Source organism: Urtica dioica, chromosome 6, assembly GCF_054948205.1.
Source record: "Urtica dioica subsp. dioica isolate 48M chromosome 6, U.dioica_male_clone48M_v1_H2, whole genome shotgun sequence".
NCBI lineage: Eukaryota > Viridiplantae > Streptophyta > Magnoliopsida > Rosales > Urticaceae > Urtica > Urtica dioica.
In genome coordinates, this window is record NC_142761.1 from 39019256 (window position 1) to 39078158 (window position 58903).

At 34.2% G+C, this 58903-nt stretch overlaps 4 protein-coding genes across 5 annotated transcripts in view; 3 read left to right on the forward strand and 1 right to left on the reverse strand.

Moving 5' to 3' along the window:
- NOV (Histidine kinase-, DNA gyrase B-, and HSP90-like ATPase family protein) overlaps positions 1–14841 on the forward strand; it is a 16368-nt gene extending 1527 nt beyond the window's left edge. The window contains exons 2-13 of the mRNA XM_089616585.1: positions 539–876; positions 1587–2295; positions 2581–2679; positions 2911–3088; positions 3728–5412; positions 5651–5863; positions 6800–9055; positions 9622–9731; positions 10300–10681; positions 11542–11856; positions 13098–13346; positions 13503–14841. Of these exons, the coding sequence (XP_089472711.1) occupies positions 539–876; positions 1587–2295; positions 2581–2679; positions 2911–3088; positions 3728–5412; positions 5651–5863; positions 6800–9055; positions 9622–9731; positions 10300–10681; positions 11542–11856; positions 13098–13346; positions 13503–14582 (7614 nt within the window). The 3' untranslated portion in view covers positions 14583–14841. The remainder of the gene's footprint in view (positions 1–538; positions 877–1586; positions 2296–2580; positions 2680–2910; positions 3089–3727; positions 5413–5650; positions 5864–6799; positions 9056–9621; positions 9732–10299; positions 10682–11541; positions 11857–13097; positions 13347–13502) is intronic.
- Positions 14842–20950: 6109 nt separating this feature from the next.
- On the forward strand, positions 20951–23484 carry LOC149394022 (uncharacterized). The gene is made up of 2 exons (XM_089617845.1): positions 20951–21436; positions 23030–23484. The coding sequence occupies exons 1-2, from the start codon at positions 21023–21025 to the stop codon at positions 23195–23197; spliced, it is 582 nt and encodes a 193-aa protein (XP_089473971.1). The 5' UTR covers positions 20951–21022; the 3' UTR covers positions 23198–23484.
- Positions 23485–24451: 967 nt separating this feature from the next.
- On the reverse strand, positions 24452–27201 carry ATCES1 (Alkaline phytoceramidase (aPHC)). Of its 2 annotated transcripts, none has more exons than XM_089618357.1 (3): positions 27046–27201; positions 26056–26375; positions 24452–25238 (listed from the first exon to the last, which is right to left on the reverse strand). In XM_089618357.1, the coding sequence occupies exons 2-3, from the start codon at positions 26304–26306 to the stop codon at positions 24725–24727; spliced, it is 765 nt and encodes a 254-aa protein (XP_089474483.1). In that variant the 5' UTR covers positions 26307–26375; positions 27046–27201; the 3' UTR covers positions 24452–24724. The 2 variants fall into 2 exon arrangements, with proteins under 2 accessions (XP_089474483.1, XP_089474484.1); XM_089618358.1 differs by having other exon boundaries at positions 27040–27197.
- A 25585-nt stretch (positions 27202–52786) lies between these two features.
- Positions 52787–54845, forward strand: GAE6 (UDP-D-glucuronate 4-epimerase 6). Its single transcript, XM_089616594.1, has one exon. It carries the CDS (start codon positions 53023–53025, stop codon positions 54370–54372), a length of 1350 nt encoding a protein of 449 aa, XP_089472720.1. The 5' UTR covers positions 52787–53022; the 3' UTR covers positions 54373–54845.
- The last annotated feature ends 4058 nt before the right edge of the window (positions 54846–58903 follow it).

The window sequence follows — 58903 nt, forward strand, 5'->3', positions numbered from 1 at the left end:
AATTGAGTTTTATCATGTTTTGGTGCACATCTTTGTTTGGATATGAGGTTTGATTACCAGGTCTCTGTGGGCTTGAACTTCGATGATAAAAAGACGAGAAAAAAGAGCAAGCAAATGCCTATCCACGTCCACAGATTTAAAAAAGCCAATCCTTAAATGCTTTTTTTACTGACTGTTATGGCTGCTATGGTTATTTGTGATTCCATTCTTCTTTGTGTAGATTTTAAAATAGAGCTTTATCGTGTTTTATTGTGTTGATCTTTGTTTGGATAGGCCAAAAACATGTCAGTGTGAATCTTTCTTATAGTTTCATTGTGATAATATATTTTTGGGGTTATATTACACCCTTTGGGTATTGTTTTATGTTCAGTTTCTTTAGTGTGTATAGTGAGTTGTTTGTTTGTTTGTTTTTTTTTTTTTTTTTTTTTTTAATTTTGTCTGCTGCTAAAATCCATTCCAGTTTTTTCTTCTTGCCCATACATGTTCTACATGTCTAATTTGTAATAACTTTTTTTTTTTTTTTTTTTTTTTTTTCTAGATAAATGAGTTTATCCATTGTTTTGTTGGTGTTCAAAGATTTACTACCTTGCATGATATGGAAAAAGAAATCTGCAAGGAGGAAGGCATTGAGAAGTTTGATGAGTTAAATTTGGGCCCATTGGTCCGACACCCTCTTGTTCACCATTATTTCTTATTGAGTTCAGATGCCACTGAAGTTTGTGAGATATCAACCTCAGATACCTTGCTACTACTTCGTACATTAATACGAAAGAATATAAGTAAAAAGTTGGAGGTTGAAGAATTTCTGGATTTTGTTGCTACGAGGCGAAAAGTTTCTTGCAAGTCAATGCTTGGCATTATCTTCAAAAATTTTGGGTATGTTCTTTTCTTTTTGCCAGTACTGGTTTATTTTAGGCGAAACTGTAGCTATGGAGTGAGTTCATCATTGTCTTTGTTAATTGTGAGTTGTTAAGCTAAGTTTATGTAAGTTTTGTTGGTATATTGCCTCCTACAGCTAGTCCATGCTAACCGTTGGGGTAAAAATTCCAATGTTCTCATCAGTCTCCAGGCAGTTAGTAGTAGTAGCTACTGTTTATCGTGTAAGAGTTTTATTTAGTTCAGATATTGTTACCTGGAACCCACTCTACCAATGAAAGGACTGTTTTCTTTATTTGGGTAAACATGATTTCTTTTCAATTTGACTCCAAGAGTTTAGAGTACTTGTTTTTTTCATTCAAAATTTCATTTTGTCTTTATCGTACGTACTCTGTTTGGTTTTTTTTTTTTTTTTTTTTTTTTTTTTTTTTTTTTAAGAAGAAACAGGGACTTTCTATAGATTGAGTTTGAAGGCTTGCTGATTCAATTGGTCACAGGTGGTTCAGATTATTAATTATTTTTTTGTCAACAGCTAAAGTTGATGCTTGCCTATGGCCACGACATAACTGATTAAGAAAGTGTTAAATTATTTTAGGGCTTGTATGGATTTAGGGTGCTATTTTTTTCAAATCCTTTAAACTATCTCATGCTAAATGTAAGTAATTTGTAGAAAATACATGCTCATACCTGAAAAACCTCTTGTGTTATAGGAGCCTTGTTAAGAGTTTGAGGAAGAGCATTAAGGTATTAGAGGATTCAAAGATGGGCGAGCAAACAGAGGCGGTTCAACCAAAGAAAAAAGCCCGCAAGACCCGTCCTCTCTTTACTGCGATTAAAAAACAACTAGATGAGCGTTTCAATTCTATTTCTCAGCGCGTCAAATCGTTTTCCTCGGTAAAGAAAGATTTTTCTGGCAAACACATAAGGTTTGATTCATCCAGTTCAGAGGATGAACAAAGCAATGTCTTATCTGAAGAAGACAACAGTGGCTATGGAAACAATAGTCAAACTGACTTCTCAGATCAATCAGCTAGGAATTATGATCGAGCAAGTAGTTGTCCCTACCCATCTGTGAGAGAAGAGATGAATCGGCTTGGTGTTAAATCCGTTACAGATGTGGCATCAGCAAGTGGTGGCCAAAAGCACCATAAGAGTAGCCAGGCAGAAAACAGGAAAAGAGCACGGGATGAGTTAAATTCCAACAATTCTGCACCTGGACCCTCCAAATTACGAAAGATGAGCAGTGCAGGTTTAAATGTTTTCTCATCAAAGAATGGAATTAGAATCAAGGAGGATAGCAATAGAGGTGGAGGTGATTTTACTAGTACAGAAAAAGACAAGTTTTTCATGGCTGACGATACTTTGAGGTTATTCATTGCAGTTTGGAAGGAGAGGTGTCAGGGAGTCAGTATTAGTACGGTATGTTGAATATCTTTACCTTTTCACAACTTGTTGATCAAAAAATTTGAATAAGTATGGGGACATTAAGTAAATAATGCGTACCTTGTTTTTGCAATATTAAGATTCATCACTTGAGTTTGTTATGTATCTTTTTCAACCTTGCTTATCAATCATAATAACTGCATCACAAATGATAATCCATTTTTATAATTCCTTATATTGCATTCCTTATGTTTTCATTTCTTGCAATATATATACTTGGTATGGCAGGTGTCAATTCTCATCATGTCCTGTCACTTTTAGGTTCTTAAGAGGATGCTTCGCTATTATAAAATTCGAGAACGAAAGAAGACGACTGAAGTATACTCGACCTTACCATTCCTTGGAGTATTGAATGTCGCGGTTAGTTATACCACTCCTTTGTTAGTTGTTCAAATTATTCACATAAAATGAGTGTAAGTAACACAGGAATTACACGCAAAATCATACTTTCATGGGTCTCGTAATTTGTATGTGTGTATTGCTGTATTGGTGATCTAATACCTATGTTAACTCTACACAATTATACTTTTTTTAATTTTAGTTTTAATTTTATTTTTTAGTATTAATATTTTTTTCTTCTTCATGTTGCAGATTTCATCCATCAAATTAGGAATGTGGGATAGTGTCTATGACACTGTTCAAGGTGTCAGTCAATATGATATATCCAAGCCACTTTTTAGTGATGCTTGTGAATACGAGAACATTGATGTCGAACCAAGTGCAAACGATGCCCGGAAACTCAGTAAAGTCACTGCTGATCCTGCACACGGTGAGTATGGAGTTTTTGTATCAATGAGCAAAGTTTTTTTTTTTTTTTTTTTTTTTTTGGGAAGCTTTATACTTTTGTTTGTGAAGCATTAAGTATTAAGTTTTCCAGTGGTTTTGATCAACACGGACGAGGTTGAGAAAATCTCAAGATACCTATGCATTGGATTCTTAAACAAGTTGAATTATCATATCGGAATAAGGGTTTCATTTTATTAGAAATAAAAAAAAGCTCGTTATCTTTATTTGAATAATAAAATTGAATTTCTTTATCCAAGGGACTGTTTTGTTTGTGGGTCCATTAGGTATATAGCCATATTTACACTTTGAGATTGATATTTAGCCAACGTTTGGTAAATAGCCACATCCACGTATTTACATGCTTAAATTGACGTAAATACCCTACCCTTTTATTTCAATGAAAGGGCAAACCAGGATTGCCACATCAAGTTTGTGACTATTTACCAAATAGTTAGCAAACGTTGGTTATATAGCAATCCCAAACGTCTAAGTTAGCTAGTTACCTAAATTTTTGTTTGTTTTATTAGCTTCAACTAGGACTCTAGATGAAACTAAATTAGTGCTATTTATTTATTTATTAAACTGAGCACTGACTTTTATGTTCTGCCTTCGAACTCTACAGCTGTTTCAGTTGAAGATATTATCAAGAAAGTTTCAGAATATTTGAAGCTTGATCAAGGAGTCGTTCAGGAAAGTAGAATTAGCATATTGAGAAAACTTATCAAGTGTGAGCCTTGGCTTGCAGACCAGTTTTGTGTCAAGGATTTTGGATCCCTTGGCTATGGGGATTTTCTACTTTTTATTGAGAAATATAGTTCTCTCTTGCCACAAGAGCTGCATAGCTTATTGACTGGCAGTGGCAATACAAGTCAGAAAATTCCTCTCGAGGTTGGCATGGTGCATCATCAGTTGGTCACTCTTCTGTCACAAGCCGTGAACAATATGTGGGAGAATAGAGGCATTGCAAAGCAAGATGTTTCTTCACTGCTTATGAGGCAATTTCCATGCATCGGTTTTAAAGTTGTAGCAGATGGGTCTCTGAATGATTTCTTAAGTGCAGCAATGAAGGACGCACATTTTGAAGCTCCTAAATCTGTCATATTCTCATTGACGTTATGTCCAACAACTAGTACTCCAGAATCTTCCGACCCTGCCAAGAGTGAACTGGGAAGCACTCTAGTGAGGCATGAGACTGGAACTGTTACGTATAGGGATGCGGTTGAACTTCTGCTCAAGGCTCCTATGTTGACGGATTTAAACTTGTGGTCACACTGGGACCTTATTTTTGCTCCATCACTTGGGCCTCTCGTGGCATGGCTGTCAAAAGAAGTCAAAACTGATGAGTTGTTATGCTTGGTGACCAGAGATGGAAAAGTGCTTCGGATAGACCCTTCAGCTACCGCTGATTCGTTTTTGGAAGCCGCAATTCGTGGATCCTCCTTCCAGACAGCTGTAGAACTGCTGTCCCTTTTCTCGGTTCTCGGGGGACAGAAAAACGCCCCTGCTTCCCTTCTGAAATGTCACGTGCAACATGCTTTCAATGCGATTATAAAGAACTCTCTTGATGGTAACTTAGATGGGTATGAGAATCCTCTTTCTAACATGGCTGGTGAAGTGACTAGATCTGGGTTAAGTAGCGAATTACAAAATAACATCGATAGAATGAATATCGCAGTGTCTACCATTTCAAGGTTTGTTGTTGATTGTCTCCATCACCTGCCAGCAGAGATTCGTGCATTTGCTTCTGAGATATTTCTCTCTGGCATGCAATCTATTGTCAAAGATGCTGCTTCGGCTATTTTACGAGAATGCAGCCAAACAAGTCAGCTTGTCATGCTTCACGAAGTTGGATTATCCCTTGGTGTGGTTGAGTGGATTAATGATTACCACACATTTCGTACAAAAGATATTGCTGATATGTTCCTTTCTGAGTCTTTGTGCTCGAAACCGGTTGGGTCTATGACGGCTTCAAAGCAGAAACAGGATTTTCTGTCTACATCCGGAGGGAACTTTGACGAGTCTCCGAGGCATGGAAAAGGAAAAGAAAGCAGAAGAAAAAGTATTCAAGTTGGTGCTGTGATCAATAAAGCAGAAGTTTCTGGGGTTGGAATTGGCATTGCTGGACTTGATCCAGAAGACGCAGCTCTTGTCATTGAATCTATCAGGAGAGAAGAGTTTGGTCTGGATCCAAGCATTTCAAATGTTGAGAGTACTATGCTGAAGAAACAGCATGCTCGGTTAGGAAGAGCTTTGCATTGTCTTTCACAAGAGCTGTACTCCAATGACTCACATTTTCTTCTCGAGCTGGTAAGTCGATTTCCTCTTTTCCTAAAACATAGTTTTTGTTTACTTACTACTACTAACTAAATCCTATTCTGAAAGAAGCCAGAATTTCAATTGAATGTTGAAGTCTTCAACACCTTCCTGTTATTTTGAGTCCACTTTACACCTTCGTTTTATATGATATTTCTGCGTTGCTTTTCATAACTACTTTTAACTTGTCTTGTGTTATTTTGGATTTCCGTTGTACTTTTGTATTGCTCAGGTTCAGAATGCTGATGATAATGTCTATCCTGAAATGGTGGAGCCAACACTGACATTTATTCTTCAAGATTCTAGTATTATTGTCCTGAACAATGAGAAAGGATTTTCTGCCCAGAATATTGCTGCACTTTGTGACATTGGGAATTCAACAAAGAAGGGATCTACTGCTGGCTATATTGGGCAGAAGGGTATTGGTTTCAAATCTGTATTTCGGGTATGTATAAAAATTCAAGCTCTCTTTTTTTTTTTTTTTTTGGGTTAAAGAAGAAACTATTGAGCTATGCTTCCTGTGTATTTACTTTGAAATTTATTTTCAATTATTAGCATGCGAGGCCGTGACATGAATTTCTATGCTTCCTGTGTATTTACCTTGAAATTTATTTTCAATTATTAGCATGTGAGGCCGTGACATGAATTTTTTTTGCTAATCCTGTTTACTTCAATAGTGCTGACCAGTCATTATTGTACCTTATCATTGGGTTCTATGTTGTGATTTGTGATAGTCAATGTTCTCTTGCGCAAAAAAGAAAAAAAAAGAAGGTAAATTGGTTGATAACAACAATGTTTAAGCTGTACTGAATCAAATGTTGATTTGCTTAATGTTGTCAATTGCATAAAAAGAAAAAGAAAAAGTTTATTGGTTGATAATAGCCGTACTGAAATAAATGTTAATTTTTTTTCTCTTGAAGTAGTTATGGTAGAGATTTGCCAAGTGCCCTCTAGTTTACATATTGCTTTGGATTATCCAAGGGTTCCCTTTTTCATTTTAAATAAATTTTAGTCTCTTGAAAAAATCCTCAAGTTATGCTGAATCACGTAGTACGTTAAAAAAAGAAGAGAGTTATGTATCTTTTGTAGTCTTTTGTTAGTTTTGTGGTTCATACACTTGTAACTAAAATGATATTTTACTCTATTTAATAATAATCTTTTGCCTTATCTGTGTTCAGTGCAATTTAACAAATCCTGCTGATTGTTTGCGGGCCTGTGTACCTTTTACTTATATACTTTTAAGTTGTAACTATGGAATCCTTGAGAACAATTTGTTGGAGGTTCGGAATTTAGTACAGAAACTTATTCCGCTGACGTGTATTGTATTGAGGTTGACAATTTTTTCGCTCCTGATATGTTGTTTTTTCTTGTTTCTTTTTAGATCACAGATGCTCCGGAGATTCATTCTAATGGGTTTCACGTTAAGTTTGACATTGGAGAAGGTCAGATTGGTTTTGTTCTGCCCACATCAATTCCTCCTTGTGACCTTAACCTATATAGTAGGTTGGCGTCAGATGGTTCCGATCAGTTTGATATTAACCAGTGGAACACTTGCATTGTCCTTCCTTTTAGATCAAGGCTATCTGAAGGAACTGTTATGAAAAACATCCTGTCAATGTTTTCAGATCTTGATCCATCTCTATTACTCTTTCTCCATCGCCTCCAATGCATTAAATTTAGAAACTTGCTTGAAGATTCGGTCACTGTCATGAGGAAAGAAATTGTGGGTAACGGTATAATTAAAGTTTCTCATGGTAAAGAGAAAATGACTTGGTTTGTTGTGTCGGAGAAGTTACGGTCAGCTTCCATTCGCCCCGATGTAGAAATGACAGAAATTTCAATCGCTTTTACACTACAGGAGACAGCTGATGGTGGTTATACTGCACATCTGAGCCAACAGCCTGTATTTTCGTTTCTTCCTTTAAGGACATATGGTCTTAAGTTTATTATTCAGGGAAATTTTGTTCTTCCCTCGTCCAGGGAGGAAGTTGATGGTAATAGTCCATGGAACCAGTGGTTATTATCAGAATTTCCCGGTTTATTCGTCAAGGCGGAGAGATCGTTCTGTGGCCTTCCATACTTCAAAGAAAATCTGGGAAAAGCTGTAGCAGCTTTTATGAGCTTTGTGCCACTTGTAGGAGAAGTGCATGGTTTCTTTTCGAGCCTTCCTCGAATGATTATTTCCAAACTACGCATGTCCAAGTGTTTACTTCTTGAAGGAGACAATAGCGAATGGGTTCTTCCATGCAAGGTTCTTAGAGGCTGGAGTGAGCAGGCTCACTCTATTCTTCCGAATGCTTTACTCAATCAACACCTTGGGCTTGGTTTCTTGGATAAGAACATAGTTCTTTCTGATGCATTGGCAAGGGCTCTAGGTGTTGAAGAGTATGGACCCAAAGTTCTAGTTCAGTTTTTGTCAACTTTGTGTCGCACGAAAGATGGAATCAAGTCAATGGGCTTAGGCTGGTTGTCCAGATACCTAGCCGAACTCTATTCAATGTTGGAGCATTTCCCTGGACGGACTGCATTGGATGCGGAATTAGAAATGGATTTTATAAATAACCTCAAGAAGATTCCGTTCATTCCTCTTTCAAATGGTACCTTTAGCTCAATTCATGATGGTACAATTTGGATGCAGTCTGACTCGAGCTCCGGTTCTGATGGGGAGCACAAAACCGAGCTTTTTACGAATGTGTATGCCAAGCTCCGGATTGTCAGTCCTGCCCTTATGTCTGTGTTAACTGATGGCTCTCTAACCAACTTGACGATTTCTGATAAACATACTACTATGCTTCGCAAAATTGGCGTGCAACAACTCTCTGCACATGAAATCATCAAGGTGAACATCCTTCCTGCACTTTCTGATGAAAGTATGCACGGGGAGAAGGATTTGATGACAGCATATGTTTGCTTTGTTATGTTCCACTTGCATTCAAGCTGCCACGAATGCCATGTTGAAAGGGAGATCATATTGTCAGAGTTGAAATATAAAGCTTATATTTTGACGAATCACGGATTTAAACGACCCACTGAAGTGTCTATTCATTTTGGTGCGGAATATGGAAATACTGTTGACACAGGCAAGCTAATTGATTCTCTGGATATAAGATGGCATGAGGTTGACACCTCCTATTTGAAGCATCCAATCACGAAAGTGCTCTCGTCTGGGCGAACAAAGTGGAGGGAATTTTTCCAGGGAATTGGGGTCACGGATTTTGTTAAAGTGGTTCAGGTTGAGAAGACAGTTGTAGAGATATCTCGTGCTCAATTTAAGAGTCTCATGCCAGATGGAGAGCAGATTTCCCTTGGATCTACTGTTACAGATTGGGAGTCTCCTGAATTGGTTGATCTATTAAGTGTGTTGTCTCAAAATGGTAACAAGGGAAGGTGTGAATATCTTTTACAAGTTCTGGATAATAACTGGGATTCTTGCTATAGCGACAAAACAACAGGTTACTGCAATTCCAACTCTCTTGCAAGCGCTGGGTTCAAGTCTTCATTTATAAGCACCATATCTGATACACGGTGGGTTGTATCAACCACGGACGATGAACTCCACTATCCCAAAGATTTGTTCTATGACTGTGATGAAGTGCGCTCAGTTCTAGGCGCATCTGCTCCGTATGCGATCCCAAAGGTTAGAAATTGTCTCCCAGCATTTTGCTTTGTTTGATTCCAAGTGTTTTCTTTGAAACGATTCAGGAGGCTTTTTAATTCCTTTGAACTTACATTTAAATGTGAAACTATTAAAAGATCTTTATGCTTCTAAGGTACGTGTCAGGCCTGTGGTTTGCTCCCACACGGTCAACGTAATAAGTCCTCGGCGCCACCCGCATAGTGAACAAGCAAATGTTTCACTGCTTCCCAATTCTTTCAGGGTGGTTTTTTTTTCCAAAAAGAAACAAAAAATTTATTGAATAGTTTTAGAAGTTACAGGGTGAAAATTATGGAGATGGAACAAACCCTAGACCCTGGGCTGCACACTAAACAAACACGGCAGCCCGAGAGAGAAGGGAACCAAAACCCCCAACAATTATCGCAGGGTTTGGCGGAGGGCTTTATCTACCTGCTAAATTTTTTTGTAACAATAATTCATAAATATTTACAGGGGCCAAAAAACCAGATCTACCTGCTAAAATGAAACTAATTTATTTTTTTACAGATACATCTTGATTTAAAGAAATTGTTCTAATTTTTTAATAGGTCAAAAATAAGAAGTTGGTAGGTGATCTTGGGTTTAAGACTACAGTAACCCTCGAAGATAGTATTGCTGTGTTAAGAGAATGGAGCTGTAAGACCGAGTTCATGGCCAGGTATATCCATGTACTTTTATCATATTGAACTTGTGCTTTTTATCGGATGAGTATCATTTCTTCAAGCGATTTCCTTTTACTTTATCATGTACAACTCGTGCTGTTTATTGGAAAGATGGCATATATAATTAATTATCTCATGTTGTTGCCTTATTTTCACAGTTTTCTTTGATAATTTTTTATTAATAATTTCTGCGAAAAAGGTATATCCTATAGATATAGAGCACTTAATTTATATGAGAAACTTCTTAGAATCCTACTTAAATCTTTCTCGTTTATCTCCCTCACCCTACCTCCCTTCTTTGGAAGTATCTTTTTTATTTAATCATTTAGCCACTAAGCTCGAACAATCTTTTATCTTATTTTCCTGGTAAGTCATCTGCGCTGAGATGTTGGTTATATATTGCATGAAGCGTTTGTTTGGTTTGGTGCAAGGATTTCTCATTGTTTGCCATTTCCTTGGTACATTATAGCTGTTTGCAAGATGTTTAATTTCCATCAGCCGATTTTTGGCATTTATTCCCTTAGTTTTCTATATAGTGACACTTTTGATTCTTTTGCATTACAGCCTAACCCAAATGTCGAAATTATACACATTTATTTGGAATGAAGTGGCTGCGTCAAAGAAGTTCTCCGAGGAATTGCGGTCTGAACCTTTTCTTTTTGTTCCACACACAAGTGGGTCGAGCCACAGAGATGTGGTATCGGGTATGTTTTTGTCTCCTCGCGAAGTATGTTGGCGTGATTCAACTGGTGCTATAGATTTAATGAAGGGCACGCCTAAAAGCTCAAAAGGTCTTTTAAACAAGACGATATGCGATACGTATCCCAGTCTTCACGACTTCTTTGTTAATGCTTGCGGAGTCTGTGAGGAACCACCTCTCTCCTCCTATCTCAACATATTGCTGCAGCTATCCACTGTTGCTTTTCCTTCACAAGCCGCGAAAGCAGTAAGTAACGAAACCACGTGGATTTAATTATTTTTATTCGGGATTAATTGTGTTTTTGCGATCTGAAAGTTGAACCAAGTTTCAATTTTCGCTGAGCTCTAAAAGTTAACAACCGTTCTTCATGTTCTACAAATATTTTCATATTCCCCCTTCCATTAATTTTTTTTTTTGTATGGAAAATAACCAATTGATGAAATAGTTGAGGGCAATGTAGCAATTTTTTAAATCAAACAATTAGCTTTTGAGGGTACTGTGGGTTATTCTACGATCAAACAATTAGTCTTTCCGATTTTCCTTAACTCGCACGTAGAAATGAAATAATTTTTCAAATTTGGTTACTTCAGGAAGACCATATTAATATAAAAACTCATTTTCTCCTTCAATATTCAATATTTATTGCCCGTGATGAACCCAAATCTGTAAAGGTGTTATGGTTCTACATAAGAATAAGGGAAAGTGAGGAAAAGTGTTACAATCCTAGTTGATTCCTACATTGTCAAGTTTATTACCTCCTGGGCCTCCCTAATAGCTAGCTGGGGATGAGTTCGACCCAAAGGGTTGTAACAAAAAGCTAATTATTTGATGATAAAATAAGAATTAGGAAAGTGAGGAAAAGCTAATTATCTGATGATAAAAAATTATCGCAGTACCCAAAGCGAATTGTTTGATAAAAAATACTACACCCTCAAATATCTCATCAACGGGTATTTTTCTGTCAAACATTCAACAAAAAAAGGGGGAGTCAACATATTTTGTAACTCAGGGGTTGCCAGCTTTTAAAACTCACATGAAAATTGAAGCTCCAATTTATTTGAGTACTTTTAAGTTTAATGAACCCAAATTTTCTTTCCATGTCCCAGGTTTTTCAAGTTCTTTTGAAGTGCACTGATGCACTTAAGCCGGGTCTAAGTCCAGAGGATGTTGAATTCCTTAAAAATGCTCTTAAAAAAACGAAGTACGCAGTGCTTCCTACTAAGCAAAATAAGTGGGTTTCACTGCACCCTTCTTTTGGGCTTATATGCTGGTTTGATGATAAGAACTTAAAAGAGCATTTTATGGATATGAAAGGGATTGATTTCCTATTTTTCGGAAAATTGAGCAAGGATGAGGAAGAGGCTCTTCAAACAAAAGTTTCTGTCCTCTTTAAAGCTTTAGAGATACCCGCTCTTTCTGAGGTAAAGTTATCTTACTTTTCCTCTACATGGATTCATTGCAGAACTCAACTATGGCTTACAAATTTTTTTGATTAGTTTTCTTTCGCATTTTGTGAGTAACCTAAGACTTGCTGAATTGGAAGCTATGTGCTTGCCTAATATTTTGTCCAGAAATAAATTTGACCAAAAGGATGTGGCGTTTCCTTACTGGTTACATAGTAATTTTAGTAGTACAGCAGTTACGCGGATCGCTTTATGTTCCCATGTAGATTTTGAATAATAGTCTGGCAATATGTCTTCTTTTTATACCTTTATATAAGATTGTTGCTAGTTGGAGTGGTAATGGTTAATGCTGGGATGTGGATGTGTGGATAGGCGGTTCGATTCCCGGTCGAACTGCCAGCGGGAGCGTTGGCTTGAACTCCCACAGTTTTAAAAAAAAACAGAAGAAACTTTAAAGAAAATCCCTATCTACATCCGCAGATTGAAAAGCCAGTCCTTTTTACTGATTGTTATGGTTTAAGATTCCATTCTTTGTGTAGATTTTTGGTTGAAATTTTTCAATATAAAGTAGAGCTTTATTATTATTTTTTTTTGTTTTTCTGGTCAAGCCTAAAACATGTCTGTGTAATTTTTTCTTCTGGTTTTGTTGCAATATTATTTTCTGGGATAAAACTACACTCGTGATTTCAGCTTTAACTTAGTTCAGTGGAGTTTGTCTTAGATCGGGTACTTTTTATATGTTGAATTCCTTCCTTTAGTCTTTATTGCTAGGGAATTCAGTTGATAATCATTCCATTATTATCATTATGTTCTTTTATGAAAAAGTTTTACTCTCTTTGTTTCTAGATAAATGCATTTTATTAGAATGACTTCATTTTTTTCCTTTGAATTATAATTTTTACTTGAAAGCACCAAAATCAACCTCAAGGGGTTGGACTAGTGGTACTGGATATGTAGTTTGGCTTGCGATCCCATTCCAGGTTTGAATAAAACAGTGTTTATTATTTATGGATCTGAACTTGTAAAAATGATATAGTTTAAAAAACTACTGTACCTCCAGATTTGAATTTTTTGGGTCTTGAATCTTTAGTCGTATCTTACAATTTGCATAAACCTCAAAGATCATCAGATGATCGTGTATTTCCTGCAGTAATATCTCTAACTTTCTGTAGACAAAAAAAAAAAAAAACCCCTTTATCGCTCTATATAAATTTGCAAATTAGCCACAGTATATTGACTTCACTTGCATCTACGTGCAGGTTGTAAGTCAAGAAGCCGTGCATCATGGTGTAGCAGATTCAAGCTTTAAATCTTCTTTGTTGAACTGGGCTCTTCCATTTGCTCAGCGTTACTTGAATTCCTTGCACCCAGATAAATACTCTGAAGTGAATTATGATCGTCTAAACCGTCTTCGAGTTGTTGTTGTCGAAGAATTATTCTACAGGAAGGTCATAAAACGTTGTGGCAGTAAATCCAACAAGCGAACCGAATGTAGCTGTCTTCTCCAGGTAAATCTTATTTCAGCCTCGTACCAAATCCATGCGTATTAGTGTAATCAAGATGTTAAAGTGTATCCTTGTTTGGATCGGAAAAAAAAAAGTTACGATATTTCTTGATTTCGTTCTCTCGTTTCTGCGATGTCTCGTGTTTTTATTACTTTGCAGGATAACATTTTGTATACGACCGAAGAGTCGGACGCTCACGCCGTATTCTTGGAACTCTCTCGTCTATTCTTCTCCGGACAACCCGACTTGCACATGGCGAATTTCCTCCACATGTTGACGACCATGGCCGAATCGGGTTCCAACGAAGAGCAAACGGAGTTCTTCATCTTGAACAGCCAAAGGATCACAAAGCTCCCTGACGGAGAGCCCGTTTGGTCTCTTTCTCCGGCGTCTCCCACCACGGAGAGAAGAGAGACCGCCGAGACTTCGACGGACGGTCAAACTTCTTCCAAACGCAAAAGAACCCCAAACGCTACTCAGATCTGGCCTCCGAAAAACTGGAAAATCGCACCCGGGTTCGGCCTAAATACACAACCGTCGACTCCGCAGCCCGTCAACGCGGTCGAATACCGAATCACCGAATCGTTCCCGTTCCCGTTCCCGGTCAGCGGAAGCTTGGCCGTCGAAAGCGGGTCTCAATCAACACCTACGTCGGTACCTTGGCTTGGGGACCAAGAAACGGCCGTCGAATTCACTCCCTTCGGGCTGGAATCCGCGGTTGAGGTCTCGAACCTGGGCTCGTCGGGGTCGTACAAGAAGACCCATTTCAAGTCCGGCTCGGGAAGCGAACAGCCGACCCAGACCGCGCGGCCCGGCACGGCGAACGAGCTGGCGATCCAAACCGGGCGGTCCGGGGAGGAAATCGCGTACAAGTACTTTTCCGAGCGAGCCGGCGCGACGACGACGGTGAGTTGGGTCAACAGAGAGAGAGAGACGGGGCTACCGTACGACATAGTCATGAAGCACGGGGAGAGCGGGAGAAGCGAGTTCGTGGAAGTCAAGTCGACGATAGCGCAGAGGAAGAACTGGCTCATGATAACGTTCAGGGAGTGGCAATTCGCCGTCGAGAAAGGCGACGCGTTCAGCATCGCTCACGTCGTTTTGACCAAAGGCAACGTCGCCAAAGTCTCGGTTTTCAACAATCCCGTCAAGCTCCTCGAGCAGCGCAGGCTTCGTCTCGTCGTCGTGATGCCCTCTGAGCTCGAATTCTCGTTGGTGCCCCAAGAAACAGTTTCTTGACATTTCAGTCTCAGAATCTTTTTTTTTTTTTGGCTTTTTGCAGTTTTTGCTCAATTTTGTTTTTGTTTTTTATTTTGTTCCTTTTCAATGGCTACACATTTGGTCTCACCAAAGGAAGAGCCCAAGTCGGAGAAAGATATTCGTTAAACTGCCATATCACCACACAGACCACCATGCTGTCCTAAAGCTAAAAGAAGAATATGACTACCTGATTAAAGTCTAAATCACAGGATAAGGGAATTTTTTAGGTGCTTTTCTTTTATGCTAATTCCAAATATATATATATATATATATATATATATATCGATTAATTAAAAAAAATTCTTCACAAAATACCGATTATTTCTTTATTGAAACAAAAAAATACTAGATGAAAATAAGCTAAATGAGCCAAAATGAAAAAAAAAAATAGATATTCGAGTACACGAAGCTGTAGGCAACAAAGACAAGAAGATAAGCCAAATGAGATAATATATGATAAAAAAAAAAGAGTAATGCTAATTGGCACAACTCACGAGTGGGAACGTCCACTCATGAGTTGACACGTGTCAACTCATGAGTGGATCGTTCCCACTCGTGAGTTGTGCCAAAAATCATTTCCCTAAAAAAAAACTTAGATAGTCGATATTGTATAAATAACCAAGTGAAACCAAGGCTATACGTGATAAGTAAAATCGTAGATAGTCAATATTCAATAGGAAAAAAATAAAATTGATCGGTATTTGATGAATTAAGTTAAAATTCGTTATGTCAAGTAATTGTTTATCGTATTAACAGATAATGGTCAATTTTCTCACAAATATTTTAATAATCTCTATGACCGCGGGGACTGCTTCTAAAGTTCTAATCATACTTTAAAAAATAGTAATAAAATTATGAAATAACCCCAAAGAGTTAAGACCATCTCCACCCGAACGGCAAAGGGTGGGGATAGCGTAATATATAGCTCCAATAGTACGTTATATCTCACGCCATTATGGCGTGGGATATTAAATAGGTTTGGTGTCACGCCAAATATGGTGTGACACTGTTCCCTACACCAAAATATTTTTTTAGCCCTTATAAAGTTTATAATTTATATATTTGTATTGATTTATAAAATTATATCATATTTATTTTTAAATTATTCATTAAATTTATTTTCAAATACAACATTAACATTTGGAGTTTGAGAAAAACTAAAACAACATTAATTTTAAAAGAGAAATAAAATAACATTACAACGACATCGAAATGTAAAAAAAAAAGAACATTAAAATAAATAAAAAAACAAAATGCAACAAAATAAAATTAATAATAAATTTACAATACATAAACTAGTAGTCGGGAAGATTAGCGCCGGATCCTCCAAGACCGGTGAAATATTGTGATATGAATCAAAATTGGAAAATGGTGTTTGAGATTGTTGTTGTTCGGCTCTCTTTTGTAAAACTTTGGCTTGTTCAGCTTCCCAAAATGCACGAACATGGGGATATGATATTTTATTTAAATTCATTTTCATTATTTTATTTTCTTCTCTGATTGTTTTCAAATTATTAGCCTTATCTATACTTTCTAAGAGGCGTTACCTCATATCACCTGACTTCTTCATCTGCTCAAGAAGTAGTTTATTTCCTTCATCAACCTTGCTGATGGAGGAAGCTACTTTGTCATCCGTTTTCATTTTTAGTTTGGCTTTTTTCACTCCAATCGGTCGCTCAGAAGGAGATGGTTGTCTAACCGACTCAGGAGTTTGTTGTTCGGACTCCGAAAAAGAACATGAACCTCGAGATGTTTGTCTCGCACTTGAGGCTCTGTCTTGAAATTTTTCAAAATTCTTGATGATGTTCCACCATGATCAAACTTCCAACCTTTCTTCAATTTTAAATCATCTGCAAGCAACACTTTAGCTTGATCCATCTGCAAGTTGATATATAACCAATTACAATAACATAATATTAAAAGAAAAAAGATAAAAATAGGTAAAATACTCACAATATCTTCAGCTGAAGCACCGCTCGGGTGTCTATTCTCAATTTGCCAATTGCATTGATAGGTGCGTGTCGTACGTAGAAAACTCCTATTATCCCAACTAAATCCGAGCTTGTTCTTGGGTAGTTTTGAGGTTTTTCGTGTGTTTTGAAGGTTTTCAGGTCAAAAATGGGAATTCTATGATATCTGGGGCAAAGCCGCACGAATCGAGGCATTCGGGATAAAAAACGAGGCTAGAACGAAGAAGGAATCACCAAAGCGTCAGACCTCGCGCCGCGACCCACCTAGCGCGCGCCGCGAGGTTTGAAAACGCATCTCGAGTCGTCTCCGAGCGTCTAGCGCGGTCCGCGAAGGTGTGGGATTGTTCACCTCGCGCCGCGACCTCCAGACCGCGCGCCGCGAGGTTGAAGAACGTCAGAGTATAAAATCCCCGAGCGTCAAGCGCGGAACGCGACCTCCTGAGAAATGCGACCTCGCGCCGCGACCCCAGTACCGCGCGCCGCGAGGTGCGCGAATCCAAAAAAAGGAAACGCGTTTTCTGGAGCGATCTGGGCCGTCAGATCAAGTTTTGTTACCCAGTCTACTCCGAAAATTAGAGGAAACACCCTAATTTCGACCTAAGCCTATAAATACACTTCTCAAACTTTTGTTTAGCACTTTTGCCACTTTTTAATTGTTTTCTTAGTGCTTGGGAGAGATAGAAGGGAAGAGGAGACCCGTTCTTCATCGATTTGGCGCCAATCACAGTTTTATTCTTTTCTTTTCTCTTGAACTCCCTTATTTTAATTTTCAATTTAGTTTTTCAAGTATGTTTTCTCGTTCTTCCTTTTCTTTTATTTTATTCTTGTTTCCTCGCTACGCCATGAACTAATTCCATTAAGGACTATGGCGTAGCGGGTTTAGGATTTGGTTATGGATATTATTTAATATATTGAAATTCAATTCTCATTCTCTACTACTTTGCTTAATTCAAATCCATTTTTAATGCTTGTTCAAGCTTAGCTACCTTGTTCATGATTTTATACTTCAACTTGATGCTTGAGAAAGATTAGGTTGTTAGCGATTTGGTTTGAATTACTATGTTGCATGCCTAGGCTAGAGATAGTTAGGTTGTCATAGAATCGTGTGAATGCTCTTGTTATGAATGCATGTTTTTGTTAGGGATTGAGATCGAGAGAAGATTTTCCTAATTTTGACATAGGTTGTTAGATGCTCGAGAGAGATTTAGCAATATCATTCTGTGAGTATGATTAGCAAATAGTAGTGAGTGATTATTGTTTGTGCATGACAGTCATGTATCCAAACCGTTGAATAAACCCGTGAAGCCTTGGTCCTTAGCCTCTCCTTCTGCGTACAACTTCTGCTTAAGTATTTTGTTATTTAGTTGCTTTAAAACTTGTCATTAATTTGTGACATCTTTCCATCTTTACCTTACGTTCAATTCGTGCTAGTGAGTTGTTTGTTAATTAAGCTTGTTCCTCGTGGGATCGACACTCGTACTTAAATTCACTATATTACTTGGGCGACACGTGCACTTGCGCGCGTAAAAATCGCAACATGCATGCATGCATGCATTTTCCTTGTAGCTTAATTACTTGGATTCGGGACTGAATTGATCGCTTTGAACGCATCTCTGAAGTTGATTGTTTTGCATTTAGCTTGATCCATCTGCAAGTTGATATATAACCAATTACAATAACATAATATTAAAATAAAAAGATAAAAATAGATAAAATACTCACAATATCTTCAGCTGAAGCACCGCTCGGGTGTCTATTCTCAATTTTCCGATTGCATGCATGCATGCATTTTCCTTGTAGCTTTCTCAATTACTTGGATTCGGGACTGAATTGATCGCTTTGAAAGCATCTCCGAAGTTGGTTTTTTTGCATTGTTATAGCTGCCTTCAACACGGCTCCAAAAACTATCAGATGATTGGTATATACCAATGATAGGGTCTTGAGAAATCTCCATGTAAACTCGACAAAGAAGTCGGTCTTCTTCATGAGAGTATTCAGAAGCTCGACTTGTCATTTTCTTGTAATGTATCGTACTCAAGGCTCAGTAATTTTATGGATGAAAACACAACTTATGGAAGATACTATTTATAGAATATTTTCTCACTCAAGGTTCTCACGCTTCCCGGGCTCTGGCGTGATGTGACCAATCAATGCCACTACCCATCAAAGCTCTCACGCTTCCCGAACCGGTTCTGACGTGATGTGACCACTCAATGCCACTACTCATCAAAGCTCTCACGCTTCCCGGGTTCTGACGTGACGTGACCAATCAATGCCATTACCCATCAAAAATCTCACGCTTCCCGGGTTCTGACGTGATGTGACCACTCCATTCCACTACTCATCAAAGCTCCCACGCTTCCCGAACCGGTTCTGACATGATGTGACCACTCAATGCCACTACTCATCAAAGCTCTCACGCTTCTCGGGTTCTGACGTGATGTGACCACTCAAAGCCACTACTCATCAAAGCTCTCACGCTTCCCGGGTTCTGACGTGATGTGACCATTCAATGCCATCACTCATCAAGAATCTCACGCTTCCCAAACCGGCATCTACACTCAACGCCCTATAAATAGTCTCAGTTCAAATGATTTTGAATTCACATTCTCTAACACACTTCATCTTTCATCATTCATCTCTCAAAATGAGTTTTAATTCATCATCTTCTTCATCTTCTTCCTCTGACGATGATTTTCAACTTCAAATGGCTCAAATTGATGAGCATGAGGATGCTATATGTCATCAAATTATCCAAAATAATATCACGATCATGCAAATTCTCAACGAACATGCCGCCGACCAAACCATTGAGCGCAACGTAGGAGGCTCAATTCCTAGACATGCTTTCATCAATCGGGATCGAGAGAGTGCAGACCGGTGACTTTTCAATGATTACTTCTCATAATCTCCGCTCTACAACGAGGCCATGTTTCGTCGGAGGTATCGAATGTCTCGCACTTTATTCCTCCGAATAGTGGATGATGTTAAAAGTCACGAAAACTATTTTGTACAACGGTTGGATCGTGCAGGCAGACTTGGGTTGTCACCACTTCTCAAAATAACCGATGTCTTTCGGATGCTAGCCTACGGTCTTCCGGTAGATGCCATACACGAGTACTGCAAAATAGCAGAGTCCACAACAATTGAAAGCCTGAAGAGGTTTTGCCGAGCAATGGTGGAGGTATTTTCTGAGCAATATTTAAGATCACCAACTCCTAATGACGTTGCTAGACTTCTCCATATAGGTCAACAACGTGGCTTTCCGGGAATGTTGAGTAGTTTGGATTGTATGCATTGGAAATGGAAAAATTGCCCTACCGCGTTGGCCGGACAATATACGGGTCATAGCGGAAAACCTACAATTATTTTAAAAGCTGTGACTGATTATGATCTTTGGATATGGCACGCTTATTTTGGCATGCCGGGAAGCAAAAATGATATCAACGTGTTAAGAGTCTTCTCACCTATTTTCCAATCTCACTCAAGGTATTTCTCCCCCCGCTCATTATATCATATAGGGAAATGAGTATAATATGGGTTATTATTTGGCTGATAGTATATATCCAAAATGGTCTACTATTGTTCAAACTATTCGAGAACCCCGTGGCCGAAAAAAAACAATATTTTGCAATGAAGCAAGAATCCTGTAGAAAAGACATAGAACGTGCATTTGGAGTTCTCCAAGAACGGTTTGCAATTGTGGCGGGACCGTCAAGATTTTGGAGAAAATATGTCTTAAAAGATATAATGACTACATGCATAATTATGCATAACATGATAATAGAAGATGAGCGTGATCTCAACGTGCCCATTGAAGTTAACATAGAAACGCCACCATTGAGGGTTAAATTAGCGGAGAATGATGATACACGATTTCAAGAGTTTTTCAGTCGCTACAGACAAATAAGAGACAAAGATATACATATCACGCTACGAAATGCATTGATCGACCATTTGTGGGAGAGATATTTTATTTCAGATGTGTAATTGTACTTTATTTTATTTTATGTTATTTGTTTTTAATAAATATTAAGTTTACTTTGTGTTAATTTGTATTTTGAATAATTTTATGGAGTAATACTTCATTATTAAATAATAAATAAGTGATATAATTGAAATATATTAAGTAAATATAAGGGTATAGAAATAAATAAGAGAAAGTTGAATATAAAATTAATATTTCAATTTGGTGTATAAAATAGAGTTCGGTTGGAGATGAGATAGTGTTTGATGTGACATGTACTATAAAATAGAGTAGAAAATTGTGTGATCTAAGAGAAAATCTAAGAAATTAGCTCTACTGAATTTTACATATTCGCTTCCAGTTAAAAAAAAAAAAGATAAAAAAAAAAAAAAAAAATTAAGTATTTCCATTCTTCTTGATTCAAAGCCCTAACTCAACTTTCAAAATAAAGCCCTAACCTTTCTCTCTCTACGCACTCAACAATGGCGTCTTCACTGTCTCTCCACCGCACCACCGCGATCGCCACCAGACTCACCAAATCCCTCCGCCTCTTCTCGTCGTCGTCCTTGCCGTCCCACGAGGAAGCCCGAATCGAGAGCCACGAGTACCTCGACCCCAACCCCTTCGTCTCCAGCTGGGTCCCACCTAAGGACCCCATCGAAGCCCATCGGATGCTCCACAGGCTCCGTCTGGACTACAAAAAGCAAGTCAACTCCCTCCGGAAAGTCTTCGCCGCCGAGGTCGAGGTCGCGAGGATCGAGGAGCTCCGTCGCGAAGAGGCACGCAAAGAGGCCGAGAAGCTCGAAGCGAAGGAGAAGAAGAAACTTCTGTCTAAAGACAGGAAGGCCAAGAGACACGAGTACAAGGTCTTCAGGGATGAATTGCGTGTAACACTGGTGCGTCGTTCTTCTCATTTCAATCTCACTCTCGATTTAGGGTTTGGTTTTAGGGTTTTTTTCTCGCTGTGATTTGATGAATTTTCTTTAATTTTGTAAATACTAAGGTGAATTTCGTTTATATTTAAGCTCACTGAAGGAACATCATATCACTATAAAGGTTTCAGAGACTAGTTCCGAGGGTTGTCGAAATTGTGAATTTTCATTTGAGAACTGTGAAAGTTGTAAATACTAAGAGGAATATAATTGATTTATTAATTGAAAAATAGGCTTCTTTTGATGAACACGATGTACAATGCTCGTGCACAAGTTCAGTGAAGAAGATTGATATCACTAAAAGGGTTCAGAGACTAGTTCCGAGGGTTTTCGAAATCATGAATTTTCATTTGAGAACTCTGAAAGTAGTAAATACTAAGAGGAATTTAATTGTTTTTTTTATTTGGGTTGAAAAATAGACTTCTTTTGATGAACATGATGAACAATGCCGGTGTACAAGTTCAGTGAAGAAGCTTGATATCACTAAAAGTTTCAGAGACTAGTTCCTAGGGTTGTCGAATCCGTGAATATTTATTTGTGAACTCCGAAAGTAGTAAATACGAAGAGGAATTAGTCATTTTTTTTTGGTTGAAAAATAGACATTTTTTTTTTATATGAATACGATGAACAATGCTGGTGTACAAGCTCAATGAAGAAGCTTTGATATCTCTTAAAGGTTTAGAGACTAGTTTCGAGGGCTGTCAAAATCGTGAATTTTCATTTGAGAACTATGAAAGTGGTAAATACTAAAAGGGATTTAGTTGATTTTTCTTTTGTCAAAAAATAAACTTCTTTTGGTGAACACGATGAACAATGCCGGTGTACAAGCTTAGTGAAGAAGCTTGACATCAATAAAAGGTCTCAGAGACTAGTTAAGCGGGTTTAAAAAACACATAGATACCAATAACCAAACCAACAAATGTGAGTCTGTCTTATAAAGCGCAATCCATGATGCCTTGGATTGGATAATCAGAATTAACGTCTAGTGGTAACCCAAGCATGTTTGTTAGTTGTTCCGGCCCAGGATTTGCCTTCTTAGTTAAGGGCTTATGGAGCCTAAAAAAGGTGGCTTAATTTCCACCTAAAAGTAGAAGATTGCTTATTTTTTTTAATGAAGCGCATTTCCATTTTGTGAAAACTTAAACAATAAGGAAATTTTATTCAGATTGCTTGACGACGTAGATGCCATTTCTTTTTTACCCAATACAAATGAATAATGATACATTTGTTTGTTTTTATCAAAACTTTTTCAGCTCCCAGTATCTGAAACTAAATTTTCTATGTTTAAGCATTCTGCAAAGATTAGTTTTTTATATATTTATTTATTTGGTCTTTATCATGTGCTATGAGTGTATTCTTGTTGCTGCGCACATGAAAGTATCTACATTCTCGGAGTTAAGGCTCCCTATAAGTCGACATTCTTCGACCATATTTTTTTAGTGCAAGAGGGCTATCTTTTATATTATTTCAAGATATTGTTTATATCTTATTTTAATGGTCTTTCATACTAACTAGTGTAGCCCTGATGTATTTTCTTTGTTTTGTCATTTTCTGAAGGAAAAAGAAAGGGAAGCGAGGCTCGAGTATTGGAAGAAGAGAGAGCAGCGAGTGCAAAAAAAGAAGAAACAGAAGAGCGAACTGATACGCAGGAAAAGTTCCGAGTGGATCGAGCCTCACGAGTTAAACGATAAAGTCCGGAACATTATAAATGAGAAATCCATATGAAGGAGGAGAAGATCTCTAAACTTCATTTTTCCCGGTACCGTTTGATGTCTGTGATTGAAATCACATGCATTGTTTGTAGGTGTCATAAGGAAGTACACCTGAGAAAGAATGGCTTTGAAAGCACTAGAAAGAAGGGACCCAAAATTTGTTTTATTGATATCTTATCTTATGTCATGAAAAGAATAAAAACAAGAGGGGAAAAAAACAGGGCAAGAAAAAGATCAAGCATGAGTCAATTATTGCCTGTGCTGTATAAATTATTTTCATTGATGATGACCTTGATTGTAGGTTTTGGTTCTTCCTCTAGTATGTAATTACTAGGGACCACTTACATGGATAATTTTGAAGAAATGAATTGGACGTTTATCTAAATGTAGGTCTCGCCTGCTTTCAAATGAATAGCATGGTTTGTAAAGTAGTGATCATATTAGTCATAGTAATCATACAAGTAGACAAACAAATTTTCTACATTGCATCTTATGATTGTTTCTTTGGTAAAAAATATATTGTTACGTATTTAACCATGGGTTTTAATTATGAAAATTAAGGTTTAATTATGAAATTGGGATGTTTGAATTTATAATTATAAATTACTATTATTACGAATTTAGGATTTTAATTAGGTAATTAAAATTTAATTATGTTTTTCCAAAACGGTCTCTGGACCTATTTATAAATGTCTATTTCAAAGTAGCCTCAACTAAATCACATAAACATAGTTGAAAATAAATATCAAACGACTAACCATCAGAAATAGTGGAAACATTGACTTTTGTGATAGCGGATATGGTGTGTGGGTAATAACGTGGGATTTCTTAAAAAAATAAAAGAAAACATGAACAAGGATTTTTTTTTTATCCAAATACAAGTTGGGATTTTTCTTTTATGACTGTCCACAGGAAACGAGAATCGTGTCATCTACGTCAAACAATTAAGATACTTTTATGAAAGTGTATAATGAGATCATGATTTTTATCAAGTCAACTCTAGATGCATAGAGTTGGGTCCCAAGTTCTTGTAATATTAACATTCCGCCTACAATTAACTAGACGTTAACGGTTATGTTTGCCAACTAATCCCAGTTTTGGCAAATGTTCTCTTCCAAGTTTCAACTTAAGCAAGCTTATAGTGTCGGGTGATAACTATAATAATAATAATAAAAAAAAAAAAAACAGCTAGTAAAAAAGCGATCAAAGAAAAACTTAAAAGTAGTAAAAAACAAATTCCTATCTCCCTGTCACTAGGATTCATAAATAATCACCAAACGAAGCATAAACACTATCATTTCAACCATTTTCAAGTATCAAAAATAAGAAACGAAGCTAAAGAATTATGATTAATAATATTCCTAAACCATCAAAAAAACCGATACACCTCTACTACTTCGAAAAATATTGGAGTGGGAGAAAGAACCAGCAACTACAAAGAGAGAAACACCAAAGACAGAGAAGAGAGACAGAGAGAAGCAAAGATTCTTAAATCTTCCTATTAAAAAAAAAAAAAAAAAAAAAAAAGCGAAAAACCCATCTACTGCGCTTTGGGCTTCCGTATCCTGACATAAGGCAACAAACCCAGGAAGTGAACGACCTCGGGATTCCATTCGCGCTGCTGGGCCCGGCAGAACATCAAGAAGGTGTTGGCGAAATACGAGTTGAAGCCCATGAGGACGTGCCAGAGGGCGTGGCCCTGAGGGTTGAAGAGCCATCCCGAGATTCCGGCGCAGAGGAATCGGTCGGAGAGCCAGCAGAGACTGGCGGCGATGATGGTGGCCAGGTAGAGCTTCGCGAGCCACTTGGCGCTCGGGTCCTTCGTGTGGATGTAGTACTTGTACATCCGGGGGATGCACAGAAGGCACAGAACCGCGTAGTGGACTTTGAACCCGATGTCGAACCGCACCAGAGAGTGGAACACGGCGAACGCGGCTCCGTACAGGAACAGGAATGTCGGCATCGTGCTCCGGTAATGCCAGTCCGGCGAGTACAGAATGTATATGTATAGCAGCATCTCCCACACCATCGGCGTCTCGTCTCCTTGCTGTTGCCTGAAAATTATATACATATACATATATATACATATTAAAATCGAATTGGTGACCAACAATTTATTATTACACAAATCTATGTAAACTTGTTTAAACCTCTATAGATGATTTGGACCATAACATACCGTAAAGCTTATTCTATACACAAGAAATATGAGGTCACGGCATAGATGCAGATTAAATTAATTTTTTTTTTTTAATCCCTTTTTGCTAGATAGATTATTTAGGTGACAGTTCATCGCTAAATGCTTTTTAGCTAGCCGGGGTTTGAAGGATTGAGCAATTATTTACTAAGCAGCAGGTAAATAAACAAGAAAGGACTCTTTACACGAGCTAATAAAATCCATACGTACATAAAACGTGGAAATTTAAATATATTTATATTCATTTTAAATACAAAGAAAATATGAGGCCATAGTGATACAATTGTTAGGCTGACTTGAGAATCTTGGAAAACAAAACCGCGGCATAGTTGCAGATGAAAAATCCCTTTTGCTAGATAGCTTAAAAACATCATTGTCCAATTAAATATATATAAAAAAAGAAAAATAAAAAACCACTATGCTTTTTAACTAGCCGTGGTTTTACAGATTGACCAATTATTTATTACAAAAGCAGGAAAGTTTGAAATCCCCTAATTTCATTCACAAAACAAGAAAGGACTATTTACACGAACTACATCATCAATCTCATATTGTATACACTAGTACATAAGCATATAAAATATTTCATAAAGCAGAAGAGACACTTTTGGCACATTCATTATAATTCAAGTATTTGAATATCGAAAAAAAAAAAAAAAAAAAAAACTACTTACATGCGTTGCAATGTGGCGTGGTACACCATACTCCCAATCGCAAGAATCATGTTGGAAATGTGGAGGACACTAAACCTCTTCTCGAAACGCTGTCTCAAGGCATTTACAAGGCCAAAGAGCGCCAAGACAATACACGGGACATTCGACAATGTGTTGAAAAACTCGGCAATGTAAGAAGACCGAGCATAGTTCGTTTCGCACCAATCTGTGGTCGTCACCGGACCCCAGAAGCTAGAAACCGAGTCTCCCATTTCCAATTTAATTTATGAAATTCAACGCTTGTTCTTTTTCACGCAGAATACAATTAATCTTCACAAAACCTGAAAATACGCATTGGTAAAAATCGGAAAAAAAAAGAGAAGAGAATGAAATCTTGAAATTCTACTTCTGACCTCCATTTTGTCAACACATCATTAAAGAACGTGACATCAGTTGAAGTTTGTCTACAAGAACTCTAATTTCCTTATTAATTTATCAGCTCATCCAACATCAAATAATTGTGTAATTATTAGAATTAAAAATACACAGATTCTTATTTTTCCAACAGATAAAGATCAAGGAACTATTCTTTCTTCTTCTTGTTTATAGATTTCTACTCTAGAGTCCACCCAAGTTATTAATTTTTTATATGTAACAATAACCGAATCAAAATGCCACTCAAAATCATCTATGAACCTAAAACCACTAAAATAATCAGAGACAAGTTTTACTTTCTGTTTATGCTTAAATAATCATTTCGATTACTTCTCAATGAAGAGAAACGATTTCACGCAACACAGTTCAAAACCTAACCTTAACTAATTTCACAACTAATTCCATTTCAGGGAACGGATAAAACCGAATTCCTAAAACTACAAAATATTCAGGCCATAAGAAAGAAAAAGCAAAAAAATGAAGCAATCGAATCACGAAATAAAAAGTACACGATATATTCTCAGGCGGAACCATGAAACCAAAAATCAAATGGAAATATTGAAATCGAACCTTTACCATTGAGGTAGAGATGGGATCTATGGATATTTCTTCTCTCTGCTTGTACTCTTAGGTTTTTCTTTTATAATTTTTATTTACTCTTCTTTCGTTTAGAGAGAGAGAGTGAGGAATATCAGAAGAGAGAGAAGCAAAGAGAGGAAGGCCCATAATAATATTAAATAATAAATAAATAAAAGACATACAAAATAAAAAATTTGGGGGCGCGTGGAGAGAAGAACCGCGCGTGGTTGAGCTCCGCGTGACGTCAACAGATCGTGTTCGCCGTCGGATTGAATTCAACCGACGGACCGTGATTGGGCAGAGGTTCTTTATAGGCTGCTTCGATACGGAATGGGTTTCGCTTAGATGCGCGTGTGCATACCGCGTATAGGGCGCGTGCGTAAACGCTCGAGATTTGACGAGTAGTGGAGAGCCAGTATTTTAGCTCCAAGAGATGTGGGCCCAAGTGCGTGTGTGTATGTTTATTTTTATTATTCTGCTAATTAGAATTCTTAAAAATTGTTTAGAGCTATCTTAAGTGCATAAAATATTATCGCTAGCACCTTTTCTAAAAATCGTTAGATGGTCGACATATTCATTTGACGTAAGCTTTTTATTTGTATTTTTTTGTATATAATTATTTAAAGGGTTCCGACATGTCGTACTTTAGTCACTACTACCTTGTTTTGTACATGTCGTACTTTTAGCCTGACACGTTAATTGTTTTTAATTAACGTCATTGAGAAATTAACAAATTATCCCATACTGTGATTTATAAGTCCATTATTTTACAACAACTTAAGTAAATATTATATAACTTTGATTTGAATACTCATTGGTATTTGAAAAGTATTATATATTCACTTTTTTTTTAATAATAATTGGAGATTTTCCATTAAAAAAATGTATAATATTCAATAGTACAAACATCTTATATCTTATAACAATTAAGAATGAGAGCTCAAGACAATAGTCATTTAAAACTACAATCGGATGAACTCACATCGTGTGTGGACCCCAGACGAACAGAAAATAGATCATACTAACTTTTTAGTGCATGTACCACCAAAATACCAAAGAAAAAATCGAATTCTTAACGTGAAAAAAAAAAGACTAAATCTACTGCGAGACAAAAAAAATAACCATAGTATAGTGGACAATACATCAAAAACCGGAAAACCTAAAAGCTTAAGGTAAACTAGTCTAAACATAATAGATCATATTAACTTTTTTAGTGCATGTACCACCAAAATACCAAAGAAAAAATCAAATTCCTAACCTGATAGAAGATTAAATCTTCTGCGGGACAAAAAATAACCATAGTATAGTGGACAATATATCAAAAATAACCACCAAAGATGGACGAGGCTTCCCCTAGGTTGGAGTCACGCCACTGGCAGCTTTCTCACCCCAGAGGGAGTGGTGACCAAGCACAGAGGAGGGAGGAATTGAAACCCTAACTCTATTTTTTTCTTGAGAAAGTAATCAAATGTGATTTTTTTGGGAGAGCACGCATTATTTATTTAAAGCTTTCCAACAAAAGACACTACCAACTAAAAACATGATAAATCGTGACGTTCCAATATATATATATATATATATATATATATATATATATATATATATATATATATATATATATATATATATATATACTAGTCTGAAACACGTGCTTCGCACGTGGTGTTTGTAATTGTAATCAGTAAATAATTAAAATATGCTCATGAAAAGAGAAGGTCAAATGAATCTTTTAGCTTCTTACCAAGGTCCAACATTTCTCTGTTCTTGTGACCATGATCATTCCCAAGAGCAGTTTTTTTTTAAAAAGGACAATAAACTAACCCAAAAATACATACATTTTTTGGTCCAGTGGCTATCTAGCCATATGAAACGTTAGAAATTGTGAAATAGCAAACGTTTCGTTAATTTTTTGTAAATAGCCAGGTAAATCTATTTACGCTATAAAAATAACAAAAAACGGAGCGTAAATTTCTAGTAAATATGGTTATTTACGAAATATTTACAACAGTTTTTGGCTATTTACGAAAAATTTACAAAACGTTGGCTAAAACACAAACGCTTATGTTTATGTGGCTTATATCCCTAAATTTCTGTATATTTTTTTCATCACTCTATTATGTGTCTCTTTCTTGATAAGAGCTACAAAACTGTAAACATTTGATTGAATAAATTTACAAATGAGATTCATAAGGAAAGCTTTAATTTTAGGTCAAATATCCCATTCAATATATCCAATATATTTATTGTTTAATTGGAATAGAGACAATCACACATATTTGTTTGAACATGAAGTAGAGACAATTAATAATGGACACGTGTGCGTTGTAATGAACAGAGAGAGAGAGAGAGAGAGAGAGAGAGAGAGAGAGAGAGAGAGAGAGATGAGGTGAGGTGGCATGATATTATTGACTAAGAATAAGATGAATAGTCTATGAATAATAATTTTGCATTGTGGCTTATTATATTATATAGATATATATATATTATATAAAGAGATGATAGAAACGAGATAGAGAAACTTGAGAAATTCTACGGATTAAGAGACAAGATTTAAATATTATATTAGATTTTATCGATATTAAGATTACTATTTTTACACATGAGAAAATATAATTATAATCTTTAGGTTTAAAACACCTCTCCTTATTTTATAATATTTTTAGTGATTTCGATTTTTTTTAATTTTTTGAACTCTATGGATATTTTTTTTTATGTGTTTTTTGTTTTATTTATTTATTTCTTTTGCTATACTTTTTTGTAACTACGTAACTATTTTCATTATACCATATAACGACAATTGTTGGAGGACCACCTACCCATAAATAGTTTAAACTTTAGACTTCAAAATTCCATTAAAAGCAATCCAATATATTTAAATTAAAAATTTATCAAACCCCTTGTTTATATATCTTTCTTTTGTAATTAATAGAAAAAAAAGATTATTACTTTATACAACACAGTTACTGCTAGTGAGGCTGTTGGACCTCTTGAAATAATCCTCACTACATATTTTATAATTCATCAATAGTAATTTTTAATGGTATGCCTCTCTAATATTGTCTTTACCAAAAAAAAAAAAAAAAAAACCCCAACTCAATACAAGGACTGAAATGAAAGGTATGTTTCCTAACTACCTCAGAACTTAAGTTTGTTCAACTTTATTCTTCTTTTAGAAATACAACCCCCACCCCCCCCCCCCCCCCCCCCCCCCCCTTTTTTTTTTTTTTTTTTTTTTGTAAAGTTTACAGTTAATGTTGCATTGTGGCCCTGATTGTGGCTGTATGTTGTTTTGGTTCAATTCTGTCAAATGAGTCGGCTATTATTCTAATCTCACCCAACACCAAAACATTAATTGAGTTGGCTTTGTTTAAAATCGACTCCTTATCAGTATTGTCAATCTAAGCCTTTCCGCCAATTTATTGATAAAATAGTAATATGATTTTTTTGGGTGATATCAGTATTTAGATAAATGTCCTAATAAAGAAACTAACATAAAAAAGTTATTTAAATTAAAGGGATTATTCCTAAACTATGACCTCCTCAATACTTTAGGATCAAAATCCAATAAGTCAAAATCAATCCAAAGTATGACTTCTATATATGTGTAAATACATAAATACCCTTAATGAAATATCTTTCTATTTTCTTTTGTATTTAATTTTGTTATTTATTTAATGGTCACAAAAGCAAAGTTAGATACCATTTTTCGTTTGGTATGTGAAGTTAAATTTTTTTTTTGGAAAAGTTGAAAATCTGAAGAAAAAAAAAAAAAAAAGTGTGAAAAATTTGGAAATTCGTTTGAAGATTTATTGACATGAATGTCAATAAATCTTCAAACGATTCTGTAAAATTCTTTGAAGATTTATTGACATCGTTATCAATAAATTTTATCATGTCAATAAATATTCAACAGACCAAATTCTTTGAAGATTTATTGACATCCAGAAATTTTATTGACATCGATGTCAATAAATCTTCAAAGAAGTTTCCAGAATCGTTTGGAGATTTGTTGACATTGATGTCAATAAAAAGACAAAATGTCAATAAATCTTCAAAGGAATTTTCAGATTCTTAAAACCAATTTCTTTTTTTTTTTTCCTCAAATTATTAGATATATAAGAGACTTTGGAGGGGGTGGAATCGTGAAACACGTTGATATGGACATAAATCGCTCTCTCTTTTTCTCTTCGCCTCCACGTTAATTCCTCCTTCTCTTCTTCTTGTTCTTGTTCTTGTTCTTCATCTCCACCCAAAATGACAAAGAAACATCAAAACCCAAACCTAAACTCAAACCCTAAAGTTGAAGCCATGACAAATAAATCTAAATCATCACCGGTAAATGGAGAGATGTTCAAAACGGGATTGATTTCGAATGTGTAGTTTTTTATTTTCGTTTGGTTTGCTTGAATCTTTTTTTTTTTTTTTTCCAGATTTTTCAGGTTTTCAAAAAAAAAAAAAAATCGTAATGTTGACAATGTCAATAAATCAAGTAGATTATTGACGATCATGTAAATAAACTAGACAGACGAAATATAAAAGAAAAAAAATATTTGATCGAGGGTAGTTTTGTACCAACAAATATAAGTAAATCATATTTTTGGAATAATTTTGACTTATTGGATTTTGATCCAAAAGTATTGAGGAGGTCATAGTTTAGGAATAATCCCTAAATTAAATGAAGACGTTTATGGGCAATTTGAGCATTTGCACTCATTCGTTGTCTATCAGCAATGCGCACACAACTTAGCTAGCCAAAATTAAGACAGCCCGAAATAATACATTAAAATTAGTGTACCTAAATCTGAAAGAAACTCCATAAATAACATTGAAATTTGGTGATTTTATTATCATAGAAACGCATACACAACATATGTAAAAAAATAAAAATAAAAACAAAGCAAAATACAATCGCAAAATTACCATCTGATCAGAGATTCAGAGACTGTTTGGGAGTGATGACGGATCTTTATATAGTAACAAAACTTTATAAATTCCTATGAGAAATTAAGGTTATGGCATAACGTTTTCCAGAAATTTTTTTTTTTTTTTTGGTGACGATTGATGCATACGTGTTTTCTTAATTAGTAAAGGGTTATTTCCTTTGCAAATGTCAAAAAGACTTTTCATAGATTTTTCAACGCATGTTCAATTGTAAAAATGGAATATCATAGTGAAATTCAAGGACAAAATACACTCAGTATTGTTCTCCACCGTGAAAACCAACTTCGTTTGTGAAAATTTATTCTAGATTATGAAAGTAAAAGCTTGTCGTGGCGAATTTGATACTTTATCGTCATTCTTCATTTTTCATTTGTGATTCAATAATTGATCTCATAGTGAATTTGTGCATTTATTTTAAGAGTTAGACTAGGTTTTCTATCGCTTAATAATGATTTTAAAATCCCAAATATGACTCCGCGAATTTCACTCTCGCTTTATTATTATTCTATGATTGATTCAATTCATTCTTTGTGTTATACTTTTGTTAAATGCATTATTTATTGATTATACTTTAAAAAAAAATTAATTGTGGATTAAAAAGCATGAACATAAATTGGGAACTTATTTTGAGACTGTATGTTGATATTGATGGCCATGAATTCGTCAAATAGTTACCATTAATTTGGTTTGAGAAATTTGATTAATTAGACCCACTAACATATCGGATTGCTAAAAAATGAGTTATGTTGCTAGACATAATTTAGACAACAAGATATAAGCATGAAACTAATTATTTTTAGAAACTTTGCCTTATGAAAAGACAATAATATTTCTTAAGCGAATTTAACCTCATCGTGTTGTATACAATCGAGCCTTATATAGGGCATAAGTTGAGATGGTCGATTATTAGCTGGAGAGTCATCTTTTCATACGTTCAGAAAGCTCGAAATAACTCACATTTTTTTAAGGCTCGACCTCTATGAGATTAAAATGCTTCGCCAACTCACTTGTCGAAACTACTACTCTCGTCTCAAAAAGGTTTAGGCAGTGACAACTTGCTTGTACTCGGCCAGCCCCATATGAGGTCCGAGGTCACAAATGCCTTGAAGCCGTTGTTCCCGAGCTTGTGGCTGAGAGGTCTAATTAATTTTTTTTTAGCAAGAAATGGGATTTAAGGGGCGTGGTAGACCATCAAAATAAAACCCACCAAAACTCGGTATATATATGAAAAATTAGACAAATATAAGTTTAATCCATTTTCATACTAATATGCTCATATCTTAATTTTAAGCTCTATTTTTATTAATATTTCTCTCTTTTACCTCTCATACATTTTCAAACATTCAATAATCGTATTTAAAATTTATTTTCGATTAAAAAGGTGATTTCGATTTTCAATTTTTTTACACATGTTGAATAACAACTATGAAACTATTTGAATTTCATCGGAAGGCAATTTGGATTTCGTTGGAATTTGGTTATTCTTTTGTGGGCATAAAAAGATGACATATTTTTGCTTGAATTCCGATGAAATTCAATGATTTCTTAAATATTTTACTGCTTGCATGAAAAATATTTGAAGGTATGAAGAAAAATAAACAAATTTTAGTATGAAAATGGAATTTAAATGTGAATATTTGAAGTGAAAATATTGCAGCCTGCATTATTTATATGAATTAAAATGGAGCTTTTATTTAAGCAATGTCTAAATATGAACTCGGGGGTTGTCATCTTTCAATATCTATATATCATTTCTAGTGAAAATATGCTTGTTAAAATTAGGGAAATGATCGAGTAAATGTGGACAAATTTTATTTTTTCTATAAAAAATAAAAGACACATCTATAATTACTTTGTTACAATATTGTCACAAAATTGAATATTGGTTTGTGACAACAATATCACAAATGATCATAAATATTTATTTTATGTTTATAAAAAAATGTGTCAAAATTTAATCATAGATATATCCATCTTTCATAAATCACGGAATGTAGTTTCCAATTTCCAATCAATGACTGTAGATCTTGTCAACTATTAATTGGTGACTCATTCTTCGTAGGCCACAAATGGACGAATTTGATATACGTATTTTATTGTTGATTTTTGCTGAAATTAATTTTGACAAATGTCATTTTTCGGGGAAGATTTTGGTGTCGTTTTCACCACATTTATTTATGTTTTATATAATTTTTTATTTTTAAATAGCACAAAATAGTAAAAAAAAAATTATATAGAAAATTTTAAACATAAAAAAATAAAAAAGCTACCGTTTACAACATAAGAAAATGTTATTTTCGTAATAAAATATTTAAACATGCTACTTTCGCGATACAATATAAAAAAAAAATGGATAGCAATTTCCATTTAAAAGTATATATTGAACTTTGCAAGTAGGCCTGACCGAATCTCTACAGGAACAAACTTCTTATGGGCTTAGGACAAACTTCTTATGGGCTTTGGACAAACTTACCAAATTGTTTAAAATATTGGGCTTTTATGCTTAGACAAGTTAGACAATTAGCCACTTTAAATCTAATTGATAAAACTACCTTCATAAATAAATGAGCTCTAAAAATAACTTTGCGAAAGAAAGGATAATTTCTAGTTTAAAAAAATGTTGTTTCTAAAATTCTTTTTCAGAATAAGATTAACTTTGAAAGTAAGTACAGTTAACTTAGGAAACTTATATAGTTAACTTAGAAAATTCATATAATTATATTTGGAAGTCAAACTTTAGTTGAAATCATTATGAGCTTATATGATATATCGTGTGAATTTTGAGTAATAACAGTGAGAATATTGAGTATTACGTAGAAGAAAAGTGTGATGTTAAAAGAAGTGGTGTAAGGGCAGTTTAGAAAGAAGGTAATCATATATTTTATCTAGTTTGCGACATTGTTTTTTCAAGAATCAATAATTATGTTAGACTTCTTATCTTCTATGTGGGTAATGACAGCCAAAAAAGTGAAATTATTTCTTTCAACATGTTTGTTGGCGATCAGTATTTTCCTTGGGTTTTATGTTTCCCCTATAACCTTGCCTCCATCATTAATAATGTAATTAGCATTGAAGCTATGTAGGTACTGTTTTGTGATTTGTGATGTCTCTTATTGCAGACAAATTATGTGACAAGATATATTATGCTAATTTGATGCACATAAGTAGAAATAAGGAAGAGTAGAGACAAGAGATTAGTAATTTAGTTCGGCCAACGATGTCTACGTCTGGAAGAATGATACTTCCGGTGGAACAAAAATTCACTAGTCAAACGGTAAAAATAATACACAATGATTTTAGCTAAACGAGCAATTTCTAAGTGCCATTTTTTTCTTAGAGTCTCCATGAATTTTAGCTTAGACTCTTTTTGAATCCGAGATTCCTTCACTTTCACTAAAATCACTCACCAATTGTTTGATCAACGTTTATAATTGCATGTAATATTTACAAAATCATAAAACAGAAATCCTATCGTGTCACTCGTAAAAGAAGCGGAGGTATACAAATATAAACATGAAGAGTGTATCGGCGAAATTGGGTTTATGTGACACTATTTGGGTCTCAAAAACCATGCATTAAATTTTTTATTTTGACAATACGTTAGTTTTCCTCTTTTTTTTTTTTTTTTTAATTAAGATTAGAGATAGTCAGCTGGGACGGAGCCTAAGTTAAAAGGACTAATGTGTACTATAAAAAATTAAGAGGGGTTAATTTGAAAATTTGTAAGGTAAAATGAAAAAAATTATTTTTAAATGGGAAAAAAATATAAAATAAATTTGAGGGACCCCCCTTGTACGCAGGGCCAATATGTGGGCATCGAACGTGGGAAGGAAAAATATATGGATAAGTGTGTAGTGTTTGAGATATGTACAAAGTAAAATGTAATGCTTGAGAATATATATGTCACTATCCAACAACTTTTATCTATCGTATCGTTTTAAAATAAAAAGGCCCAGTAGTACGTAATACGTTTTCTCAGCAATAGAAATTGGAAAATAATTCTCGTAAAAGGTTTTAATGAAAGAATTGACCTCCTGACCCAATCCATAAAAGTTAACAAAGATTAGAAAGCTGTTAAAAATGTTCTCTATATATGCCATGTATGTATATATATATTGGATAATAAAGCCAAGTTGTCTCTTTTATTTATTTATTTATCACTAAAATTCGTCTAGTCGAAAGTCGATCATTGAATGGCCTAAATTCGTCAACAGGAAATATGAGGATTGTTGAATTAAGATAATGATATTAACCATAATAATTGATAATATAGCACTATATATATATATAGTTGCCGACAGTGTTTTGAGGAGGGAAAAAGCAAATGGCTTCATTAGTGTCCAAATCTGCCTGTTTCCCACTTCTAAAAACTAAGCCTCATATTTTTATTTCGATTAGACTCGTGTCACTCTCATCACATGCAAATGCAATACGCAAAACCATTTATCTTTTTTCGCATGTATGATCTAATATACACACACACATATATATATTATAGAAATGTTTAGTATAATACTACTAGATCCCATTACACCATCGTGTTTAATTCCACGTATTGGTAGAATAGTAGTAATAAACGTTAAATGTTATTCTGATTTTATATTTAGTACAAAGCCAGGATTCCTTAATAGAGATACTTTTTTTCTTCTGAAATTTACAAATTTAGTTTGCAGTAAAATATTTCGCGGATAAATGTACTTCTGCTCTACGATATATATATATATATATATAGTAAATTCCACCGTTCTTTTGATATACCGTATATTTAATTTTTTTTTTTATTCTAATGTAGGAATAAAAAAAGATCCAAAGAGAGAACATGATCCAAGAATTTGCTTTCGAATGGATTTTACATCTCTCTCTCTCTCTCTCTCTCTCTCTCTCTGTGTGAAACCTTGACTCACTTAATTATTGATGTCTAATTTTTCTGTTTGACGTTGGTTATAACTTATAAGTTGCAAAATGAACTTCACACTATTTTCCTCTTAACCCAAGTGACTAAATTCGGTCTCACCTCATATTTAGATTTGGAGATCAAATAATTAAATTCATAAAAAAAAGAGGACAAAATACATACACACACATGTTTCTCTGGAGAAAAACCAGAAAAAGTATACACATATACCTAACGGATTCCCGATTCAACACGTTATTTTGAGATTTCCATGACGTATTTATTTATCACATTAATATGGTTGCATATGGTGGGACCCACAAGCTTAACATAAACAAGGCCCATGTAATACTCGAGCTTAATCTTGGTAGGACTTGACAGTATATCTGTATATTTGTCGACATAGCAAATGTTCATTTGCACATATCTTATGGCTAAACGTACTCTTTTTTTTCATACAAAAGAGTACATGTCTAAGCGAAGTACTAGAAAAAGAAACAACTAAGTCCATTCCATTGTTTGGAGAGAGAGAGAGAGAGAGAGAGGCGTTTAATATTATCTTGGTGTTCATTTATAATATTTTGGCGTTATGTTTCTTGAAGTCGGATGCGAAATATTTTATAATTATGTATCAATATTTATTTATTTATTTTTTACTTCTGAATAATTATGAATCAATATCTTGAATGGGTAATTTCTGTAATTTAAAAGAGTACTCTCTTATTAATTCAGAAAAAAAAAAATGGAAGTAGTCGAAAGCGACTAAAACATGAATATGCAATTTAAAGACATTAATGTGCTCAATTTCTTTTCTTTTCTTTTTTTTAGGATTTTATGCACACTCATTATTAATTACATGGAAAATGTATGCGCAGTTAACTTTTTCAACTGAAATGATATGTATCTGAAGATTTAATATTTAATTGCAATTATAAGTACTTGATTTATGTTACACTTAAAAATGACTCAATAACCCTATTAAATTCAAGTGTTTTGATTAGATTATCCAGCTAGAGCTATTATTGCTTTGAAAATATATTGCACAGCTTTAAAAATCTAATAAAGCCTATTGAATGGGCCTTATTTAGAAGTTTGATATTATAACTAAAAGTGAAGTTAGTTAGCAGACAGAACTAAGTGAATTGATAATATAGGAAATAAATATGTAAACATGAATCATATCAGCTTGAAACTTTAGCTATAGCCAGATATAAAAAATAGGTTTCATGTTTGAGTCACCCATCAAACAAAATTACCTAATTAATAATACCCATCCACATCCAGCTTGAAATAATTTTCTTACATTTTACTGCTTTCTTATTTATTATAATATCAGTAATAATTTTGCTTGATCGTAGCACTTTTAATTCAGTTTTTTTTACTTTTATTTTATTTTAATTATCAGAAAAGGAGAAAGGTGAATTGTGCTATATTATGCGTGTATTGATATGTGTATGTGGACTCATTTAAAATATGGGACCCGCTCATTTATAATTTTGCGTGTGAAATGCATTAATACTAATAGGCAATGAGGTTTGACTTATTTTATTAATTCTAAGGCTAACTGTTGACTGAAAGTATGTGAAGTGCAATCACAATATGTGCAAGCAGTACACGTTTTGCAGTTCTTACTCGACAACTTCACATTTTCTTTGCTTTTAAGATATTTAATTAATATATATAGTTGAACATTCTAATATACTTACAAATATTCCAATAAAAAATTATATACTTACGAATATATATTGACAATGCATATAAGTCTAATATTCAAAAAGCTAATGTATGATCGAAGCTCGAGGATTGATTCGAAATCGTCTCAAGGCTTTGATACTACTGTTTGAAATTCCAATAATCTGCAACACAACCACAATTGCATTCATGGATTTCTTACTTATTGTAAAAATCAATTACGTAATATAACCTCAAATATCTTACTTATAAAAAATAATTACCTCCTATAGCTTATTTTAAAAATAAATACAACTTATAACCTCAATAATAGTTTTTCTAATCGATTTATTTCATTGAATAATTAAAATAGTTATCAATTTACAATGTTACAAATTTACAGTTAGTCTTCCCTAAAGAAATTTCCTTGCTTCATAATACACACAAACATAATACTAATCACAAGCACAAACAGAACACCAAGAATTAATTTATGAAGTTCGGTCGAACTATGCCTAATCCTCTAGAATTACGTGAAAGAATTAATTTAGATGCACTGTGATCAGTAAATGTCAGTCTCTTCTTCCCCTTCAATCACGCGCAAGGGAGAATCGAATTCTTCCAAGGAACAAGAACACAAGAGCATGAAGAACTTCTCCGAGATAACTTTCCCAATATCACATTCTTTCTCGCTCAATCTTGTTCTTTCTTTAATCAACTAATTAACTCTAGTGTCTAATTAACTATAGACGTTTACAGAACTGTTAACCGTAGTTAGTTTACAACGACTTTAACGGTAATAATTACTCTTGATTTAATTTAAGTGATTCAAGACATACATACAAGCAAATGAATTTAATGAAACTATCTAATTTGACTTGCATTAATTACCTCCCGTGTGAGGTCTTAAAATATGTGAGTGCAAATCTTACAAATGTAAATTTCTACAATAATGTGAAGTTTAAAGATATAATGTAACATGATTTGACTTGATGAGTTTGGTCTATTTTAGACTTATAAACAGTAATATATATATATATATATATACATAATATATATATACATATATGTATATTAATTTAAGGGTAAATGTAGCCTGGCCTCCTATAAAAAAATTAATATCTAAATTAAAGTATCAAATTGAAAGGAGTTAAGCTCAATTGCTAAAATTCTAGAACCCTTAAACATACTCTTGCCATATGAATCGGATCAATCAAGTTTCTTATTAGACGCCAACGGTCGAATTTTCATTGGAAGAGGTCTATACCTTGACATAAAAAAAGTACTATTGCAATGACAATCCAAATAGAATTAAAATGTTTGTTTGGGAACACCGTCAAAATTTTAGAGTTTCGAAATCTTGTCTGATGACTGTGTTACCCCAAATTTAGATCCTCCACCGAGTCGAGTCCGTCCGCCGCCATTGCTGGCTATAGTAGAATTGGAGGCGTTGAGATCATTCTTGAGTTTGGTTCCATTGGTGGTGCTTAATATTTTTTTTTGTGCATGTTCATTACTTTTGTGGTATTTTGTTTTGGATTAGGGACGGGCTAGCCGTTGTCCATCTTCCCACTCAGCAAATTCTATTAGACTTTTGTCTATACAGCCTGAAGACTTGTTGTACAGTCCGTCATCTCATCATTTATATTTCTGTTTATTTCTCTGGAGTTATAATTCTCTTCATAATTTATTTTGTGCTCTTTTACTGAACAATCTTAGTTATTATGTAGGAGTTTATTTACGTTGCGAATTTTCTGTATCTATCATTTATCAATATCATTAATAATACAGATTTTGTTCTAAAAAAATGCATAACCTATTTGTAATATAAAAAATAAATCTCATAAAATACAATAAAATAATATTATATAGCTTCAAAAATTGAATATCAAATATCAGTCAAAATAGCTATATATATATATATGTTAATGTTTTAAAAAAAATTGTACTTTGCTACGGGACAAAAAATACCATAAATCAACGAAATATCTATGCATCAATAGTCAACAATAGTCAATAATGATAATACTTTTTTTCCTGGTTTGATATACGATTGAAAAAAGAAACACTTTTTAATATCAACTCTCTGTATCTATTCACATCTTAAGAAATAACAGATTTTAAAATTGAAAAAAAAGAGTAATTAGAAAAGAAAAAAAAAAGATTTAAGAGTCCCACGTTGAATTAAACGGTAAAGAACAAACCGCCACAAAACCACGACCGTCATTGGACACGGAATCGCGTGTACTATGTGGGCCAACCCATGTGATCAAAATGCTTGACTGATCTTCTCATTCTCACACAGACACAGAATATAAACTAAAGTAAGCCATACAAAACCGAACCTTCCTCTTCAGTGTCTCCACTTTCTTCCTCTCTCCCAGTGAACGACTTTATCACTATTTTATTATATAATTTATGAATTTATTTGTTTTCCAACTGTAACGAAGAGGACGCTCTCAATTTTCGTGGGTCCGAGAACAACCCATTTGGTGGGATCCACGTCTCTGTACTGTTGCATGTGAATTTTACGTTCTACGTAAATATTATGTATGAAATTTGATAAGACGTTATCTAGAGTTTTTTTTTTTTTTTTTTTTACTTCGTTTGGGTTGCGTTGTGAGATAAGAGATTGCTTCTACTTTCTATCTCTACGTTTGTCTTATGTGGACTTCTGTATTGCTCTCACCCAAGTACAGTGCAGCTCAGTTTATTAAATAAATAAAGTAATAAACTGGTAAGACAGAATATCTAGAAGCTAGTGATATTTTTTTGTCGCCACGTCTCTTAACCCAGTTAAATGGTGTCATAATTTTGTTTTTTTTATAATAGCCATATTGATTATCAGAGATTATGTCTCTTGCTTAATTACTATATATTACTTGAGTTTATATTTTTAATTCAAGAAAAAAAATCAAAATATTGTCTATAATTTATTTTATAAAAGCTAATAGTTTTTTTTTTAATATTAGAGAAAAGCAAATAGTTTAAACCGTGTACACGAAAAATAGTGTTATTTGACAGAGTGCTTTTCTGAAATAAAGTTAAGAAGAAACAATCAAATCAATTAAATGATATACTAAAATTTCTATGGTTTAATTTCGTGGGGAGGAATAAGACAAAACTAAAATAGATCCTGAATCCAACGCGTGGTGTTATCTCGTGTTTTTTTTTAATATTATTTAATCCTTATACAAGAGACAGATAATTTCAGCAAAAAAATTAAAATAAAATACTAAAATTAGCTCCAAACAGCGTTAAAACTGAATATTAATCTGCAATCAAACTAGATATGCAATAAAACTAGCTATGCATCAAATCCGGCTTAGTAATATATAAATAAAGAATAAATTTTCAGTCTAATTTTTAAAACAAAGAAAATGAATGATTTTTTGTCCACCCCATGATAGCAACACTTGCTCGGAAGTTCATTAAGTGGGTGCCGGATTGAAAAGGAAAATAAAAATATCTATTGGTATATAATTTTTTTTTTCTAAAGGGCCCATCAAAATCAAAATGATATATTGATAAAAGACAAATACTTAGATTACAAAAATAGCGCAAAGAAAATTAAAAAACTTCTACAGAAAAAAAAAATGAAAAGTGGATCGCAAACAATCATAAGTACAACAAAATAACATGTGTTACCCGTTTATGTAAATAATCAAACACTATCATATTACTACACAAATCACAAGCGGAAACGCCGATTTTCGCTTGTTGCAGATTGCGATTTTAGAAGTCTTGCCCGACTGAGATCCATGTCCAAATAAAACCATATCTTTTATCTGAGATTCAAGTTTAAAGAAATATTCAAAATCACTCCGATGAAAAATCGGATGGTACAAAAGCCATATCTAATAAATTTGAATTATTGAAATATAATTAAAAGAAAAAACAAACACATGAACAAGAAAATAAAGATAAAAAAATATTTTTCTCTAGGTCGAGAGTCTTCTATTAATCAAGATCACTAGAGTCCCCGTATCTCGGTGGAAATAACTATATTAAAAATTGAAAGCTCAAGTTTTGATTTTGTTTTCGAGAGAAAGCACGGTGGTTAAAGTTTGGGGGAGGGAGCTAAATATCTAGTTGAAGTTATTCCGTGGATGATAGCATATCTATTTTATTTGTATATAAATGTCTAAACAAAAATACACTAAATGGTGTGATAATGTATTGTATATTGATGCTGTGGATCTCAAACTTTCTTTCGATAAAGAAACAAAACTAATTAATAGTTCAACTATATGAAACGCATTATTATAATAATAATAAATATAAAAAATAACTCAATGATTTCACAATGGTGGGCTAGCTCTTCCCACCAACGTTCTTGAATCTTGTGGAAGGTATTAAGCGCCAACAATAATTTCGTTACTGATTTATGAAACCACCATTAGAAAATCAAAATCCAATACAGACCTTAAGTATACAATCTAGGTACTATGTATGTATGTATGTATGTATGTGTATGTATGTATGTACGCTAGCAGGGACACGGAGCCAAAAATGTAGCTAGAGGAGCTAATTAGCAAAAAAAAAAAGAAAAAAAAAAAAGACTATAATTTGTGAAATACAGAAAAGGTTAAAAATTAGGGTTATATAGTAATTCCATCTCTGGTAATTAGTATTCATCATATTCTATAGGAGTTTCAGTGAACTTAGCACCACCACCAAGTAATGTTTATTTAATTTTATTTTCAAAATATTATCTTATATTCAGATGTATTAATATCTATAATGATCGAGTTTTCCGGACATGAGCCTCAAATTTTTAATTTGACCTAAGGAAGAGTTACATACCGTGAGAAATTATATGGCGCCTCGTTTGTCAACGGAATCAACCCGATATATTATCGCGATAATCACAAACTCGGAAAACGCGACAATCTTCAAGAATTTCCGATCAATTACTCTCTTTAATTTTAGCCACAAGACTTTTTTTAACATCATAGCAAATCGGCTTCGAGAGGTTCTCATAAAGACTGTCTCGTTTACACTATAGTACAAATTTGGGCTTACAATATGGTTTAAAATTGTCGTTTAAGACTTGCACGAAATTTTTTTTTGTCGTACATGGTGTTTGCACGCCAGTTTAAAACTACAATTATTTAGCAAAATAGCCAAATCAAACCTTTAACATTGCTAAATAGCCAATGTTTTGTAAATACTAAGTAAATAGCCAGATATCATTTAAGACACATCTGCATTTACTAAAATGCCCAGGCTTTCCCGCCCATAAGCACACGGTTGACTTTAAAAAAAAATAAAAAAAATAAAAGAGGTATAATAACTGTAAACGAGAATCCAGAAATAATAACTGCAATTAATTATCCATTATCTCTCCACCAATATTCAATCTCCCCACCGATTCAGCCATTACATATATATCAAAAAAAAAAAAACTCCCACACGACACAGCACAACCCCGAATCCAATCGGAATTGAATTGACCTTTCTATCGCTATCATCACTCCTGACGATCACCGCACAGAGCTCAGCTTCTCGTCTCTCCGAATCCCAGATCGGTCGGCGATGGCGATGGAGATGGGCGATCCGGAGGGGATCGACGGAGTCCGGATGACGTGGAACGCGTGGCCGCGGACGTGATCCCACACGCGGCTTGCGTGTCTCCGATCCGATCCTACCCTTCCGTACACCTTCCCACACGCGAGTGGACCTCGCCGCCAAGATCTGGATCTGCCCAGGTATGCATGTGTTGTAATACAAAATCATGTGTCATTCAGTGATTATTATGTTTATTGTAAATCCTTATGAATGTTTAAATGTTTTTGGAACGAGTTTGATGTATAAATCTTGATGTGTTATATCTATATCTTGATGCGCAGTAAAATGAAATCATGTATCAATGTGTTAGTTTTCCCGATATACCATTGTGAATGCGTTTAGAAAATTGGGTGTTTGGATGTTAGAAGAAAAAATTGGAGTCAGACATATTTTGCAGTAAATCTGAGTAAATATTGGATAGTCTAAGTTATTTGGACCTTTTCTTTATTTACACATATTTACTGCTGAGTTTGGATGTTAGAAGAAAATAATAGTAGTCGACATATTTTGCAGTAAATATTGGATAGTCTAAGTTTTTTGGATCAAATATTTATTTACACATATTTACTGCTGAGTTTGGATGTTAGAAGAAAATAATAGTAGTCGACATATTTTGCAGTAAATATTGGATAGTCTAAGTTTTTTGGATCAAATATTTATTTACACATATTTACTGTTGAGTTTGGATGTTAGAAGAAAATAATAGTAGTCGACATTTTTTGCAGTAAATCCGAGTAAATATTACACATATTTACATCTCAAGAAGAACGGCGAACTAGTTGCAGTGAAGCTTGCCATCAACGAGAGACCAAAACGCGTTATAAAGAAACCAGCAATGCTAATGATGTGTATTTTGAGATTTATGTTTGCTAACTCTTTTGGTACTTTGGATTCTTCGTTAATCCAAAGTAACATATATATGAGTAAATTTTGTCATTACTAAGACCTATATTTTTTGATGTTATTGGTTAAACTGAAACATGACTTATGTAAATCTGGGTAAATAACATATCGACGCAAATGTAAATGAACACTCAACCAACATTATTTACATTAGTTTACTGATCCCTACAGAAATCAAGAATGCAATATAAATCTGGACGAAGAATATAAGAAATAATATATAAAAAGAAACAAAAAAATTACAACTGCCACGTCCATTTAGTTCCTAAAATAAAGGGATCATTAATAGACTAAATCATGTTCACACTTATATCAGGAAATACAATTCCAAAAATTTCGGGAATAAATTTCATCCGAAAATTCAAATTAGTAATTCAAAATTCAAATGCTCATGGGCAATTTCGGAAATAAAAAAACCTATTATTGGGCCACGTCATCGGAATGGCTATTTACTTAGTATTTACAAAACCTTGGCTATTTAGCAATTTTAAAGGTTTGAGTTGGCTATTTTGCTAAATTACCCTTAAAACTAACGTGCAATGACTGTAAATCTAGTTATTAGCCACGGCATGAATAAGGTTCGCCGGGGCTCGTAGTCATTGCACAACACTTTTTAATAGTCGTACAAGGCCCTTGAAAAGCATAAAAAAATATTATTATTTCTATATGATAATTATCATGCTAATAAAACTAATAAAATCATATAAAAAAAAATCTGAAATCAATTTAAAATCCAAATGATCAATTATCCTGCTAATATTCATTTTTTCTTCTTAGTTTTTCAAAATAACACCAAGAAAAAAAAAACAAAATGAATACAAGACTAAGTATCGGTTTGACGATTTTCTCAGCTCCCTTAAAGTTTCTTGCCGCGGCTGCTACTCTTTTTTTTACTTCCAGTTCCACGATCCGTTTGTCCATGAAATGAATAATGCATCTCAAATAGTTATAAAGTAGTTGACAAATATATCAAAATGAGTTTTAAGTTTCAAGCAACAAAAAAATAGATAAACAGAGTACTATACTAGGCGGCTATTCTTATTTCCTATGTCATCAATTGATGTAGTTTCTTTGTACTTGCTATACCAGGACTCGCTTTCTTCTCTGAAACTGTAAAATAAATGGGCGAAGTCAATATCATTATAGAATAATGTTAATAAATAAATTGAAATCAATAGCTGAGTTTAGATTATATTGGTAAGAGGCTGCAACTCTCCTATAGATTCATTCTTCTTCTGTTTCGGTGGAGGAACAAGTCACTCCACTTAATGTATGGACACAAAAATAAAACAACGTAAATACTTGAAAATAAAAAAAGCTTACCTTCTTTCTTCTTTAGATGGAGGTCACATCTTTAAGGGACAGCGGTCACGTCTTTGAGTTGAAGTGATTTCTCAACATTTCCTCCACCTTTTCTTCTCAATTTCACACTGAAACCGTAAAAATGAAAGGAAAAGAAAAAACTCAATTACAAAGAGAAATTTCATAAAGTAAGCCTCAAAAATAGCAAAATATCAAAGTCAGACCTACTAGTTACATTGTTACAAATTCGGACAAAAATACCCTTTAAGCCAAATAAATATTGTTTTTATATTTTATTTTTTCCCTTCATTTTCACTCTCTTATCTTCTCATTCACCCAATTTCATGAAGATTTCCGACCGATTTGGCATGAGTTTGACGTTCTCGCATGGATTTGAGCTTGTCCCCTTTAAAATGCCGAAAATGTATAAATTTGTTGTTTATTTTGTGTTATATTGCTTATAGACGATTTGGAATGATTTGGATTAAATTCGGTAAAGTTATCATTTTGAATTTGGAAAAAATTACAATGATGTACGATGGTGTATGATAGAATATATGATGAAATTCGTATAGATTTATAATATTGTACGATTGTATACGATGTTGTACAATGATATACGATGGTATCCGATGAGATTCATACATAGTAGAAAAAAATGAGGAAATATGATAGATTTACAATACTGTATGATGGTGTACGATGATATACGATTGTGTACGATAACATACGATGATATACGATAATGTACGATGATATATGATGGTATACGATGTTGTATGATGATTTACGATGGTATCCGATGAGATTCATGAAGAATAGAGAAAATGAGGAAATATGATAGATTTACAATATTGTACGATGGTGTACGATGATGTACGGTGATATACAATGGTATACGATAGTGTACGATGATATACGATGGTGTACGGTGGTGTACGATGAGATTCATACATAATAGAGAAAATGAGAGTATTTTTTTTTCCATTTTTTGGTCAAAAGTCCAATTTTATATATTTTGAAAGTAAAAGGTCTAACTTTGATATTTTGACCCATTTGAGGTCCACTTTATAAAATTTATCATTACAAACCCTAGAAAAATTGAATGCTCAAATTCAAAAAAGAGGAAGGCTCCCTCTCTCTCTCTCTCTCTCTCTCTCTCTCTCGGCCTTTCTCTCTCTCTTCGTGTTTCTTCTACAGAGCCTAACAAAATGAGTATTGCAATCTCCCGCCGCGGCTAGTGATATTAAGGCTGAGGCTAGAGTATGTTTTCAAGGACTTAGCCATGGCGCCTTATGTTCATTCCCGCCGCGGCGCACGCATAAAACACTAAAGTAATTTTAATATTTAGTGTATGGTTGCACGACAATTAATTTTAATGTCGTACAAGGCGTTTTTTAGTCGCGGCTAAGTTTACTCTTGCTGCGGCCCAGGGGTATAAAAGCTTGTATAACAGTCGAAAATTGTACTGCAATATGAACATCACTCAATAGCTTGTACGACAATTAAAAAAAATGTCGTGCATGGTTTAAAATTTTAACATTGCACAACACAAAGAAAAACTGTGTGCAACTTATTATTACGATCTTCACGCCGCGGTCAAAACGATTTTTGCCGCGGCAACGAGGTTTGCACGACTGTTTTTTAGAACTGTCGTGCAAACTGTATCGTATGTTCCACTATAAAATAGTAGTGTAATTATTGGACTTAAACACTTTGTTGGTGGACGATGATATGTTAGCTTGAGAAATTCTTCATATGAAGAAAGTAAAACAATTTAAATGAAGACCAATGGGACTAAAATCACCTTGAATAAAAGCATATGATCGTATTCGATGGGGTTTCATATTAGAAATTCTCTCTTCTTGTGGTTTTGCAAAACAATTTATTAAGATCATCCGAGGGTACATCTCTACGATTGAGTTTGAGATTCTCTTCAATGAGTTCCCAAAATAAAAATAAAAAAATAAAAAAATCAACAATCTAGAGTTCTTAGACACTGATGACATAGTAATGTACGTACTTGAAACAATGTATGTGAAATATCCACAATATTCTTAACCAAGCGAATGCACATCATTTTTTTGGTAATACACAATGGTGTTAAATGACAAACTAAATCTTTAGTGCTAGTTTCTTATGACTATTCCCATGAATTCAAACTCATACTCACCGTCTGAAAGCTTATAATTTTCATACAAACACTATCTCAAGTATTTATACTTTGTGAATAATCGGATGAAACCAGGATTTCACTTTAGGGGGGGCTAATTTGTAAAAAAAATTCAGGGGGGTGCTAATTTATAAATTTTAGTGGTAAAAAATTATAAAAATAAAATGAAAAGTGAGAAAAAAAACAATTTTTTTTTAGGGGGGGCTATAACTCCCCCGGAGTTACAATTGGCTTCGTGCCTGTCAATAATCATTTCATAATTACAAACATTGTCTCCCAACAAATCACGCGCCGATTTGTGCTCGCCCACGTATAGAGAGCCTCAAAGGAACAAGAACTACATAAATGTCGATCTGTACAAAGAGACGTCCAACAAGGGTACTCCAAAACATATTCAGGAGGTTAATATGTGTTGAGATGTCGAATAGGATTTCGCGGTTGATTTTTGTGTCGAGATATTATGTGAAAATCATTTCGTGGAAAAATCTTCTAAGAATCAAGAAACCCTCCCAAAAAAAAAAAAATCCAAAGAAAATATAATCAAATATAATTTGGATTGTCCCAACATGATCTAACATCATCACAAACATCATGGAACATTTTTTTTTTTGAGACGTAAAATTGCCTAACATTAAACGTAACAACAAAAGAAATCCGCTGTTTTGTGAGTGGGAATTGTAGTTTCTTATTAAAACGGACTCTACCAAATTCTCGTGCATGATGGAATATAACATGGCATCTTATATATTATTGTTGAAACTAGAATACATCAAAATCAGAGTTGCATAAGTTAGTCAGTTGGGTTTTTGAAATTGTGTGCCATTGTACCGGTAATCGCGCGTGTCAAAAAATTAGTATGGATAATTAAGTCAGGATTGATCTTCACTAAAATTTATGAGAAATTGCCTAATTTGCCACCAATTGTTGACATAGATGTCAACAATGTTGACATAAATGGTGACATTTTGGGAAAAATTAGCATTTTGATGGAAAGTGGGAAAATGTTATGAAATTGATGGCAAATTAGGCAATTTCTCATAACTTATACTAAAAATTAGTGTCTTTGTTTTCTATGAAAAATAAACATGTACATAAACTCTATAGTTTATAAGTTAATTATCTGAAAATATTGGTAGTGTAAATTTTAAAACACTCTTTCTTAATCAGCCGAATGCACATCATATATTTGGTATCATAAGATATATTTATAGGAAATAACATATCAATTTCCAGACAAAGAGTGTTATTTATAGGAAAAGATTCATAAAATGTTGTGTGCAATGGATCTGGATTTCATTTTTCTTTTTAAAATTAATATGTAAAATTAAAATTGGAATGAATTTTGCATATGTATTTTGTTTCTCTCATAGTTCATTCAGTTTCTTGCTCCTCCATTTTTCCGAAGAAATCCAAGAAAAAAAATGCGAAATTATATATTTTGATGATCAATTTCTAAAACGCAATAATGAATAATACTGAATTTTCAGCGACATACATACACTACTAAGATTAGAATTATTAGCACGTGAAAATGACAAATCTAATGCGTGGTTAATATCTTAATCTTCGGGTCATTGACTAATATTATTGTGTTGTAAACGTATATACGGACGCACACACACACACATGTTTATGTATATGTGTATATATATATATATATATATATATATATATATTCGAAAAAAACAACCTTCAAACGCCTCTTTTCCGCTTTTTGTATACGTCTGCAATTTGGCCTTTTCTTTTCATAAATAAAATTGTTTCCTTTTCTGTCTTATTATTGTACGATAAAATGAAGTAAATTTAGAAAGAAAAAAAAAAGACTACTATCCAATCCATTTAATGGATGAACTCACAAAAAGACGTAATTATATTAGTTTGTGTTTTGCCAAAGCATAAAATTTATATATTAGTTTTAATATGTGTATTCTACTATTACATTATCCATAAGAATATTACTTTTTGCTATATAGCTAATATAAATATAAATAAATAATTAGGCTACATATTATACGTGTCGTTTTTAACTCTGGTATTTGTATCGTTATGCTTATGTTGGTATTATTCCATATACAAATTACAAAACAACATCTTTCTAAAACCAAACAAATAAACCGTGAAAATAAAGCAGAAAAATGACTCGTAATAAAGGCACCAATTCCAGATGAATTCCAGCTCACCAGCCAAAAAAAAATTCATTCATTTATTATTACCACCGACTACAGGCTACAGCAAGTTGGTTATTTTATTGATTTTATCTAAATTTTAAAGGTTATTTTTTATTTTTTTTATTATATTTGGAAGAGAGAATATCTATAGATAGTTTATAATCAATGTCTCTTATTTGCAGCTGCAATTTTTGTATCGCCGTATTGGTGTGATATATATATATATATATATATATATATATATATATATATATATATATATATATATATTTGAAAACAACGTCATTTTAGTGAGGATTAAATTCACGACTCTACTTTGTAGGTAGTGTGAAATTATCAACTATAGACAATTTTTTTTAATCAAAATCAAATTATTACTAAGCTAAAAAAGCCCTGCATTTATTACCGTAAAAAATGGTATCAATATTTTATTAGTGTTATATACAAAAAAAATATTTCAGTGTATACATTCATAATGAAATTTGATGTTACTCAAGAGGTGCATGATTCTCAACCTTAAATACCTTGTCGGTGGTGGCTGACTAAGGCCATACAATTATACGAATAAAAAATAAAATAAAATAAAGAAATAGAAGAGAACGACGAGTTTTCAAAAAGCATGCATTTTAATGATAAATCTAAAATTTTCCCATTTCTTTATTTCCCATTTCTTATCATCTCTTTCGCTGAAACATCAATCTAGAGCTAGCTTTAATGACGCTCATTATTGAGTTGATGAAAAGAAACCGTTTGGGCTAAACCTATCCACGTGAAAATCCCTTGAGATTTCTCTTTCAAAACCCCAAAATGAATAAATTATATTTGTTTAATTTTTTTTTTTTCCGTTATTTGTTGTAAGGCATTTAAATTAGTTTATCAACGAGAAAGAGTTAGTTCTAGAATCGAATCTTTCTTCGGACGTCCCAATAGCATCTGTTGACTGTTTCTTCGCAATTTTACAAGCATCTTAATAAACTCGATGCGTAAATATTTCAATTTTTTTTCCTTCTAATTTTTGCTGAAAAATCTACGATATTGAGATGAGAGAGGTACACACAAATCTCGATACACAATGAATTGGTAAATAATTAATCGGTAACCGTAACATCATTAATATTTGATATCATAAGCAAATCTTTATATAGAGGCTCTCTCAATTGTTTTTATTTCTTAGTATGTCATAAATACCAAATGCAAAATTTTTGGCCATCGGGCTTGGAATATGGCTCACATGGTGTGGAATGGTCTTTTTAATTTATTTCTATTTTACTTTTATTTTTATAGCTATGAAGAATGGCTGACACTGCTTTGCCCATTTCACACACCTATTTCCCTACCAAAAATAATATTGCTCGTGCTAAGTTTAGTACTAATGTGGTAAAAATACTACATATTGTCATAGAAATGCACGCACATAAAAAAGAGGAATAAATATTGTCTAGATTTGAATAACAAATAATAAATAAATAAAAAAACCGCTCTTTAACGTAGATGTGAATTTATGTTCGCTTTATGCTTATTAAAGAACATGATAATAATAAATAAATAAATAATCTTTTTCTTTTTAACTTGGGTAAAGTTCTACTAGATTTAATTGCGATTTGGTGTAGGAAATTTAGATAACATATACATATTATTCAATCAAAATATGTCTATGTATCATCATAGACAATAATTACGTTGATCCGAATATAGCATGAAGAATGCCACGCCCACGAGAATCCTCTTTTTCACTTTTGCAATAAAAGTCACCATAATACACAACACACTAAAGTTAGTTTATTTATTACCATTATCATTACACACAAAAAAAAAACATTTAAAAGGATTAAAACCAAAACAGCAATCATTATATCCAACGTAATTGTTATCAGTGTTTTACTATTACCATCATCACTCAGTATTTATCACGTTTTTTTTTATTCTTTTAATTACATTTGTAAGTTTCTTTCTCGTATTTATTTTTCTTCCCCCATATGCCACTTTCCATCTGTAATAATAATACATACAGACAACCACAGCCAGAAAGAGAGAGAGAGAATCATCAAAGAAAAAATATTTTAAAAAATATTTAAATTTATAAAAGAAAAGAAAGTGGTCTCCAACCAACACCAAACTCTCTCTCTCTCTCTCTCGATTTCTTCCATATATTATTCACCCTTGACACTCCTCATATTCCCAGAGCTCGATCTCACCTCATCGGAGCTCTCTCTCTCTCTCTCTCTCTCTCGACTATACTCATTACTCAATAAATCCACGATTTCCAATCCCAAGAAAACAATCCCACGATAAGCCCACCAGCCAACCAATCAGAACCCTCCACGCGGAGAGAGTTTACAAAAAGAGAAAAAATGGCGTCGCCACCGGACACGAGCAAGACAATGAAGCTGGAGCGGTACAACAGCTATCTGAGGCGCGTGAACAGCACGAAGCTCCTCAGCGCGTCGTCGAAGCTCCTCTTCCGCGCGGCGCTGCTAATCGCCCTGGTGCTCGTCCTCTTCTTCACGCTCAACTACCCGCCGAGCCTCGCCGACGAGAGCCACGTCAGCAGCTTCCGCCACAACTTCCTGAGCTCGGCTTTCTACGACCGAGACGGCGCGGCTTGGGAGAAGAAGGTCCGGCACTCGTCCACGGCGCGCCGACCGAACGGGTTCTCCGTCCTGGTCACCGGCGCCGCCGGCTTCGTCGGCTCGCACTGCTCGCTGGCTCTGAAAAAGCGCGGCGACGGAGTTCTCGGCTTGGACAACTTCAACGACTACTACGATCCGTCTCTGAAAAGAGCCAGAACGGCTCTTCTATCCAAACACCAAATCTTCGTCGTCGAAGGAGACATAAACGACAGCGAGCTCCTCTCCAAGCTATTCGACGTCGTTCCGTTCACTCACATCCTCCACCTGGCGGCCCAGGCCGGCGTACGCTACGCTATGGTGAACCCGCAGTCGTACGTGCAGTCCAACGTGGCAGGCTTCGTGAACCTTCTAGAAGCCGCGAAGACAGCTGTCCCTCAGCCGGCGATCGTTTGGGCGTCCTCGAGCTCGGTGTACGGACTGAACAAGGAGAATCCGTTCTCCGAGCTTCACCGGACGGATCAGCCGGCGAGCCTCTACGCCGCGACGAAGAAAGCCGGAGAAGCCATAGCTCACACTTACAATCACATCTACGGATTGTCTCTCACCGGACTCCGATTCTTCACGGTGTACGGACCTTGGGGGAGACCGGACATGGCTTACTTCTTCTTCACCAAGGACATCCTCAACGGAAAGCAAGTCGACGTGTACAAGACCGCCGATGATAAGGACGTGGCGCGTGACTTCACGTACATCGACGATATCGTCCGCGGATGCGTCGGCGCGTTGGACTCGGCGGAGAAGAGCACCGGCTCCGGCGGGAAGAAGAGAGGTCCGGCTCAGCTGAGGGTGTACAACCTCGGGAACACCTCGCCGGTTCCGGTGGCGAGGCTCGTCGGAATTCTGGAGAGCCTTTTGGGGAAGAAGGCGAAGAGGCACGTGGTCAAGATGCCGCGAAACGGCGACGTTCCGTACACGCACGCGAATGTGAGTTTGGCGGTTAGGGATTTCGGGTACAAACCGACCACGGATTTGTCAACCGGGCTCAGGAAGTTCGTCAAGTGGTACGTTAGTTATTACGGGATTGAGTCGAGGGTAAAAAGGGAAAGCGATCATCCCGATGAATCCGGATGATATATATATATATATATTTTTTTGTTTTTTGTTTATTAAAGTTAAATACATATATATTTGTTGTTTCAAAGCTCTTGTGGTGGTCCTGGGTGTAGAGGATCGGAACTGTGGATCAATGTCGTTTTGTTGTATTGTTGTGGTGGTGGTTTTTATATTGATTCGGTGCTTGTAGAATTATAGATATGAAGAAGAAAAAAAAAACTGGGTATAGATGAAGAAGAAAGAAGACGGTTGTGGAAGAGAGAGAGAAGTGTAGATCTGTGAATTTGGTGAGGGAGTGAGAGAGAGGGTGTAATAATTCTGAGTGGGGTCCACATAAAAAAGATTGTTGATCTCGAATCTCAGCCATTGGATTGATATTTGATATATATATATATCTATATATGTATGTAAGAAAAAAGAGACAATTGTAATTGAAATTGGACAGCGAAAAAATTGCAATTATGAGATAAGAAGAATCTTCTTTTCCTTTATTTTTTTTTTCTTCTTCTTTTAATTTCGTTTACTTTATTTTGTTGTTCATTGGTTAATTAATGTATGACTCAATTTCATGTGTTCTGTTTTAGAATTTACTCAAAAAAAAAAAATGTGAGCTTTTGGGAATTTTTTTTCCGATGGGCATAATTTGCTTGCTTTTTTTGTGGGGTTGCAAGGTGGAGAGGATATATATGTTGAGTTTATTTTTGCTTTTTAGATGCTTTTATTTTTGTTCTTTAATTTAAAAGAATTGAAAGTGGAGTTTCACAAGGGTTGTTTGTGTTTTAGTAACTACTTTTTTAAGAAAAGACAAGTGGTACTGCAATTATGTATTGTATCGCTACGGATTGTCGTAAGAGTAAATTATAGTAAATGTCAAAGTATGTAAACTAGTTTCTTTTTTTAACTAGTATTTGTCGACCACTTATATTGCTTGTCAGTTTTAGAGTTAAACTTGAAGCTTAAAACCTTCCTTTCACACTGTAATCATTGGTGAATCAATGTATGTGGCCAATGATGATGAAAAAAAAAAAAAAAAGACAGAGATTTTCGTTGCTAGAAGCAATTTGGGATCTGTGAGTGTGTAAAGTGTAAACTGATTGGCAAAAAAAAAAAGTAAAAAAAAAAGGTAAAAGAAAGCGACTTTTTTTTTAATCCAAAAAAGAAATTGACTTCCTGTTGGAAGTTTCTGCAAGTTGTATAGGCCATTTTGCTCCTCATTAAAAATGTTCCTGTGTGAATTTGCAAGAGAAATTTAGTTATTATTTTTATTAATAATTGAAATTTAAATTAAGAGTTAATTTGCACAAACGTTTATATGAATCTCAAAAACAAAAAACAAAAAATTGTGATTTCCAGAATTTTAAGAGATCAGAAACCGTAATATATCGTGAATCTTAATGCCAAATTTTTTAATTTAGTATGAAACTTGATATTTATTTCTCCGTTGAAGCAGCACAAGACGTGATTAAATGTTATTATATGAAAGAAGAATATTCTTGGGTTCAAAGTATATCTGTAAGGGAAAAAAAATCCAATATTTAATAATTATATACATATATTGATTTAGTAGCTTCGTTGGATTGGACTTCACAAAATTTAATTCTATATACACGTACAAAAAAGTCAAATTATATAGGAGTCGATCGTTAATTTCTTACAGCGTCTACAAATTTTACGAAATTTGGTTTTCCTGAAATTCATAAGATAAACCCAAAATTATGATAACGTTGTCGGTAATGTATATATGCTGTCAAATAATCATTATGCTTTCGTTGATTATTTTATACACATTTAACGGTAATGCAATAAAACGGTCTAAATAAGCAACGAAAAAGAAGCTGATGTATTGATTACTTTCATAAACAATCAGCGTTACTGTAGTTACAAATTCTATTGATTTATTGACTCAAAAGAAATGTATTGGCCTTCGATGGCTTAGTTTAGTTGTGGTGGGTAGATCTTAGCTGAGGTGAATATTAGGAGTGTTCATGAAAACCGTCAAACCGAATAATCTGATCATTTAAATTAAACCGCACTCATTTTTAATCGTCTCATTCAAACCCGATGAAGTTTAAGTTGTAACCAACTCAAACCCCTATTGTTTCTGGTTGGTTTGGTTTTCTTATAGTCGTTAGATTGTGTTGAACCAAACCAACCCGATGTTATTAATGCTTTATTTTTTTTAAGATTGCAAATATTTTATATGTACTATTGTTTAAAAAAATATAATTTTTTTAAATAATATCATAATTAAATAAATAAAAAAAAACTCAGTATTATACTTTATTATTTGCGAATACATGAAAATTTGGTAATTAAAAATATGCGTAATTTTTATTTTAATATGTAAATTTTCTAAAGATATGTAAAATTTGATTTCATTTTACATAGCGTATTAGATATAATACACATATGATTTTCATTCGACTTATAAAGGCATTTGTCAAGAATTATAATTCGAAAAAACCAACACAAACCAATCCGGTTATTTTTGGGTTGGTTTGGTTTGGTTTTACCTTTCAATCGGGTAGGTTTGCGTTTTAAAACTAACAAATAAGTTGTAGCGGTTCGGGTTGATAGCACATGAAAAAACCGACTAACCCAACCCGATTACACCCCTACTGAATATTACAAAAGATATCTTATTTGTTAAAACCTTTAAATTATTTATTGTAAATCGTGTTTAAATATTGGAAAAATGATACATATATACTTTATGTTAAAGTGAAATGTCTAGTTTTTAGTTTTTAAAAATGTCGAGTTCATACTCTTTGTTTAACTAAAATGACGAAATTATACCTTGAAATAAATAACAGTGCAACAGATCTTCTTTTTATTGACTTTTCATTGATGTTGACTATAATATTCATATGTATATACAATTGTCTTTATTCATTCGCGTTACATATGTAATTTATTTAAAAACGAAAAACAAACAACAGTATCTGAATCATTGAGAACACAAAAAGAGATAAGGGGTAAAAATCGACAGTTGATAGTCGTCAAAATCACAGATTCGAACAGAGAATTCAATATTCAGAGTTGCAATTCGAATACGGAATGAAGTCACCTCTTCGGAGATATGAATTTTATTATTTAATTTCGATTTAAGGCTATTTTTATTTCAAAATTGAAAATTTGAAAGTTAGGGTACCGGTTTCTATTTGATTCGGTTATTCTTATATAAGATTAACATCAATGAAATGAAGGTTTGTAACATTGTTATCTATTTCAAAGTATAATTTCGTCATTTTAGTTAAACAGAGGATATGAACTCAACATTTTTAAAAACCAAAGGTTAAACTCGACATTTCACTAAAACACACTAAAACACAAGGTATATATGTATTATTTTCTCATAAATCTTTAATGTAATTAATTGTTTAATATATAATGAAAGAATAAATTTTTAAAAAATTATTGATAATAAGTAGCAGCGAAATAATTAATTGTCTTATACGTTTACCCAATAAGAGTGGGCCTTATCCAACCCTGTTTATACCGAGTATGGGGCCGGATAATTGATAAAAATGTCATTCCTAGAGGACACATTAACATGGTATAAGCGCAATGACTTTCTTTAAATGAACATGCAAGATAATTAATGTAGGATAAATATGGATATTTTTGTACAAAGTAGTCAATTCAAACTAAGTGTTTGGCGGAATAACTAAAGTTTCATAAGTTAGTGCATTAGGGCTGTACAAAACCGAACCGAAAATCGGATAAAACCGATATCCAAATCGAATCGAAACCGAAATTTGGAGCCACTTCAGCTAACCGAAATTCGGATTCGGATAACCGATCCGGTTTACAAAACTGGACCGGATATCGGATTTGATTTTGGGAAAATCTGGATATCGGTTATTTAACCGATTTTTTTTAAATTAAAAATAAATATATATTTAAAAAAAAACTGGAATATGGACAACTACTTTGATCTTTTGGGATGGTGAAAGATCAATTCCATCAAGTATCCAAATTTGTCGCGTATGGCTAGAGATGTTCTTGCAGCTCCGATGTCAACAGTTGCTTCCGAATCGGCTTTCTCCACAAGTGGTCGTATTCTAGATCATTTTCGAAGTTCTTTGTCTCCGAGAATGGTGGAAGCATTGATTTGCACTAAAAGTTGGTTGAGCTCGTACAAAGATCCTGTTGTATTGCGAGAATACATGGATGAAGTGGAAGCACTAAATGATTCTAAGCAAGTTGTTTCGGGTAAGATAATTAATTTGATATTTTATTTGACATATTCATTTGTAGTTTCTTTATTAAAAAAAATTAATTTTAAATTTATGTCATTATTATTAACAGATGGTAGTCAAGTTGTCATAGAAGAACAAACTTCTCATATATCAACTCCTACTGCTACTACAACTTGATTATGTGATCTATAAAGATAACATATAAATTCAATTGTTGTATGGTTTATTATGATCATTAGGGTTATAAAATTATTATGATATTTACATGTGCAGGTAGTTGGAGACGAGTGTCATTTTGAATTTTATTTTTTTACTCAGTTTTAGATTATGTATTGTCATTTTGGAGC

Coding starts and splice junctions, on each gene's coding strand:
- ATCES1 (XM_089618357.1), bottom strand. CDS start 26,306: ATGGGAGACTCGGTTTCTAGCTTCTGGGGTCCGGTGACGACCACAGAT. Junction 25,239..26,055: donor CACGCCACATTGCAACGCAT/GTAAGTAGTTTT, acceptor TATAATTTTCAG/GCAACAGCAAGGAGACGAGA.
- GAE6 (XM_089616594.1), top strand. CDS start 53,023: ATGGCGTCGCCACCGGACACGAGCAAGACAATGAAGCTGGAGCGGTAC.
- LOC149394022 (XM_089617845.1), top strand. CDS start 21,023: ATGGCGTCTTCACTGTCTCTCCACCGCACCACCGCGATCGCCACCAGA. Junction 21,437..23,029: donor ATGAATTGCGTGTAACACTG/GTGCGTCGTTCT, acceptor CATTTTCTGAAG/GAAAAAGAAAGGGAAGCGAG.